General features: G+C 47.1%; 1 protein-coding gene across 8 annotated transcripts; it reads right to left on the bottom strand.

The window, feature by feature from the left end:
• Positions 1-2,620: 2,620 nt before the first annotated feature.
• On the bottom strand, positions 2,621-51,135 carry CREBBP (CREB binding lysine acetyltransferase). 8 transcript variants are annotated; one of them, XM_078605016.1, is made up of 33 exons: positions 50,676-51,135; positions 48,886-49,718; positions 44,175-44,351; positions 40,022-40,262; positions 38,090-38,203; positions 36,650-36,856; positions 34,907-35,018; positions 34,630-34,764; positions 34,206-34,323; positions 33,909-34,062; positions 33,090-33,185; positions 30,131-30,357; positions 27,335-27,712; positions 26,649-26,885; positions 25,916-26,101; positions 24,775-24,981; positions 23,530-23,695; positions 22,745-22,863; positions 19,193-19,432; positions 18,933-19,021; positions 15,811-15,921; positions 15,185-15,238; positions 13,633-13,689; positions 13,418-13,495; positions 13,171-13,238; positions 12,424-12,586; positions 11,785-11,931; positions 11,270-11,383; positions 10,051-10,216; positions 9,673-9,840; positions 9,330-9,491; positions 8,509-8,790; positions 2,621-8,082 (listed from the first exon to the last, which is right to left on the bottom strand). In XM_078605016.1, the coding sequence occupies exons 1-33, from the start codon at positions 50,758-50,760 to the stop codon at positions 5,497-5,499; spliced, it is 8,277 nt and encodes a 2,758-aa protein (XP_078461142.1). In that variant the 5' UTR covers positions 50,761-51,135; the 3' UTR covers positions 2,621-5,496. The 8 variants fall into 8 exon arrangements, with proteins under 8 accessions (XP_078461142.1, XP_078461144.1, XP_078461143.1 ...); XM_078605018.1 differs by having other exon boundaries at positions 15,811-15,891; XM_078605017.1 differs by having other exon boundaries at positions 19,193-19,411.
• Positions 51,136-59,227: the final 8,092 nt, after the last annotated feature.

Raw genomic sequence — 59,227 nt, 5'->3', positions numbered from 1 at the left:
AACTCTTCGTATTTTTGTTTGATTTTAAAGCACACGCGGTTGTGACTAAATGTGCTAACACGGGAAAAGTTTTGCGCGAGGGCCACTTGGCGTTACGAACGTAGCGCTGGAATATATAATAACCACTTGTGTTACCTAAACTTTAAAACAAAAACACCCACGTCATCCACTGCAATGAGAACAGCCTAGCGAATGCGTTTTACTGGTAGGAACCTCCTGGTTCCACCACGCCACAGGGGATTATTGTGTCCGTCGGTCGTGCATCCAAAAATGGGAGGGGTGTGGAGGGGCTGGGTGGGGAGGGTGGGGCTGGGTGGGGGAGGGGAGGGGCTGGGTGGGGTGGGGAGGGGCTGGGTGGGGCAGGGTGGAGCTGAGTGGGGGGTGGGAGGGGTGGGGCTGGGTGGGGCGGGTGAGGAGGGGCTGGGTGGGGAGGGTGGGGCTGGGTGGGGCTGTGTGGGGAGGGGCTGGTCACCCCGTGGTGCCCTTATAAAACCTACTCACGCCGGCTAGTGCCCGCCCTCACAGTCGGGCATATTTGTGGAATACACCACGCCGCCGTTGACCCTGGCCATGGACAGAGCAACCCAACGTTCCTACCAGCTCCCTCCGCTGGAATGTGTTTGTTTCTAGTTGGATGTATTTCGTTAATGCGATTCATTTCACATTGCTGGTTTTCCCCCTCGCCTGATCCATATCTGTTTTTAATTGAAACCGCTCGTGCGGATGTTGATCATGAAACATGTTGTTCAGACGCTTCAGAAAATAGAACACGCAGCATGAAAGGAATCCGAACTCTCATTTCGATAAAAAAAAATTAAAGTCACGTGAACCCCGCTGGGCTAAATCCTCCCATAACCATTTATGGCCAGCCAATCACGATAATCTCCAAACTTATCCTCCTTAAAGCACCTTTAAGAGCCTCTTAATTTAATATTCCACATGGCCTTTGGGGGCGTCCATAAATGACGTCACGCGATTTTGGACGATTTTTGACCCCTCCCCCCCTTCGTCACACAGCGTCAAAGTCAGACCCCCCCCCCCTCAAATATGACGTCACAAAGCTCTGCCCCCCCCGCCCAAAAATGCTTTAAACTATTGTCATTGTAGTGCGTATTTAATGTGGCGCTGCAGTCTGATGTCGGATAAAACATTCATTAAAAAGTCTATTTAATTAAGTAGAACGTGGTGTTAATATTTATTTAAAGTTGCGCATTTTATGTGACGTCACATTTCGCACCCCCCCCCCCCCCTCGTCACACATCGTCACAAATGTCTGACCCCCCTCCCCCCCCAGGTGCGTAACGTCATTTATGGACGGCCCCTTTGAAACAACCCGAATCCCGACAATATTCGTCACGGCTCGATAGGCAAATCAAAAGGAACGATTTACAATCTTGCAATCTCTCATTTACTTGATACAGCTGTCGTGGCTGTGACGGTTCCACCTGTAGACGGAGGCTTGTGTTGCCTCCGAAACGTCGTGATTTTTTATTTTATTTTACTTTTAATAATTTTAATATTTTACCTACGTGACTTTACCGAAAAAACCTAATAATATGAATCCTTGCAGTCACGAAAGCTTCAAATCTAGAATTGATTTACAATCTGACTTGGACTTCCTTGCGAGTCTGTGCCCGAGCACGTGGCCATAGCCGGAGTCACCTTGATTCGGGCATTGTGATCCTGATCGCCGAACCATCTCGCGCTCTCTCTTTTTCTTTCTTCTGATCAGCTTCGTTGGACCAACATTCCCATTAGCGACGTGCACATGAAATGCAATTATAATCTTTGGACCGGTCGTCGATTACGACGACGGGGGATGGGAAGTCTTGCCCAGGTTGCCGAGAACACACGACGGCCTCCGATAACAGCTGCAGAGGGCCACGCGTCCATCCACGTGGTGGCCGCCCAATCAGAAACACGAGCACATGCTGCTGCTGTTGTTGTACGTGTCTGCGGGTGTGTCAGCTCGCGGTTTCAATTTACTCCGCAAACAATGGGGGGGCAAGGAGGGATATTGAACCGCGTCAGAACATCGAACGACAGACGCGACACGATTGACAATTCCACCATAAAATGGGCCACACTTTCCACAACCACGGTCTCTACACACACGTAAAAAACCACCCCCATTCCGATAGCTATTTGCAGCGATTAGGTCTTTACGCCTGAAGCTCATTCACGAATATCGACGTGCGCCAGATCGGTGAAATTAATGTGCGGGGCAGTGGCATGCGAGACACGGATTTTTGTTGTGAGGGGGGGAGGGGAAAGCACATGTTCTGGAGCAGAACTGCACTTAAATCTTGCGTACTGTGCTGCAGACGAAAATAAGTTTATAGGGAAGGGCAGGCAATCCTCGATGCAGTCCCACGGAACACCTCGTATGTAACCCGTGTCGTGTAAAAATTATATGCTTGAAAACATTGTCAAAAACACGTTGGGAGTGTAATGGAGACTTCATTTGAGTCATTGATGTCTGCAAGTCACGGTTGACGGCACATTTCTTTTTTGACATTCACGATCTGGCACAGGAATGTAGAATGAACTCGATCACCACCACGATCCGTGGGCCAAGGTGAAGAGGTCCTCATGAAACAGTCACACGGCGTCACTTGGAGAAGGTTGGTAAATCCCTTTTATCAAGAGCGCTTACGTACAAGGAAACGTTGAAGGCGGAAATTATGGAGAAACACAAATTGTCTATACATGGAGCATGCGCCAATTGAACAAACGGCAATTTTTCACCGAGGTAAAAAGACTTAACATTTTGGCCAGCGGGCAGTATTCATTGTGAGTAGGCCCTCAATGTGTTTAGATGGCACACACACAATTTTATTTCCAGAATTTAAGTCTGGTTGTTACTTTAAGTTTAAACAAGATGTCTAACCACTGAAGCAATGTAATACTGGAGATGTCAAATTTACGCTCGTCTTACAACTGGAAAAATGGATTATCACATTGCAGGTGGCAAAACGGGTGACCAAATCATATTAACCGTTTGTATTAGCGTCTTTATATTACTGAAGAGTGTTAAATTTATTTTCTTTCATTGAGCCATTCACTCAGCTCTTGGGACCTTAAACTCTATAAACATACAAATTCTAAATATGCTTTGACAAGGCCTAAAAAAGCAGCAGAAAAAATATCACTCAACACAATGTTTCCTTGTAGCTCGGCAAAAGTTTTTTTTTTACAATCACCACGTACGTAACTCCCCTACAGCAGACGCACGCATTTCAATTGACTTTACCGAGATTTAAATAACAAATATGCTGCTGCCGAAATGAACTTAACAACCATTTGCTTGCCAGTGTCCTCAAGAGTTATGATCAACGCATAGTATGCATTCAGAAAATCGTTTGTACGTAAACATATCACCGTTTCCTGTGAGAGGCTCGCAATTTACAGGACACATTGCTGAGACACTTTCCTGGGAGCTCATGCACGAGAAGTCAATCTATTGCTTTTTTTGCCATCATGTTTATTCAGCAGAAAAACCACAGCAGTGTGGTTACGTATCGCCGAGACCTAAAGTTGTGCTCCTCCCCTTTGGAAAACGACACATTCCAAGCAGGGCGGTTCAACGAGGATTTCTGTTTCAGTGTTTTAAATCGTTGGAAGAAATATTACAGTATTTGGATTTGTCCCCATCTCAGTAAGCAGCAAGCACCTTGTATGTAGAAACGGTGCAGAGTTGGTCATGGCAAGGGAACATGACATTTAATTCATGAATCAACAAGTTGGCGGTACCTCCTATTATTGACATGAAGAATAAAAAGTGGGATGACCTTTTCCAAATGACTGCATAATTTTCAACAAGTGACCAATAAACATTGGGGGTTCTCACTCCACACTGGAAGATGTGCTCAACCCAGAACCATGGGATAAAGTGTTTCTACCGCAATTAAATTATTCTCCGCTCAGCAATGATTGCCAATATTTGTACTCGGAGTCAAGTACGGCCAAATAAAGTGCAAGCACCAATTTATTGGTTTATCAATGTTCTAACAAAATCTGATGAGTGTGACCTTATTAAAAACTTGTCAGAACTCAAATTACAAAAAAATATATGCCAATGAAATATCATAAACTACATTCCTGATAAGAAAAAAAATCCGTTGATAGTGTTATAAAATTACCATATCACAATCCAAGCCTGCACCTAACATGAAAACAGCGTAAATAGATCACTACATCGCAAATCACAACGCCAACGTTAATCCAAGAAGCATGTCAATTTCACTTGCCATAGTTTGAAACCAATGATCATTTGGTGCCAAGTATGTAAGGATTCACGATTTACATTGTGTTTTATTTAACGAAACAGCAGTCCTTCCACCCAGAGTAAAAACTTTGGGAATTTTTCAACACTTGGCCGGGTCACGGGCGTGCGTCCAGGTTTGTGTTCACGGCACCTGGGCGGACTTGAGAGAGAACATGTCGACACTAACGCTGCGAGTAGTTGTACCACAATCTCATTTATTTAGCACATTACTGCAGAGGGACACAAGGGGCCGTCATTGGCTGGCAGACAGTCCTGTAACACAGTTTATATGTACATGCCCCCCTACCAAGCAAGCCACTTTCCGCGCCTCAGCAATGGGTGGAAGTCGGCATCAATGCACAAGGGCTTTGGTTCTTGTACAAACGTAAATTCATCGGCAACAAAAAAAAATAACAAAATAATAAAAAACAATAACACTCCCCCAAACCATTTACAGCATTAACGCGATATCAAGGTCACATCACCATTTTAAAGGTGCACACATTTATTTCTTTTAAGCATAAAGGAAGGAAATATGCAGTTTTTTTACAGTGCCTTCATTTACGTTCCATCATATATTTATACCAATCGTATTCCAAGGGCCTGCATGATTTACATTGTTTTCTTTCTTTTACAAGATCTTTACACTCCAGAAGCATCCGAGAGGGCACGGGTAAGAAGCAGCTTCTACAGGCGTCGTGAGAGAAAAAACTAGGGCTAGGAAGAAACCAGGAGGCGGAATCATTTCTACATCCAAAAGACAGAGGCATCGGCAAATAAATGTGCGCGATATATCTATAATTCCTAACTATACAAATTAATACTTGAAACGTCTCCACAGACACTTATAGAAAAAGTTTAAATTCTTCCGGCTATATCTTCATCTTAGAAAGAATGACATTTTTTTGTGTACATTGACATGTTGCATTTGCCACAAATGAATTTGGACACGATACAACATGAATGCAAGAAAGACGGAGGAAAAAATATAAAATATGCATATTAAAAGTTCGTTGTTGAAAAATCAGTGTCCTTAGCAAAACAAAACGATCCACTGCGACCGGCTCATTCCGGCCAGCATGGAATATATTAGCATTAGCTTCCCACAAGAATTACATCCTCATTACTAAAGTTTCCTACGTAAATATTCCCAAGTTTAACTGTACAAAAACAAAAGAAAAAAAAATTTAAGTCAAGTCCGAAGGGTGTGTCCATCTCCACACGCAACACTACAACGTCTCCACAAACTTTTCCAGCTCGTCAGGCGCTGTCGGACCATTGCCCCCCATGTCCGACCCATCGGCCCCGAGGCCCATGTCCCCAGGCCCCAGGTGGTGTTGTCCCATGCCAGGCCCTGGCAGCTGTGGCAGCATGGCGCTCTGATCCGGCGCAGTGAAGTGTCCCTGCTGCTCCATTCCCGACGGCTGCGGCGGGCCGCCTGCCATGCCTGGGTGCGGGGAACTCGTCTGCGGAGAGACGTGGTGTGGCGACGGCTGTATCCGCGGCGACGGGCTCGAGTGCGGAGGCTGCGACTGGGGCCGCGGCGACGGCACAGGCTGCGGCGAGCGCACTTGGTTGCTGAGTGACGTTGGGATCTGCTGGCCGGCCATATGCGCCGCTTGCTGCCCCGCCAGCATGTGCTGCTGCTGTGGGCTCATGGGCGTCGACTGGCTGCCGCCACTCGCTGCTGCGGCCGCCGCCACCAACTGCTGCTGCTTCATCTGAACCTGTAGCATCAGTCGCTGCTGCGCCTGGGTGATGGCCGTGGGGCCACCCTCAGGGCCCATGCCACCCTGCGTCATCCCGCTCATCATTCCCTGCTGCCCCATCTGTGTCGCCTGCATGCCCAGATGCTGCTGCATGCGCTGCTGCTGCTGCTGCTGTTGCTGCGGCGTTGCCTGCTGCATGGTTTGCTGGTAGCTCGTGGGCTGCGGTGCCTGGAACTGCCCATGAGCGCCCATGGCCTGCTGCTGGTACTGTGCTCTCCGCATAAGCTGATACGATTGCTGCTGCCCCACCACGCCCGGCCCCATGCTCACACCAGGGCTCATGCCCATGCTTTGCGCCTGCGGGTTCATACCCATGCCGGGCTGAGGGCCGCCAGGACGCATCGCCATTGCGTTTTGCAACCCCTGCTGCATCCCTGACTGAGGCTGCATCCCCTGCTGCATCGCCTGCTGCATTCCCGGCTGCATCGCCTGCTGCATGCCCTGCTGCATACCCTGCTGCATGCCCTGCTGCATGCCCGGCTGCATGCCCGGCTGCATCCCCTGCTGCATGCCCTGCTGCAACCCCTGCTGCAACCCCTGCTGCAAACCCTGCTGCAAGCCCTGCTGCATGCCCTGCTGCATGCCCTGCTGCAAGCCCTGCTGCATGCCCTGCTGCATGCCCTGCTGCATGCCCTGCTGCATGCCCTGCTGCATGCCTTGCTGTGGCGGCATGCCCGGCTGCATGACAGGCTGGCCGGCCTGGTAGCGGGACGCTCGTTGCTTGATGAAGGCCGCCATCAGCTGCGGGTTGCTCTTGAGGATGTTGAGCACCTGCTGCTGCTGCTGCGGGGAGCTGGGCGAACGCAACGTGCGCAGCAGGTCCTGCAGCGCTGACGGCGGGATCTGGCCCCGCTGCACACCCTGCGTGGGGACCTGCATACTGGGGCCTACGCTACCACCCTGCGCTGCCACCATGTTCATCTGCTGCTGCGACATGCCCATCTGCAAGCCCGTTGCCCGCTGCATGCCCGGCTGCATCTGCTGGGTCGGCATGCCGGGCTGCTGCCAATGATGCATGCCCATGGCCCCTATGCCCTGCGGCAGCTGCTGTGGCCCGCGCGGAGCCGTCATATTTAAACCCAAATGGTTCATCGACGTCATCTGCTGGCCGGCCATCATCATCGGCGAGTTGCCCATTCCCATGCTGCCGTTGATGTTGGATGGCCGCGAGAACATGGACGGCGACTGCTGCGGTTGGGGCTGCTGCGGCTGCTGCTGCTGCTGCTGCTGTTGTTGCGAGGCTATGTGCCGCTGGTTATGCGCCGCCATCTCGATCTGCCGCGCCATCTCCACGGCGGCAGCTGGCGGTGCCTGTCCAGGCCCTGGCTGCCCCGTCGGCTTTCCGCCCGACATCCCGGGGGCTCCCGCTTGGCGCGCCATGCCGTTGTTGGCCAGCGTCACGTTGTTTGGCGGTTGCGAAAGGCCCTGCGGCACGAGGGCGGATTGCGGCGATTGCCCGACGGCGGGGCCTGGGGGCGTCTGCGGCACGGCCTGCGGCCCCGTCGGCGTGGTCGGCACCGAGCTCCCGCTGTTGCCCGTCGGCGAGGGCAGGCCCGCGTGCGGCGGCGTGACTCTCGGCGGCGGAGGCGGCTGCTGCTGCGTCACCTGGGTCATCGCGGCCATGCGCCGCCGCAGCATCTGCGCCTGTTGCAGGCGGTGCTGCAGCTGCTGCTGCCGCAGCTTGTGCTTGATGTTGAGGCAGAAGGGCACGGGACACTTGTTCTCCTGACAGTGCTTGGCGTGAAAGCAGCACAGCGCGATCAGCTGCTTGCAGATGGGGCAGCCGCCGTTGGTCTTGCGCTTGCAGACGCGCGTGTGCTGCACGACGCGCTTCATCTTGAGGCAGGACGGCAGCGAGCAGTTGGCGTTGAGGCACTGGCACGCGTGCACCAGCGACTGGATGCAGCGCTGGATGCTGAGGCGGCGCGACTCCTGCGGGTTCTGCATGGGCTGGTTGTTGCTGTCGTCGTCCAGGCCCAGGCCCCACTTCTCCATCTTGTGCTCGTGGCCTTTGGTCTTGTAGCAGGCCACGCACAGGTCGTAGTCCTGCAGGCATACGGCAAGGAGAGAAAAACGAATTGACCAACTAGCCCGAAAAGCCACTTGTGAGCTTTAATTTGCACTTTCTTTAAGAAAGCCTCCATTAGTACTTTTATTTTAAACCACTTTTGTCACGTGACATAACTCATATTTCTGTACAAGAGTAGTATATATTTCTCGAGAATTGAACACACACACACACACTAATCAATGCGGCATCAACGGACGCTACATTTTCTACCAGCAACTATCCTTTTGTTTTACTGCTACAAGTAACAAGGTTAGCGCCGAACAGGGGAAGTAAATACCAACACACATGCACCAAAAACCGAGAGGCCGATCAGAGTCCAACACAAAATGATATCGACAAAAAGTCTCGCGCGATGGCGGACGAGAGACCGTCGCCCCCTCCTCCTCGCTTGGTCTACGCACCTCGCACACGGTGCAGTGGTAGCGCGTCTCCACGTGGTGCTTGCACTCGTTGCAGGTGTACACGAAGCGGTCCTGCCCCTGGTTGTGCAACTCCACCAGCATGCACATGGTGGACCACTTGGCGCGGCGGAGCGACGAGAACTCGTAGTGCTTGTCTCGCGCCATCGTCAGGAAGGCGTCGCGCCCGTCCATGAGGTCGCACGTCACCAGCGGATCTGGGTCCTGGATTGGCGGCACAGAGTTCGCCGCCGCCGGGGGATGTAGCCGGATGACGAAGAACACCTGGAAGGGAGGACAGAACAAGGCAAGTTGATGCAGGTCATGAGGGTAGTGGAGATTGGAGTGGAAGCCTCCAAGTGGGAAGGGCTTGTCGATTAATTCATTTAAAACGTTCACAGCAATTTTCACCGATTACATCCCAATTGTAATTCCATCACGACTACAATACAGATTGAACATTAAACAAACGCGTATCTGGCAGGGGTTTGGGATTTCAATGTAGAACCCACCTAAACCACCCCTTATCAACCCAGGCACGCATACCCACCCAGCCAACCATACCCAGAGAGAGGTCTGACAATAACATCTATTTGAATGTATAAAGCGTATTAATACAGCACCCATACCCATACTCTTTGGGTCTTTCGGTAAAGTCACCTAGATAGAAAAATATCTACGCGACTTTAACGAAAGACCCAAAGACTATGAATTCCTGCAGTCACGAAAGCTTTAAGTCAACCCCATACCCATCTTACGCAGCCCAACCCCATAGCCACCAACACACACCCCAGCCACTCTTACCCACCCAGCCACAGACTTACCTCCTTGTGTTTCTCCATGGTGGCGTACAGCTTTTGAGAGAGGTCGTTGGACACGCTGGGCATGCCCGGCTTTTTCTTGCTGGTGCGGCTGCTGCTACTCTTGCTCTTGCTTGTCTTCTTGTTGTTCTTCTTCTTGGCGTTTTTGCTATCTCCCTTTTTCCCCTGCACAATCAGCGCAAACGAAAAAAGTGCGTGACGCTCTCAGAACGCAAGAGCGCGGGCGCAGACGTACAAGCTGGGTACCTCAAGCAGAGGCGTTGTGTGGGACCTTCAAACATCGGCAGCGGCCCAACGACCGCCACCAAGCGAGCGGTCCCTGCCCATCGTACCATACGGCCCTCACCTCGGTGCTCTCGCACGATGCACTCGTCTCCTCCCGCTTGCGCTCCTCCTCCTCTTGCTCCAGCTCCTTGATGCTCTCCTCCAGCACGTTGGGCCAGAAGTCTCCCTCAAAGTAGGGCAGCTCTTTGGCGCTCGTCAGCCGGTCATCTGTGGCCTGCTTCAGGATGTCCTGCACCGTGACATCGCCAACGTACCGGGTTAAAATCAATACCGCAAGATTTAAAAAAATGTATCCAACGCGGCTCGCGCAATTCAGGCGCCGAGGACTGACGCACATTCAATTGGTGCTTAAAGGTATAACCACTATGTCAGAGGTTACATGCTCGCATGACGATGAGCTTGATGGGCACGCTTTGTTGTTCGTGCGTCGCTGCGTTACCTTGTAGTCATGGACGATTCTCTCAGCCACTGCCTTGTCCAGCATCTTCTTGTACCATTCTTGCAGGCGCTTAGGCTTGGGTATCCTCTGGTCTGGCGGGTGGCAGTGGAAAATGTAGTCGTCGCCCTCACTGGGTGGGCACGCCCAGATATGACCCTGGGTATAGCTGTGGACACATCCACACACACACACGATCTGAGTCAAGGGTGTGCCCATCGGAACCAGAGAGAACATTCAGCTTTTCTGCTTGCAGAATCACAAGTTCTACAAGTGTTACTACATTGTAATCAACATCTCTAGGCTGCAATTAGCATTATAACGGGCTTGCGGCATGTAAAACCGCCAAATTGGATCGCCTAAATTAACAAAACATCTTGCCGGTTGACAGGTGTCGAATACTTACCGAATAGCATTTGCCGAAGGGTAACGCAAGACTCAAAATTCCCCACAATCTCCCAACGGATTTGACAAAACCAAAAGGAGCTCACGGATGCATTCGACTTCTGGACGAGAGGATGTTTTCTCCTCTGCCCCCACACTCACCCAATTCGACTTCTGGACGAGAGGATGTTTTCTCCTTTGCCCCCACACTCACCCAATTCGACTTCTAGACGAGAGGATGTTTTCTCCTCTGCCCCCACACTCACCCAATTCGACTTCTAGACGAGAGAATGTTTTCTCCTCTGCCCCCACACTCACCCAATTCGACTTCTAGACGAGAGGATGTTTTCTCCTCTGCCCCCACACTCACCCAATTCGACTTCTAGACGAGAGGATGTTTTCTCCTTTGCCCCCACACTCACCCAATTCGACTTCTAGATGAGAGGATGTTTTCTCCTCTGCCCCCACACTCACCCAATTCGACTTCTGGACGAGAGGATGTTTTCTCCTCTGCCCCCACACTCACCCAATTCGACTTCTAGACGAGAGGATGTTTTCTCCTCTGCCCTCACACTCACCCAATTCGACTTCTGGACGAGAGGATGTTTTCTCCTTTGCCCCCACACTCACCCAATTCGACTTCTAGACGAGAAGATGTTTTCTCCTCTGCCCCCACACTCACCCAATTCGACTTCTAGATGAGAGGATGTTTTCTCCTTTGCCCCCACACTCACCCAATTCGACTTCTAGACGAGAGGATGTTTTCTCCTCTGCCCCCACACTCACCCAATTCGACTTCTAGACGAGAGGATGTTTTCTCCTCTGCCCCCACACTCACCCGATTTTCTTGACGTACTCCAGGTAGCCAATGAGGATCTCGTGGTAGACGGCCGTGCGTAGGTGTCGCGGTCGGAAGAAGTGCACACTGTCCAGGTACGATATGTACACCCGCCTAGCAAAAAGAGGACCAGACATGCACGTGTTATGCCTGGCTCAACGGATGGGGATAGTCAAGTGAGCTCTGATTATGGCGAATACGATGCGCAAGGAAGTGGCGTGGGCTAGTACGATGCGCAAGGTATCACGTAGATTATAGAGCTGGCCCAAATTATAACAGCTATAATTACTGGGCGATCTGGTTTATCGATACTCCGTTAAAACGATATTTTATTTCCAAGCCTCTACATGTCCCCCCACCAATCTCAATACACAAACTTCTCAAAGCTCTTCTGATACACTTGGTCCAACATTACTGGTTTGTCATCAATCACCTACTGCACAAGGCCAGAGTCTAGTATAGTCGGTGGGGGTTAAGGAGATTTATTAAGCTTAATTGACAGCACGTGGCCTTACCTCTGATTGGGTGGTGGACAGTCGGAGCCGTACTCCTGGACGTGCATCCCAAAGAAACAAACGTCGACGCCGTCAATCTCCTCGAAGGCAAAAAGTGCTTTAGCTCGGTAGGGGAACGAGTCCGCCATCTCCCCGTTGTCCACAAACCTAGCGCAAGTGCAGAGGGCAAAACACACACACACACACGATCAGCTTAGAGGCAATCAGGCTTCTACATAATGGTAAAGTGCCAACACATTGGATACAACATATTAAGCCTTTCAAAATATGAATTACAGGTTTAAGCATTCTTGTGAAGAACAAATGCATTACATTGTAGTGCCATCAAATACCATATAGGCAATGCTCATCACACCACACCCAAAATGTGTCGACCAGTTTCCAAGAGATTTACACGACTATTTTCCAGATTGGTCACCGTATACATACACCTCAAACTTAATTTGGAGCTTTCCATACACCTCGCCTTATATTAATCAGCTAATGTATGGTGCGGTGCCATCAAGTTTATCACGAGAATGCCAGTTGTGTTATAATACATACTTGCTTCCGACGGCCGAGCTAAAATGCATAGAGCAAACCCGAACGAGCACCACAGGGCGACCACACTGCTGCTGCTGCTGCTGCCCGAGAACTCACCTGGCTTTCATCCCAGGTTTCACCTCCACCGTTTTGTCGGAGACATGCACCACGCGCACGGTCACCTCGCCCGCCTCCGGGCAGTTCTGCCGTCGCAGGAAGTTGTTGACGCGATTCTCAAGGTGAGTGCCCAGTTTGGACGTCGGCAACCCCGCATTCAGGCCTGTCAGGTGGAGGAACAGTTATAGCAGCCGCCGTAACTCGACTTCATCTCATAAGCCAATGGTATATATCATGCACTGCAATGTTAGCAGGTATGGTGGGATTGGAGCTGCAAAACCACGACACATACGGCTATCTCGGTGGCAAATTCGCTCACCAGCAGATTATCCAGACACCCGGGGTTATTGCGGACATTCGAAAAGAATCCGGATTAAAATCAAAAGCATACCAATTAGAGGAATTAAAAACCATTACTTGTGACGTATGCCATACTCAAAACGGATTAACGTGTTTACTGAGTGAACAAGAGGCAGGGTGTGTGAATCAAAGCCGTGTTACAACACCGCTGATGCACAACAAAGTTTTATGCTACAGAATTTACACTTGTAATATTTCAACGAATATCAGTGGCCCTATCAACATGGTCCTTCCAACTCTATATATTATATGGCGAGCTGTGTGGCACATGAAGCTCAACAGGCTCTGCTCATTCGCCGTTGGAACGCATCTCAGAAGCAGCACTGTCTTTGGGGAGAAGAGATGAATCGCAGGATCACACTGTTGTGGTCATCGCACTCCACTTACTTTTAGAACAAAACTTGTTTTCTTTCCTCGTCCTTCCCGTTTTCTTTAAACAAGTGTCACAAACAAAGCTGTGGGCATAACAGGAGGGTATTTCAATAAGAGGTTACCGCACAAATTGAGCGTAAATATTGCACACACAAACCACATTTTAATGTAATCACAAATGAGAAATGTTCAGCTTCATGGAGGGGGGGGGGGGGGGGCGAGACGGTTTTATTTTAAAAAAAGCCCAAGGCATCACACTCACCCGGCTGGCCAAATGGTCTCATTGTGGAGCGCACAGATTTGGTGCAGCTTTCGTCCACACTCCTTACACTCGACAAACCTGCAACAGCAAGCAAGCGGCAAACAAGGTTATACAGGGACAGGCAGGTCCGGTGGTGGATGTGCAGCAATTACAAAGAAAGTGCAAGGCATGGTGGATGGTGACTGGTGCCGGAAGTGGGCAGGGCGTGTACTCACGGCTCAGGATCAAGAGTGTCATTTTTCTTCTTCTCAAACTGGTCCTTGTTAATGGTCCTGTAAGAAACAGTGCAGCAGGGTTACACACACAGGAACATCATGGGCTATGCCGGCTATAAGGCCAGGCAGGTCCCCCCCCACACAGCCACCATTTACATCGAGGTGGTAGAACACTCAAAGGGTAGTAAAAACAAATCTAAAATAACGAAATATATTCAGATTCACCATTAACTTCTCTTATTTGCAATATTGTAAATCCTGACATTAATGTAAACAGTTTTACGTATTATATTTAGTGCATACACATGAAGCATACAAATCTCTTTCATCATCTGTATAAATGTAAAAAATGTGTATTTAAACACGACTCCTATTGACTTCCCATGGCCAAGTTACTGGTGGGATTGCATTTTGATCTCCAGGGTCCTGATTTAATACACTAGAGAAATGTTATGGCGCAAACGTCGGTAATTGTCAACAGCTATGCATTTGTGACCAACTGTGGTAACTTCGTGAAATAAATGGAGCGATAATTCTGTCAGGGTCAATGAAAACAACGTGTGCAAAAAAATAAGCCTGAAAAACAATGATTGGTCTAAAAAGCACACAGCCTCGTGTAATTCCTGACACCTGTCCGATCTTATTGGAAGTTTCCACCCCAGGTGCCCACTAGGGGGAGCAGCGACCCCATGGCCAGATTTAGGCAGCTGCATATATTTGGCAAAAGAAAATGGCGCAGCAACCGTCCACAAGAATTTTGAGCAACGATTGCCTAAAAACAGACCTGGTTATCAATGGCATTTGCCGTGTGCCTTGTCGAACTTAAAATAACATGCAAATATGTGGATGCAAAGAGTCCCCATGTTCACACATGTCAGTGTGTGCAATTGGTCAGTGGTCAGTGGTGTTCCTGTTGCCATGGCGCACACACAAGAGCACTGGACTTTTAATTTAAGGTGCTGCTGGCCATTGGGAAGTAGGCCAAAATTACAGGCAATTCACAAGGCTGGGATTGAACTGATCGTCTATGGCGTGGCTCCATTAAGCTGTACAATCTGTTTACGATGAGACGGAATTTATTTTATTTAATGCATTTGTAATGCTCCGGTAACTCCTTTAAAGCTGCAAACCACTTTTTTTTTTGCAAAGGGGTCCCCCCCCCCCTTTCTGTAATTAATATATGCCAACAGAACATTTGAACATGGTAATTGCAGTCTTGACACTACCACACAAACTTATAAAATATTCTAAACATCTTGTGCTATGCACTCAGAAGAGCACTTCGAATTCCCTGCTGCCAGATGCATGTGTATATAAGCCCAGGCTTTTTGCCGTGACATAGACTTCCCCATAAGCTTGTCAGCCAATAGACCATAACGGAGCAAAGTCTGATGTTGATCAAGTTGACTTAATCAACACCTCAAAGACACTGGTTCCATATCCCATCGAGGGCCTTTACTACCAACCATGCCCACCCAACGAACCCGTACAAGTGTGGATTAAACAGACACAAAAATACAGGTAGTCCCCGAGTTACGATGCTCCGACTTACGATATTTCGATCTTACGATGGCGATAGCGATACGACAAAATTGCCATCAACAACCTAACATCGTTCAAGTGTGCAGACGACGGACAGAATCTTCGTGAGTACAGGACAATATGATACGTTACGATACGTTCAATGCATGTATGATACGTAACTTTAGCGATTTCATTTTAGGGTTACCACGATACGATACGTTCAATGCATTTTTAAAGTTTTTATAGCAGATAGGATTGTTTCCTGAAAAAACTTTATATTAAATTGCAGTTCATATAGGTAGGCTAAGGATTTACCTTGTTTTTTTTTACTTTAAAATTTACTGTGCAATACAGTATTGTAATTAATAAATACATACAGTATATAGTTTATATAGCACGGCACTGTAAATTGCTCTGTTTTGCGAAATTATCACCATTCTTTAAGACTCCTGGGCAGGCTAGGCCATCTTCGACTTACGATATTTTCGACTTACAATGGGGTCGTCGTAACGCATCTACATCGTAAGTAGAGGACTACCTGTAAACGCCTCATCCTGGCAAAAACTCCCCCCCCCCTGCACTCCCCAATAGTCCAAAGCTAAGGCACACCCCCCCCCCAACCCAACACATGCACACACCAGTCTGACAACTTACGTTTGCGGCTGAGAGGGATCATCCCCAAGGGATACGGTATCCCCTTGGATCTCATTGAAGCACTTTTCACAGTAGTGATACCTGTCAGCAATAAGGCCATATTTGGGTGAACTGTCCGCCCCAACAGAACACAGCCAACGCGGCAGCAACGAAGCCAAGCAGGGGAGGGGTGGCGGGCGGCGACGACGACCGGCACAAACCGACGGGGGAGGGTGGGGGGGCAGGGAGCGATTGGTTGATGAGGTTGCAAGTGGGAGGAGGGCAAGGGGGGGGGGGGGAATCATTTTAGGGGGGTCGTGAAGGGGGCAATGCGTGCGGGTTTTTTTTTGGTGGGGAGGAGGAATAAGGGGCGTGTAAAATACAAGGGTAGTGGGTTGTGAGGTCGGGAAAAAACAAATGGTACGCACAAAGGGGAGACGCAACACAAAGACAAACACAGAGCAGAGAGCCAAAGCAAAGCATTAGATTAGCAACTGATTTCAAAATTAACACGTCGATCAAGTCACATTACAATGAATTCCACCCGTAATCAACCGCCACTTTCCATCGATTCCTTGACTAAGCAATCAAGATAACGAATATCATTAACGCCATCGTGGCTTTTGATTTACTGTGATAATTTTCTCAATTTACTCTTGCCATGTAAATTATGGTTATAATTTGTTTACCAATACAAGCAGGACTTTACTTCTTTAATAGTTTACACGTTAAAGAATTCGCTACCATAATCAGCAGTGAAGCGGATTCTTAGTACGAGATTGCAAAGCGAAGCAGGAAATGGTAAAAATACAAAATGCAGCAAGCATGGGGGAAGCTTGAACAAGAGGGGCACAGGACAGCAAGTTTGGGGGGGCGGGGGGGGGGGTACGGTTTAACCCTCAAGCCAGCAGCCATTTATAAAAAGCAAACCAAGTCTTTCCAACGTTCATTTCGTGTCAAAAAATACTCCTGGATGCGAGTGCTAATGCCTCTTATCTCGCTGAGCAATTGTTCATCCGAAGTGTAGACTGATTGAAAAAATAGATGCAACAGAGTGTTGCATACAAAGGTTGAGGAGCCTGTTCTGTGGCTGATACAATTCTCAAAATGCACGTGCTTGCTTGCTTGGGGGAAGATTCGGGCTTGAGCAGCCCTAGTTGAACCAATAGGATTCCCAGATAAACCACAAAGGCATGTCCATCACAACACTTCACATCATTTTAGAATATCACCAATGGCCTTTGTATACAAGAAATTACAAGCAACGACTACCAATTTGAAGTGTAGTGTCACCGTAGAATTGAGTAGAGATTGGAGATTATCTGTGCGCAACTGAATGGATTAACTGCAAATACGCTTGTTTGGCCTTTGTAGGAGAAAAAAACAATTTTAGAAATGTGAGAAATTAAAATGTTTCCCGAGCAGCCAGTGGAACAGGTTAGAAGAAGTGGTGGCTGGGGTGGCAAGGGCATGGACAGAAAAGGGAAATCAGTCGGAAGGATGAATGCATGGACTGGAAAAAGCAGGCAGGTGACAAAGAACCACAGAGGTTACATCTGTAACAGCAAGACCACATTCCCCCCCCCCCCTGTGTCTCCTCGTTGCAAGTGAAGCGAACGAGAAGCTTGCAAGGTTAGGCAGAGGATGAGCAGTCTATCCACGGAAGATAACGTTACATCAGAGATCCTGCACAGAACACCTAGAGAGTCACGTTGAAAGGGTCGAAACGTCGCTGCTCTATTTGACGAGTTGTTTTACCCTTGCACATACAACCCATAGTGCCAAGCTATTCCTTTTATCTTTTTTTTAGGATATGCTCGGTACAGTTTAAGTTTTTTAATTTCAAGGACTGCAATTGTGTAACTCGTGCAGTTTGCATCACCATCATGTGTCCATTGTGTTGTGTGGCCATGATGGGATAAAAAAAACATCTAAATCAACTTACACTGGCAATTATAAGGTTTTGTAAAATGTTATCACTGTGGTGCAATGGCCTTATCCTGCAAAGGACGTCACAGAATATTTAACATTTTCTATATCAGGCAGCGCTCATTTGGTAATGCCAAACCAAAATAGCTGTGACCCTTTGAAACCTTGCTGTGTAGAGAACATGCTAAGCATGAGGTTTATTTTTTTATTAATCTGCACAAATATCAAGTGGCATAGAAGTCGGGTTTATTCACTTTCCACTTTCTAATTGTGTGAACTCGGAAAAAGTAGCACATCACAACGCGTGCACTGCACCTGCAACGGCTTGTCCACAGAATTAGGTCTCATAAAAGTGACAGGTTTGTGGTGGTGCAAACACAATTTTGCAAGGAACCCTCTCTACATCTTGCGGAAGAGATATCTTCCCATCCCTTTCTTTCTCCCACATCTGCAAGGCAGTGTTCCATCTGCGGTAGGATTTAAAGACCGGTTTGGTGCAGACTGATAAGGATAGGTTATAAATACAGTCTCATGCTGCAAGAGAGAGGTTAGTGGAAGTGAAGACAAGGGAGCTGCCAGCAGAAATAGGAAAGGCTTAAGAGCAAAGACTGAATGAGAAAAAAAGAAATGCCATTTTTCAAAAACCATCCCACAGCTTTTGCAGTTCACCCATTTTACACTGGAACATTTGGGCCCCATTTGCAAGTGCTAATTGTATAACCAATCATCTGGCCCACTTCTGTGGAAGAACAAAAACTCAGCAAGTGTCAAAGTACGTGGAACGCGGCGGTTCTTGTCTTGAACTAATGGCAAAAAACAAAACGTGTTAGTTCTGCTTTTAATTTTACAGTTACTATTACGACCACGATGTAATTAGCTCTTTACAACTATTATTAATAGTAGCAGTTAAACATTGATTGTGTCGATTGCGTACATCACAACGCTCAATTTAAACAATACTGCTAAATATAGGCCCACCTCAATGAAGCTGCACGACGCTTTGTCAAAACTTTTTTTGTTGAAAGTCAACATGGCAGCAGCCTTGCTGCTTTTGTTCGGCACCAAATGTGCGCACATAACATTGTTGGGAGCTCCCAACGATGACGCAAACTAGCAGGCAACACTCGTGCCGTTTAGTCGGCGACTGGCTTTGTGGGCGGGGTAGGGGGACAAGGCACGTGAGGGGGGAACCACTCCGTGCGGCGCGCGCTCACCTGTTTTGGTAGCTGAAGTAGGAGGCGTCGCGGGGGATCGTGCACAGCTGCTTGCCGTAGCAGCACAGCGTTTGCGGGGAGAACTCGTACTGAAACGACACGGCACGGGGGAAACAAACCCACGGCATCAACGATGTGGCACCACGATCACTGACGCCGCCACCTAAAAGTCATCGAGTTGAGGTGGCGTTGTGGACAAATTTGTAGGCAAAGAGCTCCGCACCGTGCGAAGAGAGTACGGGCACAATCATCACACTCACCTTGCGTCCACAGCAATAGCCCAAGCTTTGCATGACGGGGTCGATCTCCTGTTCGAACACCTCAGCCAGCTTGGAGCAGTACTTGTAGACACGCGACGTCTTGCGGTTGTAGAGCCAAGCGTTGTTGAACATGAGCCACACGTCGTCCACGTACTGCCATGGCTCCTGGTACTGCCCCGTGTCCAGTTTCCGCTTTATTGTCGACAGGTCCATTGGGGTCTTGACGATGTCAAAGTAGTCCTGCCGACACGGCGGCAACGCGAGAGTGAAGGGTGCGCTCGCCCAGCTCGGCACGCGACTCGGACGCGCTCAACACGCCACGGGCAAAATAAAGCCGTTATAGAATAACAAACAAAAGCACCAATATCAAGAAATATCAAGCATCTGAAAAAACCATCGCGATGGCTATGCAATCTTATGTTTGAGCAAAGTGAATTCTCATGAACCCTTAAGCGTCTGGATAACAGCGCGAGTCAAATTAAGTACGTACATGAGCAGAAATAACTGCATCCAGTTAAAAGGCTGCAAAAGTTGTGCAGTTTAATCAGCGAAAGTGTTATAGATTCACTTGTAGGTTGAGAAATTTAAATGTGATTGAGGGAATGGCGTACAAATCAAGCGCTCAATTCCTTGACAGCGGCAAAACAGCAGCACGATCGCAACGCACTCACTACCCTCCACACTGCACCACCTGGGGGCCAAAATGTATACAACCGTATAAGGTAATGCTAATCCGTCACCACTAGCAATTTCATAATTTGGTGCGTTTCTGTTAAAGAAACGTGGCTTCACGGTGTCTGGGTGGTTCACATGTCACTCAGAACAAACACAGCCAGGGGGCATGGGTTCGGGCGAGCAATTGAAAACAATTAATGAGCTTCACGCACGTGCGCCTTCAGCACATGGCTAGCAGGCCGTCAACAGTCGAGCCGGATTTGTCGATACCACGATTGCCTGGTACCCAATACGTAAAATAACGAGCAGCATTTTGCTCAAGTCTCCGAATACACGGGCATTATATTTCACGGGCATGAGTCACTCGGGACCAAAACAAGCTGTGGCTTCTTTAAAGACACGTTTTTATAAAGGACCTCAAGCGGTCGGTACGTAAAATGGCCGAAGGGCCCAACGTCCTCCCCCCAACGAATTGCACAGAATCACGACGAAGGCTGAAGGGAATCATCAACTTTTCTGCAGCAGAACTGGTACCACCATTGTGGCCAGCAGATGGCAACACAAACGTGCGTTCGGCTTGAGCGTGGCTTATCACGGAGAGGACCTTTAATTTGGAGCCTTAAATCAACTGTCGCGCATAAAGTTGCCGGTCAAGAAATGTCCGTAGGCACTTGTGGGGGCGTTAACGGCTTCATTTGGCCTTTATTTATTTATTCATTTTAAACTATTTTACACGTGTAGCATCATGTAGCGATTTTGCAATTGGAACTTTCCAACACAGTTTTAGCTCGCTCCGTATAATAATGGTACAAAATCTCCCGTGGCTGTGTCTTACCGTTTCGCAGAAACGCCAAAAAAATTTGATGACACATGCGCGCACACACACACACGCACACACAAACAGTAAAGCTGTAAGCGGGCTAGCTGGGACTTCATTTCCGTTCTTCTGACGTACTGAAAACATGTCAAGATGGGCAGATTATCTTCAGGTGACATTAATGAAGGTGGAGTATGAATGCCAATTAATGTAAAAAAAGCAACTTTTAATATCTTAAATCTGCAAAAACAGAGCTTGAAGAAACAAAAATCAAATCCCAGCAAGCTTTGGGTTATTGCACACGACAGAGGTAGTGGAGCAACGAAGGGATCAAGAACTGCAATGGAAGAGTTAAGGCATCACCAGCATAGATTTTCAAAGATTTTAAGCAAGGGCTTAAATAGGGCAACATAGCAGCACCAGCAGTTTTTTTTACAAATGGCTCACGGTAACAAACGGCCTTAAGTTTATACGAATTTGGTACATAAATACCGGTTGACATGCACACACACACACATTCAGCACCGAACAGCGATTTAATCGGCGCACTCATTTTAAATTATGCTATGTTCAGTTTATATCCATCACTACAGTTTTAAATGGAATCCATAATAGAGGTTTTGGTCGCCAAAGCCTATGTGTTACACATTTAAATGGGATATCATTTAAGTTGAAGCTGAAACTTCCTTAAAATCTAGTGCATGGGGGTTGGTTGTAAAACCAAGTGAAGAGACTTTGGGTCTATACATCAAGGCTTCCAGACGATAGCTTTGAATGCTACCAATAGGAAACCCAAGACAGTTATTATGCATTTCATCAAGGACCCAAACTGTCAAATTGTGTTCACATACAATGCACTAACAGTGACGACAGGTGTTCACCCACGAATGCCCGCACCGATCGAAATTTGGGTTTACTTTTGGTTCTTTTCATTGCAGCCATCTTTGAAAGGAATGAGCTCTGCCACACCCCTGGACAAGGTTAAGAGAGGGGGCAGCCTTTATGGGCAGTAGTGGCAGCTAACACAGTAAAAAGTGGAGCGTTCATATTTGGCAAAGGCAAACTTCCTGGGTGCATGGCTTTGTCACAACGATCCTTCTCCTAAGGCTGCAAAACTCTCCGACACATGTCCACTACAATTAATAAGTGCAAGCACTACAAGAGTAACAGGTGTCCTTTGCGGTTCATTGAAAAGCTGCTCGAGTGCATGCGGGTGTGATGAATAGAGATGTACACGCACTCATGTACACAAGGTTGGTGTCAGGTGAGATTGCACGAGAAGCTAGGCAAGGCATCCGAGCAAAAAGTGGGGGTTGGGTGAGTCACGTGGAGATTTAAGTGCCACACTTATATGCCCAAAGTCCAGGTTCTGCACGAGTTTGCGGGTTTCCCAATGCGGTAACTAGGTCGTGGTTTAATGAACAATCAACACTATGCATTTGACGAAGTTGAATTAACCACTGCGACGAGTTAAACTCAACCAAGTTCGGGAAGCGTAGATAAAATCTCCCGATTGTTAAGGCTCGTGGCGCAGCGAGGGGGCGAGGTGGATTAAACAATATCAGGCCTTACTCAAATGCCCCAAGTCAATTAATGAAATTTCCCCCCTGTGATAACACAGGGTTCTCTAACAATTACCAACAACAGCTCAGCCAGTTTTTCCCAGACTTGTGGGTGGCATAATTTAAAATTGGGCAGTTGCCTTCAGGATTTTCTAAAATGTCAGGCTTTGTGGTTGGACGGATACACACGGCCGTGTGCACAGATGCATTGATGGATGAAACCCCTTGTTCAGAAACAGGTGAGTCATCTAAGCTGCATTGCAATAAATTTAGCTTTTTAACAAAAGCTCTGCTGAAGAGCTTTGGATAAAAGGACATTCTTAAGGAAGGGAGAGTGGCACTTCCTTTGACATAATCTAAAAGAGAAAATCTCTCATTTGCCATTAAGTACTCGAACAATGGGAGCAATGAGTGTCTCTAGATTGGGAACAAATCCCGTGGGGAGGGTGCCAGGATGATGATGATGATTGTGACTGTGACGTGCAAAGTGTAACTCACGGGAATCCCCAGTGCCTGTGGGTCCACGGGCTGACGGAAGGGCAGGGACTCGGGGTCCTGCCGGTACAGGGCTTCCAGTGTGGGCATCAGAGCCTGCCGTAGCTCCTCGGGCTTAAACACTGCACGCCGGTGGCACACGAACGCATTTCCGTTAGGAACGCCGCCAAGCACCGCCTAGGCATGTACTGGGTTGGGGCAAAGGCGACGCAATCCAAATGTTATCCTGTGGATATGCACCCAATGTGTGTGTGTGTCTGAAGGGAGCATTAGTGATTTTAAAGTCTTTTTTCCTCAATAATAAAATGTTTTACTCATGTCGGACAGCAAGGGACACAGCGCAAATACATTTCTACTAGGCAGGTATATTCACTCAAACATCCCCCAGCGATTCAACAAATTGTCACGATTGAATTCAAGATAAATCATATTTTGGCTTGTTCATATTGTCTCATCGTTACCCAAAGAAACACGATTAGAAAATAAGTAGGAAGTAAAATTTAACAGATTCTCAGACGCATTATTTGATCAATTTATCCTGATATTAGGAATCAATTACAACCTATGAATAATTACATGACTGGCATCGATAACACAAGAGCTCCTTGTTCTTTTGAGTCTCGTCTTCTGTCAGCAAGCACAGCAGCGAAGGAAGGCAACGGTCCACCTTTGGGCACGATGTAGGTAACATATGTATATACTGCATATATGTATGCACAACTTTTTCTGCAACGTACGTAGCCAACCGTGCTAATTGGAGGTAGGCGAGGGGTGGGGGATGCCGTCACCTTTCTTGGGTCGTGGCTGAGGTGTGGCCGGCGAGGGCTGTGGCCCAGTCGATGAGTTGCTCGACTCGGAGCTCTCCTCCTTCACCTCCATCTTGATATCGGGCTTCTCGTCCACCTCGCTCGGCTCCATCTTTTCCACCTCGCCGTCCACCTCCTCCCGAATCGGCTGCGGACGACGGATGGACAGTGGTCAGCGTTGCAGGTTACAGACGCCCATCATCGGGGACTCGAGCACCGAGAGCCGCACTGTTGTTTTGTCTATCAACACAGTCAAAGCCTAGTGATGGGACCAACTGCTAAAACGCGAAATGCTTTTGAGAGAAGCGAACAGCTTGGGTTTTACCGAGTGGTGTACGGCATGTCCAACGTTTCGTTCCCAGCAATTCACATCCTGAAGCTCCCAGAGCGTGGGAGTGAAACGTCAGAAGTCGTGCCAAACAACAAGAATTACAACCCAAAAACACGTCCAATAGCCGTAATGCACAACCGCAATAAGCTACGTAAAGTAGCTTTTATTTTGGAGGCATGTACCCAAGCTGTGTGTTCTGGGCTATCCGAAATATGAGAGACGAAGCTTTGTTACTGAGAAAAAATTTGGGAAAATGTTCCATCAGTGTTCTTGTGATATTGCTGCTCTGATTTTACATTAAAGCGTATGGGCAATCCAGGGATGTCACTATTCCACCAGTGATGAACCTGACAGGACGTTAATTTTAAGAATTAATTAACTTCAAACTTGCGTTGAACAGCCCAAAGCATAGATCTAAAAGGTTGAATCTTCTTTTAAGCAACAAAAAATCACAGGAAACGAACGTACACATAAGGTCCATCAGGGCAAAGATACAAAACCTGCAGAGAAATACCCATTAAGGATTTTCTACATAACCTTGACAAGCATAGTTACTAAAATACACAAAAATCTATCTCTCAACCACTGAGAACTGTCATAATTCATGCTCATGATTTCACTGAAAACTACGTCATCTTACATCACATTCGTTTCTTTTCACTTCATTCGACAAAACACGTCATTTCAATTCTTAACGTACATTTCGATTTAAAGCTTTCGTGACTGCAAGGATTCATCTTCTTGGTTCTTTCGGTATTTCCCTTCTACGCGACTTTACCGAAAGAATCAATAAGATCTTAACGTACAATTAGACTTGATGCGGGCAACACCGCAATTCAAATTTTTAAGCCGCAAATCCATATCGACAGCGTCTAGCAGCGGCGGCACCGCTATACCTTAACGTCGGGCTTCTCGTCGGGCTGGGCGGCACCCTCGCTGGCGCCCTCCTCCATCTTTATCTCCATCTTGATGTCGGTGGTGGCGGCGGTGGCGGCTGTGGGGACGTCCATGGGCACGGGCTGCGAGCCTCCGTCCGACGCGCTGCCCGCCGACGCCGGGGTGCCCACCTTCACGTCGCCGGCGCCCACGCACGACTGTGACATCTAGGGAGGCAGGAGTTGCCGAATTAAGTAACAGGATGTTCGCGTTGGGCGTGCATCGATGCGCACAATAAAGTACATTCTTAGGCATCCAAGGTGATTATCCAAGAGGATATTACGAGGACAGGTTGAAGTTAATGGATATTCTGATGGCCAAATTGCATTCAAAATGGCTTGCAGAATAGTTGTTGGCTGTTAAATAAGTTCCTAAATGGTTGCATAAAAACAAACCATTCAATGCAAAGTAAGTTACGAATGCCATTGCTCCCAACAAAGATTTACCACCTGGCTACATCTCGGAACAAAATGCCTATGTCAATCATGTGTCCAAAAAAACATCATTGGATAATTTTAAAAGGGTCACCAATACATGTTCATAAACGTATTTTCTGTCTTGCAGACTCTTGGCTACCTTACAGACCGGTAGGTTTAGGAGTCAAAGATCTGAATTTCGTCGACAGTACTGTATTACAGGTATGCACTAGTTGGCAAGAATGAGCATTCTAAGGACAACGGACTAACCATGTGTTGAAAAAAAGGGGACCGACATTTGGTTTCGGGCTGATGTGATGACGAGAGTGCAGTTTTTCTGAGCATCAGTTTGGCATTTAAGAACCTTTTTTCAATAATTCGTCATCATTGTTAGAAATAATTTATTTTATGATCCTGTTTAAATAGCTTCTTGTTCATCTAATTTGTAGTGCTATACACCACATTAGGCAAAAATGTAACATGAGCATATGGGTAAGCATAAATCCTAAACGACGATTCAACCCGAGCATCACAAGCACAGAATTTTTATCCTGTGCATTGCTACGCAACTAGCAGCAGCTATTGCACACCACAGTGCTATCCATACCCAGTTCCAACCACAGTCGCACGCAAACATGTTGGCATTACGCGTGGCTCTGCGTCGCAACTCTCCCTGCCGGCTCACCGGAGTCTTGGGCTGTGCCTGGCCCGGCGTCCCGGGCTGTGGCTGTGGCTGGGACTGCGGGCGCGGTGGTTGCTGCAGGTGCTGGGGCCCTGCGGTTGGGGATGGCCCCACAGACGTGGGTCCCTGGGCCGGAGGCAGCGTCGTCTGCGCCAGAGGAATCGCCTGACTCTGTGGAGAACGCTGAACCTGCATTGCGCCCGGGGGACAAAAAATCCACAATGGTCAAAAGGCCATCAGGGCCAATTACGTTGATGTGCCAAACACACTTTACCGTTGTTTCCATCCTTCGGTCAATATCCCGAATTTAGTTGCACAATAAACACGAGGCCTTCTAAGATCTCATAACTACCAATGGCTTTAGGTCTTACCCTAGGTTGCCAACCTCCCGATGCCCAACTCCAATGCCTGCCTGTGTACCTGCTCTCCTACATTCTGCACATCTCCCACCTAAAGCAACCTCCACTTTCTAATTACATTCATACAGAATATGCTTTCAAGATTAGTATTTCTCCGATTTTAGCTAACTCAAAGGAGAACTGCTCAAACCAGATAGCACAAAGCGCATGTAAATGGCATACGCCATGTTGCTTCTTGTTGTATCCGCCGTGTTTAACGTCAATGGCCAATGTTCAGTTCTAAAATATATTCTGACATTTCGATTCCACAAATAAAAAAAACGAAAGCTTCATCAGTAAGTCACCCTCCACAGTGGTTACCAATGCAGCCCACATACCTGAGCAAGCGGTTGAGGCGGTGGTTGCGGCTGCGGTTGCTGCTGCTGCGGCATCTGCTGCTGGGGCGACTGCTTCCCGTGCATGCCAGATTGGCCCGTGGGCGGCTGGCTGGACTGATGGGTAGGTGGCAGAGGAGACCCGGCTGATGGAGCCATCCCGGCCACCTGGGTCACTGGAGGAAGCCCTGCGTTCCCCTTTCCACTGTTTTGCATGACTGTGCTTGGCATGGGTGCCGCCTGTACAAGACATGGGGGGGAGGGGGCGGTGAAATCCAAAGGAAAGCGTGTGCATGTAAATAAGATCAGCAAAGTCTGGAAATTTTCCCACCAATTTGCAATCCGACATCATCAACTCTGAAAAACTCATTCATCAGTGTTGTTTATTTTTTTTGTTCATTATGCACCACTTTCAATGCATTATCAGCAAATAATGTTTAGATTTGAAATCAGCAATTATGAACCTCCCAACACAATGAGACTGTCCAACATGTTGTCACATGTAAAGCAGTGAACTGCATCGATTTGTATTATTGTTCTCTGCAATCGCAAGAAACATGGAGCTTGCATTGCTCTCCTTCCATGGAATTACAAATGACAAGAAATCAGAATATTTACCAGTTGTGAAGGAACACCTGCATAACGGTAAATGTCACTATTAGAGTACATAGAGGGACTATGGCACACACCTGTGTGGTAGCAGGCTGCGGAGGGGTTTGCGAGGGGCCCCCGCTGCTTGTGGGTTTGCCTGCTGTCACAGGAGGGAAAGGCCCCGCTTGTTGTGAGTGGAACTGCTGCTGCTGCTGTTGCTGCTGCTGCTGTTGCTGCTGCTGCTGTTGCTGCTGCTGCTGTTGCTGCTGCTGCTGTTGCTGCTGCTGCTGCTGCTGTTGTTGCTGCTGCTGTTGCTGCTGCTGCTGTTGCTGCTGCTGCTGCTGCTGCTGTTGCTGCTGCTGCTGTTGCTGCTGCTGCTGCTGTTGCTGCGGTGTCGGCGGCTGCTGCTGCGATTGCACTCCAATGTTGCCCATGTGCATCATGCTTTGCGCCGGCGGCATGCGCGTATTCCCCATCTGCAAGAACACGAACACAAAACCCATCATGAATCGACCCACGCAGTACAATGGGGAATTGGAACATCAACCCAAACAACCGCCACGTAACGAATCACAAGTGTGAGACAATGAAGATGGTCAATGTTTACTTCATTCAGAATAACCATGGCTGGTAGCTATCATGTGATTCTCACCAGTAATGAAAGCTGGTAGCCAAACACACTGAACAATAATCAAAACGAGTTTCCAAAGTAATGGAACCCGATGCAGCAGAAAACACCAGCCGCATTTGATTTGTTTTTAAAAACCTTGATCACCAAATCCTACTTGCTATTCACTATAAGGCCACTACACAAATTAAGCAGTTACTTTCACAGGATCGACCATAGCTGCACCATGGGTTTATCGGTGACGTCAGCAATAGATTGTTGAAGGCACACATTTAACCACAACCGTGATGTTCAAAAGCAGCTGAGCACAGCCTCCTACGAGATGCTGTGTTGAGTTTACATGGAAGAAGAGCAATTATAATTAGATATAAAAAGGGGGCATCTGATTTGTGAGACATTAAACCCAATAAAACACCCATGGAACATCACAGTATCGTCTCACCGAGTGGAATTCACTGCTAACAATAAGCACCCATTTATGTTGGCTCTGGCAACAGCAGCAGCATGCCCTCGGCATCCTTGTGGGCATTTCAAGTGTGGCAACTTGCAAATGTAACATGGCCCATGCCAGCATAAGAATATTTCTTGCTTAAATAAGAAAAATTTAACCACCAGCCACATTTCATAAAAAAACATCCGAGATCGTGATTCGGGCTGTAAAAGCCAAAGCTTTTCGGCTTTGTCTACTGCAGCCTACTCAGTTGCTGCTTCAGGGGCGAGTACATGAATCCCCCCCACTAAACATTGGGGATGAGTGCATTCCTGGGAAATGTTACTCGAATTTGCTTAAAGAGAACTCTAATTTCCCAAATATAATTTTTAAATCAGGGGTTGTGTGTTCCTCGTCGATAATCCTTGAAGCAACGTGACTATGTCATGAAGTATACTAAAATACATACGTTAACATACATTTTCACTCATAATAGATAGAACTAGAAAAAACTTTCCAGAGATGGTTTAGGAGCTTATTTGATAGATGCTTCTTGGGGTGAGCAGTGTTGGAGTTACGCAGACTAAGGGGGGTAGGATCTGACAATGAAACTGGAGCCACAAGAACGTTCACCAGAAGAAGCTGGTTCTCTTCTGGGCTCTTCTACAGACCTTCTGACTTCATTGCAGAATGTTAAAAAATATATATCTGTCCAAAGACAGCTGGACAGCAATTTTTTTTCTTCCGCTCGTACAGCTCCTTGTAGCAATCATCATGCATCGCCAGCAAAGGACCATTGCGCCAAACGTGCGACCTCTTGCAACTTAAAAAAAACTGCTCTTGCTGCCATATAGGTGTCCAGTAATTTGTTTGATCTATGGATCACGGGGGTGACCATGGGGGCCAGAGCCATTCTTCAGAGGGTTGCAGTCAACTTCCAACGTACAACTGCCAACTGAAGGACAAATTGCTGGAGTTTGCGCAACAAGAAAAGCAATGTGTCCAAAAATGGACAACTGTCTCCTTCCAACTAAGCTCTCAATCGCTAGTAGACCTGTCGTAGATGCAATGGTGACATTTCTGACAAAGTCGAACCATCGGATGCCAAGAAGGCATCTTTGGAATGGCATGTGCAAGGGCTGCAGCCTATCCAAATCAGCTTGAAGCAATGTCCAGGCCTCCATACCATACAAAACTGAAAAAACACAGCACTGGAACTTGACATTTGGTGCCCAGACTTAACCGTTTCTGGGACCAAATGCAGTTCAGACCGTTCATTATTCCTGAGGCCAGGCCTTAAGAATAGTGACAAAGAAAATTGTGCTCAGGCCAGCTCATATTCCTTGTGGTGGTATAATTTAATCGGCCTTGTCGTCTGCTTTTTTGTTATAGCTGCATTAGCTCCTCATGACAGGTCCTCACCATGGGACTCAAGCTACTCCACCATCTCCAACTCCTCTACGTTGTCGAGTCCAGCTACTTTGCGACACCGACTGTACTGTACGCACATAGGGGCGTACCACGTGAACATCATTTGTAATTAATTGTCGCGGATTCATTTCGTCCTGTTACAGCGTAGCACGTCGAGAGCTCACCTCCCTCTGCACTTGGTACATGCTATGCGCGTACAATACTGTACAACGTCGCAAAATAGTCTGTTTTCACCATGTGCATTCCTATTTTGAGCTTTTTTTTAAGAACACATGCAAAACATTAAACTCACAAATAAATACAGGTTCCCCAATTCATCAACAAAGTATATGTGAAACAACACAAATATGACAACTTATGGGGGAAGGGATTCCTGTAGCGATCGGCGGCCGTCGCGGCTCTCACCTGGTTGATTGCATTCATTTGGTTAATTTGGTTCAACTGATTTGGGTGGTTGAGTGGTGGCGTCGAGCGCTGGTTGAGGACGGCTGGTGGCACTGCCATCGGGGGCATCTGCCCAAACTGGCCCCCGGGTCCTGCGGGAACACGAGCACCAACAGCGCCGGCAAACTCAGAACCCGCCGCCACACCGTGCCACGCCGGACCCCGCCAAGCTCCGAGCCCAGGTCCTGCTGATTTGAGATGGCAGATGTCACATTCACATGTGTGTTGCTATGACAAATAACATATCATTAATTCATTCAAGTAACAAAGGCATCGCGCGCACGGTCTGTATCTCAAGTTTCGCCGCACTTATAATTGATACGCGGTAATAATAAATGGTAATCTATGGTACTCAATACACAAGACTGGCATGCAAAGTTAAAAATGTTACAAGTTAGGCAAGGAAAATTTAAAAGAACACTCGCTGCATGCGATTAGTTGCTTTCGGCAGTTTTCCCCAATTGGTCTTTCATTATTTTTGAAGTATTATTGTTCGTTTCTTACTTTTGAACACTGATAATGCCGCAAAACACATTTTGGCAATTAAGGTTCTTGGAAACTACAAATTCCAAAAACTAACAAAAATATCAGTGCAGGACAACATCTATTGGGCAGATTGTTGCATACAGTAATTAATGATTAATTGATCGGGGCCAGGATTTTCAACGACAACCAAGTTACTGAATAAATGTAAATGAAGCTTATATCAAAAGCACCCGAAACTCCCAAGTGACGAAAGGGACACTGCATTCTGCCACGGGATTTGAAAAATTCCCCACGTCAGGCGTGCCCAGCAAACCTAATTAAAGTGCAAATTAATTCTATTATATTCATATTGGCATTACTGCCCACACCTGGCATGGGGAATATGAAAACCCCGTGGCAGACCAGTCTGTCCCCTTAACCCAATGCGGCCAGTTGTATTCTATGATAAACAAAATACTACGTAACCTAATTTTTATTGCACTAACCACACTCCACAAGGGCAATGTGGAGTGGCTCACAAAACAGCCAGCCAAAATTTAATTTAATTCACCCACTCCAGGAGCAAGTAATTGGTCCGAGTTCGTGGCACTCCTCTGACTTCCCACAATCAACACCAACATGTAAAGATTCACTGCAAATGCAGGTCAGAAAAGTACAAGACACACAGTACATGCCTACATATGGTGCAGAAGTGAATTTTTCAGATGATAGTTTAGAAAAAAAAAGTTCCATGGGTGGAAACGACCAATTAGAATACAGGAACCCTTCAGGGACATGGTGGCATAAATCTGGCACATTTCAAATTTACCCACCACAGTAGATTTGGAAGCAATTTGTCCCACAGTAAATATGACATAATTGGAGGCAACTCACAATATCTGCAACTACATTCAGAACACAATGGCCAAATCTTGTGAACAAGCACGGGAGCTTTCAAATGCATACCAATGCATAAATCAAGGGGTGTGTCCACCTGGTCATGATATATTGGTACAAGGCTACAAGAAACAAACATTTGCTCTCCACGCAGTGGCAGGGGAATGGGTGATCGTGCTTCATGCAGAGAGTCTACCCCAGATCAAGCGGGCTTCCAGAAGCCATGGCAACACTTGTCTCATTCTCAGTCCTGCACGCTGGTCCCTACTGGGCCATCAATTAGCGATCACTCCACAAGTGGGTGGAAATATGTATTTCAAAAAATTATTCTCAATTACATTTAATTTGTATGTTATACTCGAGTGCAAGGCAGTTTCACATGCCGGAAGACACTTAATTATGAAGCGCAAAAGAAACAATTAAATGTACATCACAAATTGAATTACTCATTAAAATTGTAATGAATTGAAGGTTTAATACCAAACTGCGCATTTCATTTCGTCAAACAAGACCTACCATACCGTCTAAGGACTGGGCATGGATGATAATTGAAGTGGGTACTAAATATTGAGGATAAAAGAAATGGTTTAACCAAGGCAAGGGGCATCAAAACCTTTCAGCAGAGGGCATATGTCCTTCCCATTCTGCAGTACAACTGTCATACAGTGCAGTGTTCCCAATAATTTTTTGCACATTTTAAACTACCAGAGATCTCTTTTGTTAACTAATGTCTTTCTCTTCACCTATGCATTTAAACAAAGCAGCAATGAGTAGGGGAAGGACAACTCAGTCATTTCATCCATGCCCAACTAAAAGGATAATTCTATTATTACACAACTCCTGTGATACCAGACAAAACACAAGAATCCGATGAGCTATGCAGCTCTTTTGCACAGACGTCCAATTGAATGCAATTCTCAGCCAAGTGAGTTTGAGCAATTTCACTCATCTGCATCAACCACCCATCCCTTACACTAACAGCATTACAAGGGGAGACATGCCACCATGCCGCCAACATCATCACAGGAGTCTTACTCAAAAGTTCTACACTAGACAGAGTTGGCTCAAAACAGTTTTTTGCAGAGCAGATTTGCAAGATTAGATGGCTACACAGAGTTGTGTGCACAAGTGATAATTTAGTTGGCCTTTCTACCAGAATCTGTGGCATTCTTTTGCTATTAGTCTGGATTTTATTTCCTCATTCTCTAAGTCTAGTCAACTAAAGCAGTTGAAATTTAGTGCGTTTCAGTTATTAAATTTTGGTGTGCGAGAGATGTTCAATTTCCTCCCATATTGAGGTCAGCCAATCAGTGAACTTCGTAAATGTTTTTATAAACATATAGTATAGTTTTTTGTCATGAGTGTCTTCCTCAGTGCACTGTAATCTATAAGGCCATTGCCGTCAGGCTTGACGATTTTAGTCCACTCATACTCTCATCCTTGACGAAACAAAAAAAACACACCGTTGACGAATTGTGTTATTAATTTCCTTAATAAAATAATGGAGCATAGAAGCTGAATGAGCTTGCGGACGGCCCCTCCGTGAACTGGCAAGTACCTGGTGGAGCTGGCATGCGGCCATGCAGCTGAGAAGGCACCCCTGGAGCGCTTGGAGCAGTTGTGTGCATTATACCGGTGTCGGACATTGGCCCATCTGCACAAAAAAAGATATCAACGTAAACTTCTTGTTATACATTATGAATAAAATCACCCTTTAAAGATCACGTCATTTCTAGACCCCCCCCCCACCCTACAAACAAAGCATTCAGTACGGAAATGGCTGAAGACAAAGGACATGCCTATACACGCCTCACCGTGACTGAAGGCACCAATGCTATCAGAATCTTGCAGAAGGCTCTCGTATGGATAAGGAGGGAGTTATTTTGTTCCGTCACTGCTTGTTGTAGATCCACCAAAAACTAAATATGGCTGCATTTAGTTATAGGGTTGATTTTTCTAAAAGTTTTTTGGAAGTTAAACATTAATCCCACTACGCTGTGCATGTACTTGTACATCCCTTTTGTTATGTCCACTGCTGGATAAGGACCTCCCCATAAATAACCCTCTTGGGTTCACCACATTGATCAACAATTAAATTTCTGTACATGATATGGTCCCGATGTGGTGCCCATTAGGATACGCGTGACTTCAATCGCACCGCATCCAGGAATTTTAGTTGCTTGCCGATACACAATGGCTTTCATGTTAACACACACACCTGGACAGAAATATTCTTCACTAGGACCTTTCCCAGGTGCGCACACATGCTCACCTATTCGTCTCACAGGGTGCCCTTAAAACACCATGTGCGCACAATAGCCCTACTGGAGCCCAAGGTTTACAAGCCTACCCGGCAATATGCACTTAGAGCTCTTACTGGGCGGTCGGATGGCCTGTCCCGGCGACATATTCATGGTCGGCATGCTAGCAGGGTTCTGCATCATCTGCTTCTGCATGCGTGACCGCCGCTTCTCCTCCAACTCCTTCTGGATCTTGTAGATCTTCTCCGCCAACAGATGGTAGTACTCCTCCTGCAAGGACACCGCACACAAAAACACGCCGTGTTACTACTTTGGCATGCACATGACTATGCCGTTCATACGCTGCTGAAGGGCAAGCGAAAGAGATGTCCACCCTCAAGGGGTGGATGACCGTGCGGGCGGGCACACCGTACCCGGCTGTTGGCAGACTCGTACATGTCCCCTTCAACCTTGCGTGCGTAGGCCACCAGGTTGCCCATCCGCCGGTCTTTCAGTGCAGCTGGGTCCGGCGTGGGGAATATGGCTTGGACACTGCCAGACGGATAATAAGTTAAAAACATGTTGTGAATAACATTAAAACGGGGGTCGGCAGTAGAGGATGAGGATAAATAAACGTGCAATTAAGGATACGCATACAGTTCTGTGTTCCTTTAACAACATCATGGATAAAGTAAGTACAGTTGATCAAAAACTGACTGCAACCCATTGAAATTCCCATGGTTTATCTTCCAAAGGGGGCTTTTTAATGGAGTCCAACAAGCCAAGCTCTTCAAGTGCTTGTGGTCAGATAATGATGGGTGTGCTTGCAGTAAAAGTGTGCAGGGTGCCGGTACTTACAGCTTGTGCACCAGGTGATTTCGCAGGTCCTGAGTGACGTGCTCGTGCCAGGCCTTGCGCACGCCTGTGCTGGGGGCAGCCGTGGCCGCACTTGCCGTAAGACCTCCGGCCTGCCCGTTATCCCCACCCATTGGGCTATAAAACACACAGACGGACACAAAAAAACTGATTTGTCGATGAAAAGTTCCGGGCAATAGTCTCGACGAAGCGGAACCCAACAGAGATTTTGCAATGGGGAAAGTGATAAGGACAATGGACGGATGCACAACCACCATACCTCTGGGATCCGATGGGCGGCAGCATACCAGGGTCCTGCATCATGCTACCCGACTGATTAGAGTTGGACATGCCCATTCCGCCAGCGCCCATACCACCCATCTGGTTGGCATCTGTGAACAAATGCACGAAAACACACGCTTTGCACGGTGGCGCCTTCATATTGTCACAGTACTTTACATGGTAAATCTGAAAATAAGGCATTTGAGCACATGTCATTTACAATTAAGCTTTGACATAGTTCCAAAATAATTTAGCAAGGTATTCATGCAATTAGAAGATTTGAGGCTTAGAAATGCATTGAAATAAAAAATAAGTTATACCGTTTTAACACCTGTTACATTTTCTTATCGTGCAGTAGCCTCTCTTATATTTCAAGAAACTGTTCAACTGAACTTAGGTCAACATCCAGCCTGTGTCGTGCAAGTTATAACACAATGTTTTGAATAGAAATGAATGTCCATTGGGAGATTAAAACGAATGTTTTTAACGCAATGATAAGAAACCCCAACAGTAGACTTCATAACTATTAATTAAAACACAGCTGTAATAAAGGCATTAAAAGTTTATTATAAAGAATGCAATTATAGATATAATATCATATTATTTTATAATACCATGTGATGTATCAAGCATTACCAATTGAAAGAACCAAGAAGATGAAATAGTAATGTCATTAACTCCTAAACAATGTAAACACAACGTGCACTAACAATGAAAAGGGTGACTATTAATTTGAACTCGAGGGTGATTTTTATCTGGAGAAAACATTCTCACGGGACACTAAACGCTTATTTGCTCTCTGCAATGCGAGTATCTGCATGCAACGAGGCGTGTTTCTGCTGCTTGGGTTTCACGCATTGCCGTTTCTTCCTCACAAACCGGGAAACATTGGGGCAAGCCATAGACATGAGATTATTATAATACGCACAAATTGAGGAAACAGCGGTCACAATCACAACACTCCTTGCTGGTGGCGTGGTGAGAATTAAGAACCGACAGCTCCCATTGCTGCTATCATCAACTTACGTTATTCCTCGTAGTTGATTGCAAACACTTAAAATAATTCAGAGCCCTACCACATGCTGTTGCTGATTTAAATTGCACAATGGGCAGATTTAGTGTGAATTTTGGATGTGTGGTTGTGCAATGAGCAGTTGCTTAAAAAAATAGACTTTATAAATACTACTGAAAAGTAGGTTGTTCATGTTGGTTTTGATGGTGTTAGGATTGATATATTCCAAGTCTGTATGATAGACATGAAATTAATCATTTGAAAAGTTAAGATTTTGGAGGCCTACCTATGGAGTCATTACAGCATTGACTTTTCAAGTTATATTTATCAAAATGGTGCGTATTACACAACGTATTTTATGCAAAAAAACAATGGAACTTTTACACATAAATTAAGTGGATGGGTCTGCATGAAATTAAAATTACTTTGGCCTGTTTGTAGGAAACGGCATTTTTGCCAACTTGCGTTATGTTATGTAGATATTTATTTGGTCGATTTCAAGTTAAATTCACGTGGTATTAGTTTTCAGCAAGTCACCTGCTGAGGAATACTGCTGTTCATTTTACTTTTTATTTCGAGTATATTGGCAGGAGTCCATAATCCCAATTCGAATCCAACTCGGTGAATTGCTCACTACCGTAAAGGAAAATGATCCAAGTAATCGTCTCTAATGAATTTACACTGGATGGATTTTTTTGCAAACAATCGTCATCTTGAAGGTATACTCACTGATGCTGTTCATGGCTCGATTGGCGCTCTGCTGCTGGGCCACATGAGGCGGACTGCTCTGGTACGGGATGCCCAGTGCGGCGTAGGCGCGCTGCATGGAGCTTGGGTCGATGGGGTTTGACGTCGAGAGACCGGGTGTGCTGGGCTGACCCATAACACCCGCGCTCACAGAGCTGCTCACACTCAGCGACGAGGCGCCGAGCAGGGCTGCACAACACACACAAAAAAGCGTGACAAAGTTTACCCACCACGCCTCGCACACCTCTGGGACGAGTACTGTTAGTGATCGCTGCGGCACACGTGTCACCGTTACGTGGCCGGTGCGGCGCACGTGTCACGGTTATGTGGCCGGTGCGGAGCAAGTGTCAGTCAGGGTAATGTGGCCAATGCCACGCCCGTTGACCACCCCCTCGTCTCCCAGTCTTGGTTTATCGCGTGCGCACGAGAAAGTCGGAAGAGCAAGACTTTACCGGCACGTGAACCTGTTCATCACACCCTGTGCCCCAGGCAACAAATACCGAAAGTCAGCCATTTTCAGTTTCTCGTCAAGAACCTCGTCAAAACCACACGAGCGATGACGCAATGTGTGTATCAGAGCTAAACCACGCTCATTCATCTCGGAAATCACTCTTCTATGCAGCGCAAGTACAAATATTCTCAGTTTAGGCAACTAAAATAAATAAGTTCCACTCTACTGGTGTAATCCACCTGGCGACAATTCGCTGTGCTTGCCTATGGCAACTCATTCGATACAGCTTCATATGGCAAGTTTGCCCACGTGCACATTAAGTGTTATTGGGATATTAACAGGGCATGTTAGTTCAGCACAGACTATTCTAAGACCGTTTACTTTGATAGCATGCAATAGTGCAACTTTGTGAAAGAAAAAAGTAAAAAAATTGTACACGACTAAAACACTGTCCTTCATTTTTGGAGTCCACTGCAAAATGGCTTAGGATAAAATGGCCGACTGCTCGAGTAATATTACAAACACAGCCAAAACGGACCCGAATCGGTCACAAGATACCCTCTCAAATCTTACACACCGTGGTATATTACTTTACCAGGACCGTAATGCACTATGCAAAAGGCCAGTATATATGTATATTCGACATATATATAACCAATTCATATCGTGCCAATATGCAAATTACAAGAGGTTTGCACAACAATAGGTGTCGTGCACCCTGCCACGGGAACATTGTGCAAATAGCGGCGATTATCAGGCACAACAAGCAACAATAAAGTTTGAAACATGTAACAGCATACAAACGACTCTGAAAATATTATACGTCAAATAATTCAACGCGTTCACGATTGGCTGCAATTTTGTTACGTGGATTTGAGCGCATTATCAAAAAGCAACCCCCCCTCTGCATTGAAAGCATTAATCAAGGTAAACCAGTCAATGGGTCCGTACGTGACCATCTTGATACTCACACTGCTGGTTGCGCTTGTCTCCAGCATTCTTGAGTGGGAGGCACACAGGACAGTCAGGTCGTGTGCAGTTCTTCCAGTGGGAGATGATCTGCCTCGATGATGCGCAGTGAGCCACTGCCAAAAGGAAGAGCCCCATCGCGGTTAGTAAACGCATGATCGAACGAACCGAGGTGCGCGCGTGCTGCCAAGTCAGTAAGGTGCATGTGGACACCTCTTAGGCAAAGGGTGCTAGTGTAAAATATCCAATCATCATGTGGGGGCCACTGTGCCGAGATATTAACTTCCTCGCCTGGCATCCAGGAGGTCGTGGGTTTGATCCCGACCCTGACACCTGTATATTTGGAGTTTGCATGTTCTCCCCCTGGTCGCGTGGATTTTTCTCCAGGTCCTCCGGTTTTCCCCTCCACATTTAGAATCAACGTGCATTTAGAGTATTTGGCTACTTTAAATTTCCACATTAGTCACTTCGTTCACCAATCACTTCTGAAAGAGCTATATAGCTCATTGTGCCTTACCTGGTAAAATAAAAAAGTTAAGTAGTTTAAAAAAGTTTCAACCATAAAACCATCCTTGCTTCACTTGCCTGTTTTGGATATTATTACAGCAGGGAACAATCCTTTTTCACTGCAATGTAAAAAACTTCTTTTCAAAAACGAATCAATGCCTAGGAATGCTGACTCAACTATTCAGAAAAACTACCCAGAATTCCTTAAGCTTAAGAGTTATTTAAATTAAAAAAAGCTATGATTGGCCAAAAGTTGTATTGCAGATTTTGGTCCTTCCTGTTGGATATAGGAACCTTATTTGATCTCTGCCTCTTACTTAAATTGAGGTCATCCAAGGATATTGAAACATCCGCTGGCTAAAAGTAAACACCTGATGGGTATGTTAAAATGTGTGGCTCAAAAGCACACATTGCTACTGTTTGCAGCGTTGATTTGGCACAGGATGTTACAGGGTTCCCACTTCTGGCTTGGTCAGTAATGTTTGTGCGACTGAAAATGTAAAACCAAATCGGTTACTCGACTGTCTAAGTTCGCCACATATATAATTTTACCAATAGAACTCACTCACTAAAGCAACAGGTTAGGCTGCACGAATTGTAACAAACAATTAAAATATATAATAACATAGGTATTTCTTTCGTATTTATCCTTGAAAAATGTCGACCAGTGAGTGGCCCTCTCAAGTAAAAATGACAAAGAGGGTCACCACAAAACTGTAACTTCCAAGCATCGGTCTATGCATGGACCTGTTTAAGGTTACACTTACTCAAGATGGAACTACCTTGTGATGCACGTACAACTTTAGAAGCAAGTCAGTGACAAAATAGAGTGCAGAGGGCCAAGGCCAAAGGAAACTTGCGAAAATACAAATTACATGCAAAAATACAGCCGCTGGCTACAACATGAAAATCTAAACAACCGTTTTGGCAAACGAGCATGCAGTCCACGGTGCATGCCAGCAACTGAGGTATAGCTGATCGACACCAGTTTTTTGACAACAGGACTCTTCAATATATAGTGCGCAGGCCCTGTCAGGAACACAACTAGAGACAATGGAAAGTGATAGAAACAAAGAGTGTGATGCAGAGAAGCCACATTGGAAATAATAGCATTTTTGACACTGGCCATGCAGCTTCAACTGCTATTGCATTATTGTGATTATGATTATTATAATGGTTAACACGGTAAAGCCTCAACGAGCTTAAAGACTTTTTTTCAGGAGGGTCCTACAATATTTTTCTCAACTAAAATATTGCAAAGTGAACCGTTGTCACCTCAAGAGAAACAAGCTTGCAGATTGCATGTCACCTCTCCCTCCAATTGTCAATTGCTGTGCAAGCAAAGGCCTGCGCTCCTTTAATGTAAGCGGGAAACATCCAAGAAAAAACTTTGCGGATGACGGCAGCAAGAAGGCGGACACGCTCACCTTGGCAGGACTTGCCGGCTTGACAGTGCGTCATGTGGTTGAGCACGTTCTTCATGGTGCGGCAGTGCGGGAGGTTGCAGGGCCGCACCTCGCCATTGCCCTGCTCGCGTCGCTGGCACTTGTGCGCGTGCAGCAGGAGCACCAGCTGCTGCTGGATCAACTTGCGCTTCTCGGGGTCGGCCGCCGGCGTGGAGGCCAGGCCCTGCGCGGGAGGTTGAGCCAGTCCACCCGCCTGCTGTGGCTGGGATAGTGAGTGTGTGGGTGTGTCAAAGGACAAGAGGATCAGGCATACGCAGCGAAAAGCAAAAAGACAAACGCAGACAGATTTAGCAGGCGATTCAAAAACACCTCCACACAAAAATAAACAAATACTATTCTAACAGGTCACTGGTACTCCAGAAATATGTAGGGGTACGATTTAATTTTAAATGCAATAAAACTGTCTCCATATTTTAACCTTACAAATGATGCGTGTGAAGAATCTAAATATTTTGGACAAACATAATATCCCCAAGTGCAGTATTTCCAGTTCAAAATGTTATCAATTTGTATCTGGGATTTCCTATATAGTTCAGCGGGTCCAACACTTTTTCCATATTCTTACCAGCAAACAGACAACTCTAGGCTTTGCAGAGAAGTTGGCTCAGCCTAAAGGCTATCCCTAAAAAACACTAACACTGATCAACACATGTATGTGAATGACCAACAGCAGCGTGCACGTGCAGACAGCCAACAAGCGGAGTTGAGCACGGGAAATGCCACTGAGGCCGCCTCTTCATCAATCAAAACACTCCACTAATCTAATTGCACTTAATCAAGCGAGTTGTGAGTAACACATATCTTCACTTCGTCAACATATAGATGCTGACAAGTTCCATCCAAAAAGGTGGAGGCCCCTGAGACACTGATTAAGGGGTCGTCAATGACAGGTCAATCACGCCACTGCTCAGGTGCAGTTTATCCTACAGGCATTGGGCTCCACAGCCTCAAAAGCTCGCAACATCCAAGACCCCCGACTTAACATGTCCTAGTTTTAATAATCTCAGAGAAGCGAGGTTCATACCTAGACAAATGTTCATATTAGTCAAATGCCCCGACGCCTCCTTCCCTACTATGGGACAAATCATCAAGGTAATATATTTTGCCTGTTTCGTGAAGATGGGAATCTGGCCATAGGTCTTAAAAGTTTAGAAGGAAGGGACAGCCAATTAGTTTGACCCGAGCACAGATGTATACATAAATGTAAACATTTATTGCATCACAGTAAGCTTATAGACTTTTTATCTAAAGATGAAAAAGTGGGTATGCAGACAACCACATCCTAATTTAAGGCACGCCTATTGACTGAACACATTAGAACAAAAAAGGCTATCCAAGGCCAACTCCAGGAATAAACAGTCCACTGATCAAATAACAATCACCCAAGGCGATTCATTGCTGGTGTGATCATTACTGTAAATTTTTTAGAGGGTGACCCCAAAATGCACATGCTATATAATTATTTTTGTATTACAGGATAAATATATACTCTTTGGTTCTTTCGGTAAAGTCACGTAGGTATAAAATAAAATAAATCACGACGTTTCGGGCGCAACACAAGAGTCCGTCATCAGGTGGGAAAGCATTTTATTTTATACCTACGTGACTTTACCAAAATAACCAAAGAGTATGGATTCCTGCAGTCACGAAAACTTCAAATCAAGAGGATAAATAGAGAAAATATAAAAACACTCACGGGGACACGCTGCTACTTTACATCAACTCTGCGGACTTATCTTTGTGCGTGATGTGTCTGCTACATGATGGCTAAAAGTTAATTCTCAGGTGAACAACAAAAACATATCTATTCCTTTGATAAGCATAGGCATTTTTAGGCCATTTAACCCTGGCTGCCTGGATAACTTTTCAGGAAATAAACACTCAGCAATGGATGAAACATTTTAATTTGCGTAGCTGAAACTTGCTTAAATTACTACATTTTGTACTGATATTTTCATCCAAGCAACTTATCCTAAAGACATTTTCACTGCTATGTACTAGCCAGTTTTGCTACGTTTAACACGTGGGCTTTCGTGACCAATATGCAAAGGTTTTTTTGGGTTAGAATGCGTAAAGATAATTTTCCAGAATCAACATTCTAGCAAATCACCTGATGAAGCTGGTTGTAATCACCAGTGAAACGTCATACTCGAATTGTAAATGTTGTGAATTTATTCTCTAACACACCAGTGTGCTGAAGTCGTAACCAATTGCCAAATTTTGTTTACACGATACACCTCTCTAATTGGATGTGTCGGGTGGTGGTGGGTTAACGATACATTTATATTTACATGATCGAACCCAAAAAAAAACTATATTATTAACAGCTTGGCTCCATCGCAATATTAGCAAGCATGGCACTCACGTGCACATCCACCAGTGCCGAGTACAGTGCATGAGTTAATGTCGGCAGCAGCGTCTGCATACGAGCACATGGAGCATAAAAGCCTACAACACCTTACAGGGATTTCCAAACCACAACTATTTTAGAGCGCACATCAATTTTGCATTAAACTATAAATACACACATTATGTATGTGCGGGCTCCACTCTTTCTTGACCCTATTGACAGAATTACCTAACAAAACAAGCAATCGATTTTCTGCTTAATGCAATCACTCGATTGAAATGCGTGGTATCCGATATACACACTGCATAAAAAACACACAAATGCATCAACGTAAAATGAAGACATGCTAAAGTGCAAGTTTTTATAAAGAAAGCCAACCGAGGGATGATGTAATTACAACGAAACCACGGTATGCAATACCAATCGAACCTGATCAGAACTGAGGATGGTGTCAACATGTTAACACCTCCATTTAATAATGTCCAAATAATAATTCCTGATACACAGCAACCTATGAGCCTCGTAAAACATTAGGATTCTTTTCGGTTTACCTTTTGACACAGGAGCTGGCTAAGACCAAACCAAGTACGAACACAAATTCACAAAATGGGTTTTTGTGAAACCATATTTGCCTTTGGTGGAAGAACAAAAATCTAACCACTTGACGTAAAAAAAGGTTTGATCGCGGTGGTTAACCCTAGCGCTTTAGTGCACAACATCGGAGGTTTTGGCTTCAAGAGCTTGATACAGGTATAAACCTCAAGCCAACAGACCCTTCCAGCGAGGGGTTAGTTTGAGAACTTTTGTCATACTCACTATGTTACAGAGTTGTTTCTTTTTGTTTGCATTTTGACGGCTTGTGATGAGGTTATTGCAAACATGATGCCTTGTATAAAGGTGTCAGATTTTGTACCAGTTAAAAGGGTAAAAACCTATTACTATATTTTGCCACTGGTAAAGGAGATCTCATAGTGTAAACGTTTTTATTAACCATGAGTGGCACTGCATTCCTGCAGATATTGACTTACCTCAGCCAGTTTTCATCGGCCTCGTTTAGAGAGTATGAACATCTGTGTCGTTAACATTGGTTATCGTGCTTTGTTTAGGGAAATGGAGATATTTAGAAATACACCTATTAATGCACATTTAATTGTTCGCTCAATAGTCTGCTGCGTTAGTTACGCGCACAATGCAGTGCCAATTAATTTGCACGCATGGTGTGGATCTTCCACTCATCTAAACGTTTGGGATTCCTGATCAGCATTTTCCCCCTCAAAAATTTAAGTACTCCAATTTGTACTTGTGTTCTAATTTTCAAATAATATTCCAATTTCCAAGATTTCCATTAAAAGAAGTGTGAAAACATGAGAACTCCCATTTCCAATGTCAGCAAATGTTCCCTGTAAATAAAAAGTCAACTCTCTCTTTTACTGTCATTTTAAATTGCGGGAATATGCTGAACATCCAGCATAGAGAAGGCCTCACATGGATAGAGGCATTGGTGTCGAAAAATTAGGAAATTAGTAGAGATACTGTTATTCTATACCCTCTTATTAGAAATCAGTGAAAATAAAATCTGCGGGTTTGCACTTTTATTGGGCCTATAAACTTTCAATAGCAAAGGCTTCTCTCGTATGGATCGATGATGGACCCTTGAATCGTTGTGGCAATGCCACCACACACACACATTTCCACCCAAGTGTCGATATGTGCCACTGCAACTATCTCGGCAGGTGTGGCAATGAATCCGTCCACGGCGCTCACCATGTTGGCCATGCTGGTGATGGAGGTGTTCTTGAGGTCGCTGGGGAAGCCCGGCATGCTGTTCATCATGCCGCCCTTGTTCTGCATCGTGCTGCCCATGGCCGCAGCGCTCAGTTGCTGGTTGGTGGCCTGGTTGTACTGCTGGCCGTAGGCGCCACCTCCCATGGATGGTGTCATCTGCAATATGCACACAGCAAGAATCATGTGAGAACTTTTTACAAGCGAGTGAGTTCATGTGAGTGATGGTTTTCACCGTGTGCAACAAGGAACACACACAAGTGCGAATGAGGAAATGAAGACAGAACTGACAGGGGTTAGTTAAGTAGAACATTGCAATGACTGATGGAGGATACCCTGTTAGGACATAACATTTAAATATAATAATTATTCAACACTGTGCAGCCTCATTTTTGCAGAATTAAACAAACCTACAAAGTGTGTTTACGTTCATTTATACTACACCTTGTTTTCCAGAATGGTATTCACATTGGAGCACACCCACTACTGTTCAAATATGCACTTGTATTCATATTTTGCGAACAACACATACAATAAAGTGCCCTAATGCAGGCTTCCCAAGACTAAGAGTTAGGCATATCCAGTGCACCAACAAAATTTTACACCACACACCTATGCCACTTAGCCAAGCCACAAAAGCAAAGCAACATCTCTTCACATCCAAGAACTAATTAACCACCGCAAATCGTCGTCTAAGTTAAAGCAAGCTGTAGGAAAACTACGTTCACCTGTGCATTCTACAGTAAGAATATTTACTCGTAAATGACCGAAACATCGCACCGATGTCCATGCTTCGGCACAACATTCGCACGTGCAAACATTGTTTACAGCGTCTTGCAGCAGCCATTTTGTTTTACTGATAATCCCAAACTAGTTTTTTTTGCAAGTAGACACTGCTTTTAAATCGCGAACCAATATCCATGCAATACGGATGTGCAGTTGTTAAAATCCTCACTCGCTAACGCTTAACATGCAACGTGCGAAAACTCTTTCAAGCCCCATCACCAATGTAGATTTGAAAACCTGCAAAAATGTTCCGCCAATTTTGCATTGGGATACATAATTCGACATTGCACATTACCCACAACAGTGCCACCAAGATTTTAACATTTTCACAATAAAACAGGAGTGTTTGCGAAATTAAAGGCTTGCCTCTTTACAACGTACAAACTGAAACTCAGAGCTACAACCATTGAATTGCAAATACGTATTATCCTTACATGCTTCATTATTTAAAGTTTGCAATGCACTACAAATGCGTTGAGAATTATTTTCAGTTTCCGTGTATGCATAAACACCAAGGAAATTATATATATACAACGTTTCACAGTCAAATGGTCTCAAGTCATAAGCACAGCTCCATGCTAAAATACCTCTGACGAACACGTTTTGCAAGCTACGCAAAAAAGGTGCACGTGTTATACTCAACTACTGTACTTTCTGGCTCCTCAAACATTGCATGGATGAGAATGCAGATGAAACAACCCAAAATGCATATGGTTAAGAAAAACATACATTTCTAGTTATCAAGGAGAGTGTCTCGCTATCCACTACCACAAACAACAATCACTTTCAACAAACAGTGCTTTTACACTTACTTCAACGCACCGACAAACTACACAATGTAACCGGCACCTTTAAGCATATGCGTTTTGGTGAAGCGTGGGCCGAAACGCACAATACAAGGCACAGTATCGGCTGAGCCACCAAAACCGGTCTAACACGGACAACAATGCCGGTCAACAACACCGATCCGCTCGCTGCTTTTTTTTCACACAACTTCTCTCTCTCAAGCAGATATCGCACACACACAAGCAACACAGGACCCACCCACCCAACCACCCCGCTCGCACGGAAGGCAGGCATATGCATTAACACACGCACCACGGACAGACGTGGGGTGGGGTGGGCGAGCAAGGCCGTGCCTTTTAAAAGCACGGGGCGTAAACACTTTAAAATGGCGAGACACGCTCGTGGAAAAAAAACTTGTACAATGCCCAACCCCACACGGGCCTCAATCGCTGCTGCTGCGACTTCTCTAAAGCTGAGTGTGTTGCAGGCCTACGCTTTACCCAATGCCTAAATAACAATACAAAAACCGACAACCATCCCCCGCCCTTCAAATGCCTTCACGGCAATCCACTTGCCTGCAGAGATGACGTGTTGTTGTTGTTGTTGGGTTACACTTCGTAGGCGCATTTATTTTGTCACCAGTTTAATAATCCGCAGCCATCGTCAATTCGACTGTTAGATGATCAGGGCCCTTCAAAGCCGTCACTATTGGGAGGTTGATATTGATTATTGATAAGCTGTCGTTCATCCACTGCTGGATGAAGAGAGGAGTGGTGGGGGGGGGTCCCTAACCAATCTTCACATCTCCGTTTACTGCCGGCTGGTGATTGACAGCTCTAAACACTCGCTACATTAAAGTACAGTATGCTGCGTGCTATGCATACACGACTGCGCTGCTGCTATATGCACCTACAGTGCGCACTAGATGCAATGCATTGCTACACATCTCGTATATGCTGCATCGCATATGCACAGTTCCACATTCTTACGCGTAGGAGCATTGTAAGGCAAGTGTAAGCACGGATACGGATCTGCGCATATGCGAGCATGCACTTTACACAGGCTGCTATAACGCGCATGCACCACCCACCGCAAAATGATACTGCACGCGTGGCGAACGTTTCATTTCACGCAAATACACACATGCATGCATCGACGCCAAACACACACGGTACACAAAACACGCTCACGAAGATAGAAACACACACGCGCATAACATTGGCGATAACACAGTCAAACGCACGCGTCATTATATAATACACAACACGGCTGGCTAATCCGGGGCACTGCAATTCACCTCTCTTAATCCCGACATGAAAATTCTAAACCCCGAGCGAACAACGCGGGGCCTAGCGGCGGCTGATGATGATGGTGGCTACTCAACGTATCGCCACTTGGTGCAACATCAGTCGCATCAAGCAGCAGCAGACACCAGGCAATGCCACATTCTCTCAACTCCACCGGTTCCCCCTTTAGGAGGGAATCATCAGTAGTTCCAAGCAGCAGCAGTCCACAGGCAATGCCACAATCTCTTAGCTCCACCGGTTCCCCCTTTAGGAGGGAATCATCAGTAGTTTCAAGCAGCAGCAGTCCACAGGCAATGCCACAATCTCTTAGCTCCACCGGTTCCCCCTTTAGGAGGGAATCATCAGTAGTTCCAAGCAGCAGCAGTCCACAGGCAATGCCACAATCTCTTAGCTCCACCGGTTCCCCCTTTAGGAGGGAATCATCAGTAGTTTCAAGCAGCAGCAGTCCACAGGCAATGCCACAATCTCTTAGCTCCACCGGTTCCCCCTTTAGGAGGGAATCATCAGTAGTTTCAAGCAGCAGCAGTAGCAGACACCGCCACATTCTCTCAGCTCCACCGGTCCCCCATAGGAGGGAATCCCTACACCAGGAGTTAGGTGGCTATCCCCAATGCCCAAGCAGCACCGCTCACTCACACGTTCAGGATATCCCCCCCCCACCTCCCCAATAAGGACGGATAAACGCAACATGTTCGTCATTACAACACCGTCGTAAGAGGAAAGATATGTAACAAGGATAACGTGTTTGAGGAGCGTTACCGATCAATATCGCAATCTCAAAGTGCACGTACAGGCTCCAAGGCCTTCCCTTTTTCTTTACTATCTGTCCGTATAACTTACACATCTGTAAATATTCACGGTTCTGTCTGACGGATTGAAATGCCGCTATAGACGCCAAAATCGATGCAAAAGTAGAGCACTGGGCAGTGCAGCAAACATTCCCCCATTCGAACCACCTCTCCCGCGCCCCTACATGGCCCATTCAATTGGTCCCCATTTACTCACACTTGCAATAACAAAGACAAAGCTTCACCCCCCTCCCCGCGTAACCTTAACAGACTGTGGGGGCAAGTGCTGTTAGCGAGCACCTATTAAGGCCGTCACGGCACTCGAGGGGGTGGCCAACACCACACGCGGCCGCCTTTGTCTCCCCAGTGACGATGTTTACAAAACACACACACACCAGCCACGACGGAGAGGATACACGTCTCGAACACCACGTCCAAAAGAAACGCAATCGTGTTTGAATCGAAGTTGTCCTTTGCATACAACAAACGCAAGAGGCCAACATTTTTCTAACACAATGGCCTGAACCACCCCATTCCCCAGTCGAAACTTGTGCGTTGCGAGTGACAAACTAAAGCAGGCAACCCTAGTAAATAGTTGGTATTGACGGCATCACTGGAGGGGTCCCCCCCCCTCTCTCATGTGCGAGAGAGGTTGTGTGCATGAACCAACGTGGACTACGGGGGGTAAAAACCCACCACCACCCACCAAACCCCCCCGTTCAATGGCACAAGGGGCGATGATATTTCTGCACGCAGCACCCGCGTTATACGCGTGTGAGCGGCGGCTTCCTTTGTCCTGCGGACGGAGGAGGAGGGGGCAGCTGGAGGAGGAGTGGCGTGAGTTAGTAGAGGGGGGTGAGGGGTGGTCATGAGGGGTGGTCATGGAGGGGGGGGGAAGCTGCGTTTTACAACCCAACACAAGCTCTATTTGGGCTGCGTGTTTGAGAACGAAAAGAAATAACACCGAATACGAAGGAATCTTTTCGCGGTGGACACGAGACGCAAACACAGAGCCATCACACCTACCTTGTTCATGGCACCGGCCTGAGACTGCGCCAGGCCGGGGTGATTCCCCGGCGTCGCCTGGGCCAGGGTCTCGGCCAGGAGGCTGTTGGCTCCCACCGTGCCCTGGAACTGCATGGCGGCACGGGGAGGCGCGGGGCCTCCTGCTCCTCCAGCCATGCCCCCCAGGCTGTTGGCCGAAAGGGGCCCGTTCAACATTTGTCCCTGTTGCCCGCCTTGCTGCTGCTGCTGCTGTTGCTGCTGCTGCATCATCGTTTGCGCATTGCTGTTCAGGAGTGTTTGGTGGCCCTGCCCCATGCCAGAGTTCATGGCATTCTTCACCGCCGGATTCAGCATTCCACCTTGCATGCCCACAGAGCCAGGGTGGCCCTGCTGCTGCTCGGGCCCCCCGTGGCCGCCTGGTCCTCCCTGCCCACCTACCCCAGCCAGCATGCCGGGAGGTGAGGTGAGGCCGCCCTGCGCCGCAGGGCTTTTCACGGCATTGCCCAGCACCGTGGACACGTTAGGACTGTGCTGCTGTTGTTGTTGCTGCTGCTGACCAGCGCCGACGGATGCCGAAGACTGCCCGGCAGCCTGGCCCTGAGCTGAGCCGGCGGTTCCAGAGGCCGCACCGGCACCACCGCCAGGGCCCAAGTTGGAGGTGCTGCCCGCTCGAAGCAGCTCGGACAGCTGCTTGTGCTTGGCGGCGGCGTCGTGCATCATGGAGGTGGCGCCCCCGCCACCCATGGTTCCCGGCTCCCCGCCGTTGGGCAGCCGGGACAGGGGGTCGCTCGACGGTATGAGTTCATCTGGCAACTCGCTTTCCAGCTCGAACAGCACCGAGCCGAAGGCAGTGTCTGCGCGCCAAGTCGGGGAGGAGGGGGGGGGTTGGTGGTAATTAGCAACGTGGAACAAACATGTGCAACGGTTGTCCGTGTGGATGTTGGTGGAAACCGGTGGTTAATTGTTCAGTTTTCTGCTGGGTGGGAAGGTGGAGGGGGGGAGCTTTGAAGGCTAATGGCAGCGCGCGGTGCACGGAGGAATCGCGTGCGAACACGCGCACGTGCATAACGCACCGACACACACGCGCGCGTGCAACATTCGATTCGTGCACAAATGCACGAGACACCACCAGCACGCGTGTGCACAGTTATGGGCCCCTTGGCAACACTCGCATCACAAACATCGTTGAATTCGGCGTTGGAAATTTCTGCAATTCTAAACCAATCGCGTCTCTTTAAAGCGTCTGTGCCAACAAACCTAAAATCTCATAACAGTATAATTGCTGTTTTATAGCACTGTATGCATTAGACTACTCAACGTACTGTATGTATATCATGTGCACACGTAGCGTAGACTTAACAGGCATACGGTCTGGATTTACAATGCACACCGTTCAATGCAACCAAAGATTACACTGACGACACCAACAAACCCCATTTTCGCAACACATACAGAGACGCCTGCTATGTCGCAGTTTAACCAACTGAACCATTCACAACATTGGCACTTAACATCAAATAAATGCGATGTCATGCATTTGCCCAACAACGCACGGTCCACGACTCCCTTTTTCAGGAGGGTCCTGCGATTTGCACGTTCTGGCCAATTTAAAGCCCCCAACACTCCCCCGCTCACTGAATTCAAGTAATTCAACTTCCCGCCACACCACAGAGGACGGGACGTGGGGAGGAGGGTTAACGAATGCCACCAGTTCCCCTTATCGTCCCTATCCCGTCCTGAGACGACCCTGCCGACCCGGGGTATCCCCCACCACCACCACCATCACCACCAACCACACCACCACCACCAACCTGCGCCGTCGCTGGCGGAGAGAGTCGGCGAGGAGATCTTGGGCCGCTTGGCGGCGGGCGGTCCGTCCATCAGGTTCTCGGCCATTTTGCAGCAGCAGCAGCCTCCCCGTGGCCAGAGATCATTCGGAAAACGCCGTCGCCCGCGAGCCCCTCCGTCGAGACTTGTTGCTGCTGGTGGAGATTTCCCTTTAAATCCTCGTCTTATTTCTTTGCCTTCGAACGCGAGCGTCTTCCTCCTCCACCTTCCTCCCCCTACCGTCCTGCTCCCCTATCTCTCTCTCTCTCTTCCTTGTATTCCCCTCGTCTCAAATCGCTCGTATAGTAGTGGCCGTCTGTCTCGGTAGTTCCAACTCAATAATTACCGTCGTCGTCTTCTTCCTTAAATCAGTGGCCCCCTCGGGCAGTCCGTACGCAACACAGCCATGGCCGGTGCGGTCCACCTCGTCGTGGCCGCACGCCCGTCCCCCCCACACCCACCCACCCACCCTAGCCCCAACCTCGTCGTCGACTTTGCTTCTCCTCCTCCTCCTTCTCCTCGTCGTCGTCGTCCCAATAGAACCAATCGCTTCTGCCTCTCGCGAGCAGCCGGGGTTCCTCCTCCCCCCCCCCTTTCTCGGCCTTCCTTCCCCACCGCCGACCAGCCGAAGGCGGCGACGACGGCGAAGAGAGCCGTGAAGGCGGCTCGCCGTCCCGTGTCCTGGCTGATCAGGGCATCGTCCAACCCTCCCGAGGGATGAGGGAGGGAAGGCCGGGCCGGGAGAGACAGACGGGCCCCGCGGGGGACGCCCAAGCTTAGGCCGAAGCCTTACGTTTTACCTAGCGCCCCTGCCGACGAAAACACTACTTTGCCCGCAGATGAAGGACGCGTAAAGGGGGGGCCCCCCCGAGTCGAGATATAAATTTTATTTTTTTTTTGCTTCCGCTGGACGACTCGACGGTTATACTTGAGATTTACGGTGAAAAAATAAAATATAGGGGCTGTTGATTAATTATTTTATATTTATTTATCTCCTCCCCCCGCCTTGCCGTGTAATCACCTCGTCGCTGAAATCCAGAAAAAAACTGAAAAAAACCCCCAACCTCCCTCCACCCGTTATCGAATCCGCGAAGCTCGTTTAAAATAATAAAAAAATGTCAATAAATAATTCTTAAGCTTTCTTTTCCAAAAATAAAAAATAAAAATAAAGCGAGCGAGAAGGGAGAGAGAAAAAAAATCCAAAAATGGTGACGGCTCCACCGGGGTGCAATGGAAGCAAGGCAGCGAACGGAGCGCGGCGGCGGCGGTCGAAGCGGCCACGGCCACGGCAGCGACGCAAACCCTCAACAAAACACAAAGAGCGACCACGAAGAGCCCTCCTCGCTCGTCTAAGCGCGCGTACGGAGGGCAGGAGAGGCACAGCGGAGGCGACGGCGAACAGCAGACGGACGGCGACTGCCGGGCTGCGGCTGTGTGTCCCGGCGGCCGAGACCGCGGCTCCCGGGCGGGCGGGCGAGAGAACCTCCAAACAAAATGGCGGCTGTTGATCTTAAAGTTTTACGTTCGCCCGAGGAAGCCAACAACGGAGGAGCCGCGCAGCCCGACGGAAACGCACGAAGCCTCGACGGAAACGCACGAAGCTAATCCGATTCGCTCTCACCCCCCCCAATCCAACCCTCCCTTTTCCTCGTGCCCCCACCCACACACACAGCCCCCACCCACACACAGGCCCCTCCCCCTTTCTCTCCCCCCCCCCTTGTATGTAACAACGCACACGTTCGTTACGTCACCGCGCAGGCACACACACGTCCCCTCCCCCCCCACTTCGAATAGGCTCCGCCCCCACCGTATAGCCCCGCCTCACCTGCAAGCTCCGCCCACTCCTCTCACAAGCTCCGCCTTCGTCACACCCATTTGCTTACCTCTTGCCCCCCCCATCTCACCGATGCACCGCTCAGAAGTACGTAACTAGAACTAAATTTCGATTTAAAGCTTTCGTGACTGCAGGGATTCATCTTCTTGGTTCTTTCGGTAAAGTCACGTAGAATGGAAATAATAATATGAAAAAAATAAAACATAATAAAATAATTCTCACGACGTTTCGGCCACAACGCAAGCAGCCGTCCTCAGGTGTTTTCCACTTGAGGACGGCTGCTTGCGTTGTGGCCGAAACGTCGTGAGAATTATTTTATTGTTTCATTTTTATTATTTTATTATTTCCATTCTACGTGACTTTACCGAAAGAACCAAGAAGATAACAAGAACTAATTATATTCTTGTTTTTTTCGGTAAAGTCACATAGAAGGGAAAAAAAATACAAATATAAAACAATACAAATTATCACGACGTTTCGACTGCAACACAAGCAATCATCATCAGGTGTGAAATCCACAGCAAGAACATTTGAAAAAAATTATCTTTCTGTGGATTTTACACTTGATGATGATTGCTTGTGTTGCAGTCGAAACGTCGTGAGAATTTTTATTGTTTAATGTTTTTATTACTTAATTTTTTCCCTTCTACGTGACTTTACCGAAAGAACCAAGAATATGAATCCCTGCAGTCACGACAGCTTTAAATCAAAATTTTACTAAAACTACTTATATTCTTGGTTCTTTCGGTAAAGTCACGTAGATAGAAAATAAAATACTATTTTAAAAATAAATTAAAATGAAAAATAAAAGCAAAAAACCACGACGTTTCGATCGCAACACAAGCGGGTTTCAGCAGGCGGAGAGATGAAGATCGCTTGTGTTGCGATCTCAACGTCGTGGTTATTTGCTTTTATTTTCAATTTTATTTTATATCCACGTGACTTTACCGACCGAACCAAGAAGATGAATTCCTGCAGTCACGAAAGTTTTAAGACAAAAATATAACTACTTAGTTTAACACGTAGGCTTTCGCGATCAATATAATCAATAATATAGGTTTTTTTTGTTGGGTTAGATTGCGTAAATATAAATGTGTCGTTAAAACCGCCACCACCCGACACAGCCAACCAATCAGTAAGGTTTGTCACGTAAACAGAACGTGCCAATTCCTTACCAGTACGGCACACCGGTTGTGTGTTGGAGAGCAAATCCACAACATTTACTACTACAATTAACTACTACACTCAGTCTCCTTTCCATTCTTGCCTCATGGAGCTAAATGCCAACGTCGAGAGGTCTTGCTCGCCACGACGAGAAGGCGATAGGAGTTGCGGTTCGTGTCGCTTTGCCATCCGTTTAAGGAGCGCCGACTACCTTTTATGCTTAACTGGTCTGGCCCATAGTGTGTGGGGTCACATGGCCGAAATCGCACCGTTTGGTGGCTTGTCAACTCCCATAATCCGACCAAAAAAAATAGAAATGCAATGTATCCCACAAAATATCTCCACGTGATTAAAAAAAAATTACATTGCATAATTTTGCAGCGGCATTTATTCGGTATCAGTACGGTAAAAGAAAAGTCTTGAACCGGTTTCGACGACACACAGCGTCTCATCGGCAGAGTTCGGGTTTTCTTAGAATCAATGCTGGGGAACTTTCCAGACGTTTACACGGTGTCCTATAACGATGATAGTATTACTCTCTGGTTCTTTCGGTAAAGTCACAAAGGTAGAAAAATAAAACAAAAAATTATATATCACGACGTTTCGATCGCAACACAAGCGGTTGTCCTCAGGCGGAAAAAATAATCCAGTGAAACTGCTGAACTCCCACAATGTGGTTCAGCACAGTGACTTTACCGAAAGAACCAAATAGTATGGATTCATGCAGTCACGAAAGCTTCAAATCAAGAAAGAATAATATTCTTTGGGTCTTTCGGTAAAGTCACGTAGGTGGTTCAAAGAAAATTACAAAAAACTACGACGTTTCGATCACAACACAAGCGATCGTCATCAGGAGGAGAGAGGAGGAAAGATGCTTAATGTAGACTGTTTTATCGGGTGTAGTGCTAGGGTTATTAACGAAGTGGGTGGGGCTAGTAATGTTAATGTCAGAAATTCACATTTTTTTTCACATTCACATCACTAGCCCCGGCCACTTCTTTATGACCCTTTGGCTACACCCATTTCAAACCTTTTAAAAGTCTGCCTCAGCAGCAGACCATGCTTTCCCACCTGATGACGGACGCTTGTGTTGTGCCCGAAACGTCGTGATTTATTTTATTTTATACCTACGTGACTTTACCGAAAGAACCAAAGAGGAAAGAAATTAGCATGTTAATGTAAGATCGGAGAACGGCGTCCGTGACAAGTGCGCGGGTGGCTATGTTAATTTGAGAGATTAGCATGTTAATATAAGATCGCAGAACCACCGCGACACAGAGGTCGTCGTCCGTAGGTGACCACGTTGGCGCGATAAATTCAACCTGCTAATGTGAAATCGGAGAGCCGAAGCCACGGGGTGAACATCTGAAGGTGGCAGGAAGGGAACATCACAGCCAGTTTGACTTAAACTGGTTGATAACGTCCTTCCAATGATTGATAAGTTTGTATCCATCTTCTCGGTTGAAATTGTGTCTCTGTCGAAATATATGGATGGCTTCATGAACGAATATTTGTTGATAGCCAGTTGGTTTGCAAAGTACCTTCGTCTTAGAGAAATCAATTTCGTGTGAGCCCACCGCATTAAAACAATGATCAGCCACGGCCGAGGTATTGGTCCTCCAGTGCTTCAGATCTGCCTTGTGTTCACGAACATGGTCCGAGACATGTCGCATTGGGGAAACTAACATGATTCCTTGCAAAAGGTTTAAGTTTGGTGTTTGAACATCTTAACACCTCCTGTTTTATTGCCATAAAGGGTACAACCTATTCTTATATTCTTTGGGTCTTTCGGTGAAGTCACGTAGACAGGTTCAAAGAAAACCTATCTATACATGACTTTATCGAAAGACCCAAAGAATATTCATTCTTGCAGTCACGAAAGCTTTAATTCCTATTCTTGTATTTTGATACTGGCAAGGGAGGTCTAATAACGATGGTATTACTAACAGCAAAATACATATCGGGAACGTGTATGTATACTCCTTGGTTCTTTTGGTAAAGTCACGTAGGTAGAAAAATTTAATTAAAAATAATATATCACGACGTTTCGATCGCAACACAAGCGGTCGTCCTCAGGCGGAAAAAATAACCCAGCAGTGGAACTGCTGAACCAGGAAGAATCACAGCGATAGAGGAAGAATCACAGCGAAAGAGAGCTGTGATTCTTGCTGGTTTAGCAGTTCCACAACTCTCTCGCTGTGATTCTTCCACTGCTGGATAATTTTTTCCGCCTGAGGACGACCGCTTGTGTTACGATCGAAACATCGTGATATGTATTTTTAAATGTATTTTTCTATCTACGTGACTTTACCGAAAGAACCAAAGAGTATGGATTACTGCAGTCACGAAAGTTTCAAATCAAGATTGAACGTGTATGTTGAACTTCGTTCGTACCGTACGCAGCCGACCGTGCTTATCTATCGGAGGTTGGGAACATTATCTTAACACTGGCTGGAATTTTGATTTAAAGCTTTCGTGACTGCAGGGATTCATATTCTTGGTTCTTTCGGTAAAGTCACGTAGAAAGGAAATAATAAAATAAATATAAAACACTTGTTTTATATTGCCGGATCAAAATAAAACAATTGTTTTATATTATTATTTTATTATTTCCTTTCTACGTGACTTTACCGAAAGAACCAAGAATATACTGGCTGGAATATTGCATCTTAAGCCATTCATTCCCACGTGCACCCAACCTCCAACAACGTTCAACGGCAGTAAACACGGTGGCAAGCCTCTCCATCCCACACCCCACACGATGGCAGTATGAGCAACCCAGTCCCACCTTGGCCCCGTGGTCCACCCATATACTGGAAGCGATCCACTGCTGGATGGAAACGGGTTCACCGGGGGTTATTCGAGCATACTTCACCACCGCACCGTGGTTTTGATTTATTTATTGAAAACATGCTGGATCAAAATAAAGTGCATGTTAATCGAGACCACGATACGCTGGCCTCTAAGTATATCAATATGCAACGAGCGGCATGAACAAATATTCTTACTCATGCTTCTGTACGCTAAAATTAGTGGATAATTGAATCGAATGGCAACGCAGGGATGTAACAAATTGTGGAGGTGTGAATCTTATAATACAACCCGGTCTAATCGAGCTACGCATAATGATGCGCTTATTCACGACTGCGTTAATTGTAAAGATTCGATTACTGTATATTCTACTAGAATATTATAAACTCATGCACGCAGATTCACCACCCAGAATACTGTGGTGAGACATAGCGAGGCCCTCACCAAATAGCCCCGCCTCCTCCACATAGCGCCGCCTCCCTCTTCAAACCACGCCTCCTTTTCTAATAACCACGCCCACATCACTTTAACCCCCACCCGCAGAATATGCTAATTATATGCTAATCAGATGGAGATTAGGCTTCGTCGATCAGCTGCCCCCGGGGAGGGGGGGGAAGCGCGACGACTCATTGGTGCGTCGCAAACTGACGTCATCACGTTCGCCCCCGCCCCCTTAAACGCCCCGCCCCTCGCTTTGCCTCCATGAGCCAACCGCGGGGAAGGGGGCGGGGCGGTTGAGGCATGTCGGCCATCTTTGTCAGGGAGGGAGTTTAATGGATGTAGGGGAGGGAGCGAGGGGATGGTGGTTGGTGACGTCGTTACTCGTCGACTAAAAACGGCGTCGGAAAGGAAGGACCCGCCAAAGAGAAACACACGGTAGAGGGGGAGGGGTAGGCGGGGCGGGGGGAGTAGGGGGGGGGGGCAACCCCGTAGTAAGATGGCCGCCGGAGTGTTCGGGTACCGAATCGAGAAAATGTCCGCCCCCCCATCACCTCCATCCCTCCTCCCCTCAATCCCCCGCCCCGCCCCTCGAGGCGCGCGCTCACCTCACCCCGCCCCTCGGCCCGGCTCCATTACGAGACCACGAAAACCAAACGCGTTTGTTTCCACCTCCACCAACACCACCACTCACAATTATAACAAACTTCACGGCAGGAAGCCGTCAAACCCCTTTTGAATAAGAAATGCGACAACAAATGTTCGAACAATCGTAGGAGGAGGCGGGGGAAGGAGGGAGGGGGGAGTTTCTGCGTTACCTCACGTAGCGTAAGCTGCGTGTTTCTGAACATACCGAAAAAAATAATTTTGCTCGACGAACAAACTGCATTCGATATGAATCCACAATAATAAAGGGGAGGAATGCGAGGGTAGAGAGAGATGGAGCGAGAGAGTTGTTAGATGAGCGAAGGCTTCGGGGCCGGTAGGCGGAGGGAGAGGCGCGCACGCGAAATGGACGCGCGCGGTGCCCGAGAGCCAAAAAGGAGTCGCGCAGATCGCGGGGAGCGCGAGATCCCCCGCCGCCTTCTGCTGCTCCACACAGACACACACAGCCACACACAACCACACACACCACACAGCCACTCAGCCACAAACATCCACTCAGTCACAGCCACCCACAACCACTCACCCACAAACATCCACACACAGCCACTCACAGCCACACACCCACAACCACCCACAGACATCCACTCACCCACACACACCACACAGCCACTCAGCCACAGCCACACACTCACCACCACCCACAGCCAACCACATCCACTCACCCACAGCCACCCACAACCACTCACTCACCCACAAACATCCACACACAGCCACTCAGCCACAGCCATACACTCACAACCACCGCCACACACAGCCACTCAACCACTCACCCACACTCACCCACTCACTCACCCACAGCCACTCATCCACATCCACTCACTCACCCCTCACTCACACACTCACACACAGCCACCCACTCACTCGCCCCCACTCACCACTCACCCACCCACATCCACCCACATCCACACACATCCACTCATCCACACACATCCACTCATCCACAGCCACCCACTCACAACCACTCACCCACAGCCACCCACAACCACCCACATCCACCCACAGCCATCCACACCCACTCACCCACAGCAACCCACATCCACAGCCACCCAAATCCACCCTCAACCACATCCACACATCCACCCACTCACCCCACCCACAACCACTCACCCATCTACACCCACTCACCCATCCCCAATCACCCACTCACCCCCACTCACCCACATCCACTCACCCACAGCCACCCACTCACCCACACCCACTCACCCCATCCACACCCACTCACCCATCCCCAATCACCCACTCACCCCCACTCACTCACCCAAACCCACTCCCATCCACATCCACCCACTCACCCCATCCACCACGACTCACCCACCACCACCACTGACCACCACTCACCCACAGCCACCCATCCCACTCTCAACTCTAACACACCGTTAACCATCGATCCCAGCGACGATATTAAACGCCAGCACGAAGTGGGCAGACGCCACGTTTTCGTCACCCATTCGTTCTTGTTGTTGATGTCGTGGCGTCGTGAACAACGCGGATGAAGCCCTTGCTCGTGTTGTTTTACTTTATATTCTCCACGATGATGTGGTTTTTTTTAGTTTTGCATCGAGCTTACGTTAGGAGAGGGCATCCGTGCCCATAAACAATGGGACGCGCTCAAAGCGTGGGTTT

The sequence above is a fragment of the Lampetra planeri genome, chromosome 23 (genome assembly GCF_965212315.1).
Source record: "Lampetra planeri chromosome 23, kcLamPlan1.2.h2, whole genome shotgun sequence".
NCBI lineage: Eukaryota > Metazoa > Chordata > Hyperoartia > Petromyzontiformes > Petromyzontidae > Lampetra > Lampetra planeri.
The sequence above is the reverse complement of the archived record's forward strand: the minus strand, read 5'-3'. Positions and strand labels throughout refer to the sequence as shown.

Coding starts and splice junctions, on each gene's coding strand:
- CREBBP (XM_078605016.1), bottom strand. CDS start 50,760: ATGGCCGAGAACCTGATGGACGGACCGCCCGCCGCCAAGCGGCCCAAG. Junction 36,857..38,089: donor AGACAAGCGCAACCAGCAGT/GTGAGTATCAAG, acceptor TGTGTTGTGCAG/CCCTGCTCGGCGCCTCGTCG. Junction 35,019..36,649: donor TCGAGCCATGAACAGCATCA/GTGAGTATACCT, acceptor ATTTGTTCACAG/ATGCCAACCAGATGGGTGGT.